Genomic DNA, 72089 nt, shown 5'->3' with positions numbered 1-72089 from the left:
TCACTGTGATTTTTGCCCGTTTCTACAAAAATCTACCTTACAGTGTTGTTGCAAGAATCTGACAAGATGTCATATGCAAGATGACAGAGCACCTTGCCTGACACATCATAGGTCATAAGCAAACTATTTTCCTCTTTCCTATGACATAAAACAATCATACTATTATTTTTATAGGTGCCTTATGTTCCTTTCTGGCTGCAAGTTTCTTACAGCCCTCAAGAACAGAATGCTAATTTATTTCATCTTTACATCCTTTATAGGATCTAGAACCATGTTTTGTCCATAGATACTGATTAAAGATTCACCAAATGAATGAATGAATGAATGAATGAATGCTGTCTTTTGCTCATAACCTGTTATGGTCTAGGTCTTCAGAAGTTCAGGAATAACTTGACCAGACTGATCACAAAGGATCGGCGTGCCTCCAGTTGTTGTTATCCCAGTTACACTGCCAAACAAAGAGTGGGTTAAACACATGGTATAAATCATGAACCCAAATCCAAATGAAACAAGCTTAGCTTTAGAATTCCTTCTAAAGGAAATTACTGCTTATTCTGTCTGATCCTAAGCACGGCATTGGTGATAATCCAGACATTATTTTAATATCCTTTCATTGAATACTAAGCCACTACCTAGCTCTCACCGTTGACATCATTTCTGAATCCCCCTCCTCCCCATTCTCTTCTTGCTCACAGAGATGGGTTAGAAGTAGGCACAATATCTTGCTCCAAGTGGGGAGTCTTATTTTAATCAATTCTTCCTTGCAACCCAATTGTGCTGGTTATTCTCTGGTTACCAACCAGATACATCTAAACATCTAGTTACATTCAACTTACTCATTTTATTAGCCTATTTATAAGTTGAAAAAAATTTAATTAAAAATAAGGATAATTGGTTTTCATGGTCTTTGATTAATGTTCAACGAATGACTAAATTAAACAAATTAAATTCCCTTAAACAATTAACCTCATTACAAACTTCGTTAATTGAATCTCCTAAAAAGTATGTCTGGTTTCTGTATTCTGAGAGAGGTCAACAAGATAGGGAGCCAGCCTTTTCAATACACAGGAGCAATTTCTGTTTTTCACTGAATCCAGGTGATCTGCATAGTGTCTGCCCCAACCGGCCCAAGCCTTTCTACAGCGGTCAAACCTTTGGGTGGGAGAGCACCGCCATCCTTCCTATCAACATGCACTGTGGATAAGCCTCTTCAAAGTCTTAGGAACATGCCCAGTAACAACAGAGCATTACTCAAAACCAGTAAGTCCCCCCCTTGATTTCCACCTGCCACAATATTAAATAGGGCTCAGTTTTCAAATAATATATCATGGCTCACTACTGATCAAAATTTACCCAACTTGACATTTCCTGGACCAGTGCCATATATATAATTCCCAGGCTTCAAACTGATCCATTAATTTCTACTTCACTCACCTGTCACCTAGACAATCATTAATTTATTGTCTCTTTAGTCTTTCCTAATATTTAACTAGAATTCTTTTACTTAACTAGAACTTACATTTTAAAATGGCGGGTTAACTTTAACCCAGACATTTCTGTCAAAGAAGACTAAGAGGAATAAATTTTAGCTAAAAACAGATGTAAGATGATGATGGAAAAATTGGCTTAAACAAATGCTTTCATTGAAGAAATTTTCCTGGCACGTTGAAACAAGTTGCTGATAAATCTTCAGGATACAGCATCTATCTCCCAAGTCCCATAAAAATTAGATTCTCTGCTACTTTCCCTTGCTCTTCCAGATTCTATCTTCAAAAATTCCTTTCCACTAAAGGATGCTGACTGTACAGCATCTGAATTGCCAGATAATTAGTACTGTGGTTTGTTAAACTAGCCAGGGTGTTAAGGAAGCAATGAGAAAGTATCCTAACTATCACTTTAGTATGTCTGTCTTTTTTTTTTTTTTTTTTTTTTTTTTTTTTTTTCTTGAGACAGTCTCACACTGTCGCCTGGGCTAGAGTGCAATGAAGTGATCTCAGCTCACTGCAAACTCCGCCTCCTGGGTTCAAGCAATTCTCCTGCCTCAGCCTTCTGAGTAGCTGGGGTTACAGGCACCTGCCATCATGCCCAGCTAATTTTTTGTATTTTTAGTAGAGATGGGTGTCACCATGTTGGTCAGGCTGGTCTCGAACTCCAGACCTCGTGATTTGCCCGCCTCTGCCTCCCAAAGTGCTGAGATTACAGGCGTGAGCCACCGTGCCCAGCCACTATGTCCATCTTTTAAAGGCTTTAAACCTCTTAATCTTACTTCACTTTAATTTCCATTTGACCCTATATGGTTTGAATTCTGAATTATACATAATGTAATAGCCATATTAGTGCCTTTTACATTCATTTCTGAAAAAAAGATCATCACCCATTTCTGAATAAAACAAAGTGTAAGAAATAGCACCTCCTCTTTGATAAAATTAAGTGTGTGCTCTGAATTATAAGACCCAGCATCATTTGACAATTTCAAGCTTCAGTTTTTTCATCTGTGATTGGGATGGCGTTAATGCAAACAAACTAAAAAAGGATGTTCCATGAAACCCTGACGCTGCTAACTGCACAATTTCCTTCTGAGAGTCTGAAATGGCTCTCTACACCCAGGATTCCCCAGCGACCTTCCTACGACCCTTCAATAGCACTGATTGAAGCACGGATTCCCACCTGAATGAAGATAGCCAGCTATAAACTTGTCAATGGCCTGGGGCAAACAGGCACAGGAACTGTTCAGCAGAGGTCTATACTGAACACCCACTAACTGGGCTGTGTATATCTTCCCTCAAGACATTTAATATGACACATCAAATATGTCTAGAAAAACCAGACCATAGAGTAGAGCAGAAGCAAGGAGGCACATGAAATAAAGGTCATATACAGAATGAATAAAGGTCATGCACAGAGTAGTAAGTAAAAGCATGAGGTCTAGAAGATGAAATCAGAAGAAAGGAGACAGGAGCTGAAGTAAAACATAAAGCAGAAAAGGGTAGTAGGTGCTGAGAGTCACACCTAGAAAAAGTAGTAGTCAGGAGCCATGGGGCAGTGGATGCCACAGGGATGGTGGACACTACTGAAGGCATCAAAAATAGGACAGCAATAATTAAAATGGTAATGATGATAGCGAACGTATGCCTATTTTTGTGTGCCAGGTACTACAGGTTGAGCATTTCTAATCTGAAAATCCGAAATTCAAAATGCACCAAAATCTGAAATTTTGAGTGCCAACATGATGGTCAAAGGAAATGTCCATTGGAGCAATTTGGATTTCAGATTTTTAGATTAGGGATGCTGGCAAGTTACTTACAAGAACCTGTAAGTAAAATCCAAATATTCCAAAATCTGAAAAAAAAAAAAAATATTGAAATCCTAAACACTTCTGGTCCCAAGCAGTTCAGATAAGGGAGACTCAACCTGTATTTTAAATGCCTTTAAATATATTACCTTCAACCCTGTTTCTACTTTACAGATGAGAAAACCAAGCCACAGAGAGCTTAAGTAACTTGCCCAAGGTCACATAACTAGGAAGTAGCATAATACAACCGAGTTTGGCAGTAGGGTCTGTGCTGAGAGAAGCTCAGCTGTAAGAATGATAGACTAGTAGATTCACTCTGGAATCCTGGATTGTGCACCAGTTCTCATGAGGCTGGACGGTTCAGTGGTTTTCCTGCATTTCCTTCCTTCCTCAGGTAGTCTCACACTAAATTTCTATTACCTGAGGTAATCTGAATACTTTTAATGCCTTACTACTTGAAAGCGCTTAACGAACACTGTGACTTTAAACGAGACAATAAATGTGAGAGCATTTTACCTTCCCTGAAAAAAATAGAGCAAAGTGAAGTGTTTTTATTCTGAAATGAGGTGAAAGTTCTAATATGTAATCTGGTGAGCAAGATTAAGTTTGTCTCTAAATCACGTAACATTGTGACATTACTTTAGGTCAACCTCAGTCTGTCTTGGTGGTATATTTTTGCCACACATTGCGGGAATTTTAGAATATATTAGTTTACAACATATAATTATCTTTGCATATTAATTAAATATCATTATATTAATTACATGGCTCTGTCCTACTTCATTCCTTCCCTAAGCAACTAGCGTGAAGAAGCTATGATTACAGGGGCAATGAACAAAGGGCCAACAGAAAAGAAACTTGAATATTGTTTTATCTTTCAACAGCCTCTCGTATCAGCAGCCAGATCACTTAGGGTCTTGAAGGAGTTTAGATTTATTAATTTTAACTATAATGAGAATAGAGTCAGGGCATAGCATATCTCATGTTACTAAACAAAATGGAAACAAAACAAACAAAAAAACCCAGGCATGTTGGCTCATGCCTGTAATCCCAGCACTTTGGGAGGCCAAGGCGGGCGGATCACGAGGTCAAGAGTTTGAGACCAGCCTGACCGGCCTGACCAACATGGTGAAACCCATCTCTACTAAAAATACAAAAATTAGCCAAGCATGATGGCACACGCCTGTAATCCCAGCTACTCAGGGGACTGAGGCAGGAGAATCGCTCGAACCCAGGAGGCGGAGGTTGCAGCGAACCTAGATCATGCCATTGCACTCCAGCCTGGGCAATAGAGTGAGACTCCGTCTCAAAACAAACAGACAAACAAAAAACTTCCCTCAATCAACCCTATTTTACTTTTATTGAGTTACATTTATGAGAGTACCCAGTAGTATAAGGAAAGATGCTGCTTCTTACAGGACTGGTTTGTAAAGCTCTGAGCTTTCTTATCAAAAGGGCAATCAATGGATATCGTGACTTAGTGATTCCATCTGTTACCCACACAACAGTTAGATTTGGTCACTGGGCAGGTGTTAACCCAATGGCCACAACCAAGGAGGATTTAATAAGGGGATTTTAAAAATTAATGTAACACATAAGGAAAACAGGACTAGTTCTCAAAGCATTATATCTCTGAGCTGGGGGCTGAGCCAGGTTTTATAACCATAGGGTAATGAGGTGTGATCGAATTGGATCTTGCAATGAGGTAATGTCGGAAGGCATGATCTGACTGCATGCTGCCATGGGGACACCAGAACTCGATTTGATTGGATCCTGGATCTGGCCATGAAGTATCCATTTCTTAATTCAGTCTCCAATCCTCCTTCAGAGCATTTAAGTTCCCCCTATTGTTGCGCATTTGGTTCATCTGGGCACACTCTGGTTACATGACCTGACGTCTGTTGAGACAGAAAAACAGCTCGTTACATGAAAGTTGAACTCGATTGTTCTGGGGTGGCTACACATCATCATGTTAACAAGGAAAAGAGTTGGACCCTGGATTCAACCCCTTTTTGGGAGAGGTTGAATTGCAAAGAAGAACCACTAAGATTTCTTTTGTTCACTATGCTATGAAATCCACCAAAATACCAGCAGAAGATTCAGTTAGAACTTTGTTTTATACTAAAAATTATTGCCATATCATATTATTGTTTGAAAAAGCTTTCGTGTTGGGCATTTTATTCCAATCCATTCAACCTCCTGGCTTCTAAGTTATTTTAGAAGATAATAAATATGTCAAATAAAATAAATGCCTCCTTTCAAAATGTCACTCCAAATCCTCTTTCTTTACCTTCTAATGTGGATTCATCTTATAAGGATCAGCTTTATTTATTCTGTCCTATTTTAGACATCAGTGTTGTGTTCAGCTGATTTCTAAAGCTTTATTTATTTATAGAATAAAAGAGTCATATATGTGGAAATAATAACACTTTTGTCAGAAAGTCAGGCGACAACACGGAGGCTCTGGAGTCCAAATGCCACTTGCCGTGGAGCATACTTCCTGGGTAGCAGGCAAGAGAGAAGGAGGAGAAGAAAGAAGTCACTTGCCCTGGAGCAGAGACCCTCAGACTATAAGCAAGCAAATCATCAAACAATCTGCATTATTCACCCCAGCAGAATCTCTCAGCTTTAAAATATCCATGCTCTCTCCTCCCCAAGCCCACTCTCTCTTCCCACTGACGAATGGCTCATTGACCATAAATGGAGAAAAAGAAAACAAACTATTCTTTCTTGTAATCCTGGAACTCAATCCAGGCGTGACAATTAATGTCAAATTTTGAACACCTTTCTGGGTTGCCCTTTTGTGTACTCTGAAAGCTTAGTCCTGGAATCTGATTTAATCTTCTGAACAGCCCTAAAAGTAAGTGCAATTACTATCCCCACTTTCCAGATGACAAAACTAAGGCCTAGAACCAGAATCAGCTCCATGGGTGGGTGACATGTGCAGTTGCATGGGGTTGCTTAGGGCAGTCCCCACACTTGGTTTAATGCTTGACTGTTGTTGTCTTGAAATTCTTAGTAACTTTTTAGTAAGGGACCCCACATTTTCGCTTACGCTGGACCCTGAAAATTATGTCACTTATCCTGCCTAGAAGGGTTAAGTAACTTTCCTGGGGTCCCTGGATTAGTTTGCTTGGGTTGCCATAACAAAGTCCCACAGGTCAGGTGCCATAAACAACAGAAATATATATTCTCACAGCTCTGAAAGCCAGCAGTCCAAGATCAGTGTCATCGCAGGTGGCACCTTCTTCTGAAGCCTCTCTTCTTGTCTAGTGGATGGCTACCTTCTCTCTGTCACTTCACATGGTCTTTGGGATGAAGGCCCACCCTCATGATTTCATTTTAAATTAATTACCGATTTAGTTGTCATTTCATAATTCTATTTGTAATAAAATGGAAAACTAACAAAATAAAGAATTAAAACTTACTCAAGTCAATGTAGCTAGTATGTCATAGGACTGGTTTGTCTACCTTGAAAGTTAATGCAATTTCACTACATCAGAAATTTCTTTAGAAAAATATGAGAAACGTACATTTTCAAACTTAATAACTTTAATGAAACTGTATAAGAATGTCTCCAACAGTAGCAGAAAAAAACAGAGTATTTTATCTTTTAGTGGACAACTATCTAGGCAAGTCTAACACACTTTAAGTCTAAAGACTGAAATATATGTGATACATATATATCTTAAATTATATATGTCTTTATCTTCATTCATTATTTCCCCTAAATCATTGTATGGCTTTTTGGCGACATTATGAATTAGATTATTCACATGCTCAGCCAACTTTCTCACAGTGTTTTCGTTTATGTAGCATTTGGATGGATGTATTATCATCATACTTTCTTCCTATTGTCTCATGATAACTCAGGCTACGTTGTGGATTTTACGCTGGCATGAAATTCAGATATTATAAATCCGAGCTATTCACTCAGTAACCTTAATGTGGAGGCAAAGATGCTGACTGATCACTTGTGTAATGATCTACTGCATTCATTCTCCATGATCCATTTGTTTCACTCCTAAAACCAAAATCTTTTTTTTTTAAAAGGAATCATTTGACACTAGCCAATGTTGAATTTCAGCTTTGCAGTTTTCTGTGACTTGAGATGGTATAAAATACACAATGAAGGGTTATTAACAATAAATCAAACATCTTAAAATAAAATAAAAAATAAAAAAATTAAATTAATTACCTCTTTAAAGACCCTATCTCCAAATACATTCACATACCAGGGGTTAGGGCTTCCACATATGAATTTGGCAGTGACACAATTCTGCTCATAACCCACAGCCACTAAGGGGAAGAACCAGTAAGCTTTTTTCCCTTCACTGTGCTCTATTTGTCTTCATGGAATACCAGTGTGCGTATGTAAGAGCAGCTCTTCTTATCACTGATTGGAGAAGCAGAGGCACAGAATGGTCACTACTTGCTATTGTGAACAAAATGGCAATACAGGGAATATGTTACTGACAGTCCTGGGACTAAATCTCAGCTCTCTTGGTGCTAAATCTACTGCTAGGCCAGTGTTGCTTTTCACAACCTACACACACAGACACGGATGCCAGAAAAAACTGTAACTGTGTCTCTCTACAATTATAGGTTCTTGGGCTGTCTGCCTTTGGTAGATTTCAAAATAGCACAGTTGATTCTGTTTCAAGCCAGGAAAAAAACATCATTACTCTTCTACTCACAAGCATACAAAGACACCTCTGTGGAATGAATCCAGCATACTGTAGCCTAGCCTCTTTATCTCATTCTTGGCTGGCTTCAAGTATGACCAGTGAGCAGTGAGAAGAAAGTCTGCTGAGATAACCAAGGATTAAGGTAACTCATTTAAGTGATAAAACAGGAAACTCACTTCCAGTTTGGACCTGGATTGCATTTTAATGTGAACAGATCTGGAGTCTGGACTGAAGACTTGGAGTCTTACAATTATATTAAGTGACAAGGAAGGGAGGGAAGGAATTTCTTTCGAAGAGTTCTTGGGTGAGAGCTAAGCAGGGAGAAGCATTTGTTATGTTGTGGCTCTTGAGTGCTGTGGAGCTGTGGAACTGTGGAGCGCGATGGGTGGCAGATCAGGTAGAGCGTATTCTGGTCCTAGTCCTGGCTCTGACACTAAGATTGGGCAACTGACTTTACCTCTCCAAACCTTAGTCTCTTTTCTGCAACATGATGCTTTCAAGTCCTATTTTATCTCTCAAGTTCAGTGCGACCAGTGTGGTGTAGTAAGTGTTCTTTGTACAAACAGGAGAGCATGACATACAATTTTTCATTTAAATTCAGTTCCCAATTATTGTAATGTGATGTTTTATAATATATTACTTTCAAATAATTTTCCCTTATTATTAAAATATTGTACATCAGTAGGGAAGCCCGACAATACCTTGACCAGGTGATCAAAATTAACATCACCAATGAGGGGCAGATGGACTTTGTATACCTCTGGAGATGACATCCTGAAAAGAATACAACACCACTTGGGTAACATCCTGGCAAAAAATGCGTAATCTAAATCTAATCCTGAATAAGCATCAAACAAACCCAAACTGATAAACATTCTGTAAAATAATTGACCTACTCTTAGAACATGTCAGGGGCATGAAAGACAAAGAAGGGTTGAGAAAGTCATCCAGATAAAAGGACATTACAAAGACTTGACAAGATTCCTAATACAAGATCCTAAACTAGATCCTACATGGAAAAGAATTTCTATAAAGACAGTATTGGGACAATTGACAAAATTAGAATGTAGGTGGTAGATTGAAGTAATGTATCAATGTTAAATTCCCTAAATTTTATAACCATACCATTGATCGGTAAGATAATATTTTTTGTTCTTAGGATATATACTTTCCAGTATTATAAAGAAAAGAGAATGGCAACATAGCAAGACCCTGTATCCACAAAAAAAGAAAAGAAAAGAAAATTAGCACAGTGTGGTGACCTGTAGTCCTAGCTACTTAGGAGGCTGAAACAAGAGGACTGCTTGAGCCCAAGAGGTAGAAGCTGCAGTAAGCCATGATTGCACCACCGCGCTCCAGCCTGGGTGACAGAGTGAGACTCTGTCCTTAAAAAAAGAGAAAGAGAGAGAGAGAGAATGATATATGCAGACTTTCAAATGACTCCGGACAAACTATAGAGACAGGGAAATTAATGACGCACATGTGGTAAATGTCAAGTATCGGTGAATCTACGTAGTGTATATGGGAATTTCTCATTCTATTCTTGCAAATTTTCTGTTAATTGTAAGAATGCTTTTAATAAAAGGCTTTTAAAAGTGAACCCTGGCATGATGGCTCATACTTGTAATTCCAGCACTTTGGGAGGCCAATGCAGGTGGACCACTTAAGCCCAGGAGTTCGAGACCAGTCTGGGCAACATAGTGAGACCTCATCTCTAAAACAAATTTTAACAATGTGCCAAGCACAGTGACATGTGCCTGAGGGCCCAGCTACACAGAAGGCTAAGGTGGGAGGGATCGCTTGAGCCTGGGAGGCTGAGTTGTGAGGGACCACTTGAGCCTGGGAAATCAAGGCTGCGGTGAGACATGATCATGCCACTGCACTCCAGCCTGGGCAACAGAGTAAGACCCTGTCTCAAAATAAATAAATAAAGTTAAAACATGTTCACTGCACACATTTTTCTGAAGAAGAAAAGTCACTTACAATCCTACAATCCAGAGGTGACTGTTCACTTTTTGTGTGTACTCTATTTCTCTGGGAGAATGAGATCTTTGGTGACAACTGAGCAGCATGAGCGTTTGTTGTGCTTCAGCTCACAGGTGCAATGGAGGGGGAAAGAGACAGATCAGTCCCAGTTATTCATTCGTTGGGGCCTGTAATCTAGTCTGATCAGTGGTTCCCAAGAGGAAGTCCCAGCCGGGAGATTCTGGGAAAGATTTTCTCCCATTCTTTCCTTCTGTTGCATGTTGTGTTGCATAAAGATGTTTGAAGCCATGGCAGCCACCTTGGGACTGTGATGGGAGAGCCAAGAGAATGGAAAAAATGGTGACTCAGAGCAGTGACACCATTGAGCTGCTCGACTAACCAACCCTGGAACCACCCTCGCTGTGGATACTTTGCCACATGAGATAATAAGTCTCCTTATTCTCTAAGCCGATATAATTTAGGTATCCTGTTACAGATAAAAGCATCTCAACTGTTAAACCTCTACTTTTATAGAAGTTACTGCAACCACTTGTTTTGCTTGTTTATCAACACATGCAGCAAAAGCCCTTCCAAAGGAAAAAAAGTCATGAGACAAAATCTGATTTTTGAGCATATGGCAGTCGCACCAGCCAGGAGCTATTGGGACAGGCAGTATGAGCTGCTACCCAGAAGGTGGGAAAGAAGCCAACATCACTCTCTGGTATGGAGAGGCCTTCAGTACTAGAAAAAGTAACTGGACTTTAGTCTTGCTCTGCCTTCCAGAGAGGATTCAATTTGGGGATAAAATGGAGAAAGCAGAAAACATTGTGGCCCCTGAAGTAGCTCGCATCCAAGCTGCGTGGGGAGTGGGGTCATTGGCCATTCCTTGCCTATGTCAATGACCTTTGCATCTATATTGCTTCTGGGAACAGTGGTCAGTAGCAGAGATGATGCCAGAAATGGCCAGGGTTGCAGGTGGTTTCCAAAACCTGTAGCACAAGTGAAAGCTGCACTTGATATTGAATAAATGTTAGTTCATTGATTCATTAATAATTTTTGTTTGTTTGCTTGTTTTAGAGACAGGATCTCACTCCACCACTGAGGCTGGAGTGCAGTGGCACAATCATAGCTCACTGAAGCCTCGAACTCCTGGGCTTAAATGAGCCTCTCACCTCAGCCTTCTGAGTAGCTAGGACTACATGTGCCTGCCTTCATTCTCAGCAGATCATTCATAAATATTTTGTGAACACTTACTATCTTTTAAGTAGTGTGCTATATGCTAAATATGCAGGGTTCCTGCTTTCACAGAACATACAATCCAATTTGGGGAGGCTGCATGTCACTTGAAAAGGACAGAGATATTGCAGCCAGATAAATCTAGATTCAAATCCTGACACTACCTTTTATAGTGGGACTCTAAACAAGTCACTATCCTCTGTGCCTCAATTACCTCATGTATAAACATGGGAATAATGATAACACCTGGCTTATAACATAATTGTCAGGATTAAATCATAAAATGTCCTTAAAGTGCTTAACACAGTGCATGGAATATACTAATATTTTTAAAGCAACATGACTGTTGTCAATTATTACATATTATTGTTATGGGTATATCCGGCCCATTTCCTCCCTCCTGGTTACCTACCCCTTTAAACCTTGACTCCTTCTTCCTGGGTACAACTTATTCCTTTTCCTCTTTAGCCTTTTAGCATTCAGACATGTTTTCTGATATTTTGTAAATAATGTGATGTCTATATAGTCCTAGTTTAGTCTATGCTTTTGTGGAGCTTACATTTTCATGGAAAGAGACAGATAAACAATAATCCTAATAAGTAAATTATACATTATGGTAAAAGTCATGACAAAAGATAGAACAGGGCAGATTTGGGAGAGGTGGGGTGGGGATGGGAGGAATGCAATTTTAAACATGAAGGTTATACGGGCCTTATTAAGAAGATGACATTTAAAAATTCACCATTTTAAAGTGTACAGTTCTGTGGTTTTTAGTGTAGTCACAATGTTGTACAACCATCAACAGCATCAAATTTCAGAACATGTTCATTATTCCAAAAAGAAACTCCAAACCAATTTGTAGTCACTCCTCCCGACCTCTGACAGCCGTTAATCTGCCTTGTCTCTATGGATTTGCATATTCTAGACATTTATATAAATGGAATCACTCAATATGTCGACCTTTGTGTCTGGTTTCTTTCACTTTACATAATGTTTTCCAAGGTCACCCATGTTGTAGCATGTATCAATACTTTGTTCTTTTTTGTGGTTGAATAATAACTCTATTGCATCAGTTCACCATATTTTGTTTATTCATCAGTTGACGGATATTTGAATTGTTTGTACTTTTTGACCATAATGAATGCTGCTCTATGAACATTCACATACAAGTTTTTATGTGGATATATATTTTCAATTCTTTTGGATATACACCTAGGCGTGGAATTGCTGAAGGTATATGGTAACTCTATATTTAATTTTTTGAGTAAGTGTTTTCCAAAGTGGCTCTATTATTTACATTCCCACCAGTAATATAATAGGATTCTAATTTCTGCACATCCTCACCAACACTTACGATTATTTGTCTTTTTTATTAGAGCCAAGAAGATAACCTTTGAGCCAAGCTTTGAAGTCACTGTGGGAGTAAGCCATGGAGAAGAGACTTCCAGGCAGAGGGGCTGGCCCGGGCAAAGCCCTGGAGACCAGAGTGTGCCTGATGTGTTCCAGGAACAGCAAGATGAACAATGGAACTTGAGAAGTGTGATTGAGAGGACAAATAGAATAGGTTGAGGTTACAGAGCTAACAGAAGGCAGTGGCCAAATACAGGTAGTTGAAAGGACTTTGGCATTTCCTTTGACAGAAGTGGAAAACCACTGAAGGGGTTTGGAGCAGAAAGGTCACATGATTTGACCTGCATTATAAAACAGTGTCACTCTGACTGCTGAATTATATGTGGGCAAGGGTGGAATCAGGAGAACGAAGAGAAAGTTGGTTGGTTTTTGCAACAATGGTGACATGCAAAGGCGGTTGGTATCAGGGAGGTGGTGAGAAGCAGTTGAATTCTGCATGTGTTTTAAGCAACAAGATTTCCTGACAGACTGAGAGTGGAATATGAAAAAGGAAGGAGTCAAGCAAGACTTCGTGATTTGTGGTTCACTTATTTTTACTTTAAGATATATCAGAAAGTGTATTCAAATTCATTTCTTCACTATTAGGTCAAACCCAAAGTTCTTAATTAAGGCAATCTCACATGTTTAAAAATATTATTCATGGTAATAATAATAATAATACTCAAAACCTGTTAAACATCAGGTTCTTTAATCCAGCAATCTCATGAGGCAGGTATTATTTTTCTCAATTTATATAGGTGTAAACAAAATCGTGAGGAATAACTGGCAGCTCCCCTAATTTTTGTCCCTGCTTCCAACATAGGATCAACTAGAGTAAGTCAAATATGCACCCCGTAATCAATCACCTGGGATGTCCCAATCAGGGCGTATCCAACCTTCCCTTTTTTCCACTCTAATGCTTTACCACTCCTCTGCCTACCTTTGAGTCTCTGCCAAAATGCAACTGATGGATTCCTTTGCTATTGCAAGCTCTGAATAAACAGCCTCTGCTTCTTCTCATTTGACTGGTCTTTATTTCCACAAGTGTCTCAGGTAATGTTCTCTGGGGAAAGGACTCTGAGACAAAGACTTGCATATAGGTTTACTGGGGGACACTCACAGGGTGGACACATGTGGAGGGGACGGTAGAAGCACAATTGGGCAGATGGAGATGAAATGTGATACAATTGCACTAGAGGCCTCAGCTGACCCCACCAGGAGCTCTGTGGCTAGGATGGCCCTCTAAAAAGGTACCCTGGGTTAGGCATTGGATGCAGACCACCCTTAGGGAAGGAGAGGAACCTTAGGTGAGACAACTGTCTTTGACTAAGGCCAAGTCCAAGGTAGGGTCTTAGCTATGAACTCTCAGCAGATGGGGAATGGTTGCTTGGATCCCCTTCCAGGGAGAGAGATTAGCTGATCCCATCCAAACACAGTTGACAGTGGATCATGTCTTGAACCCAACTTTAAATCCAAGTTAAAAGCTCCTTTCTCTACAGCATAGCTGTCTTCACCTAAAACATGAAAATGGAGATTTTGTGAAACTCGTGTTCTTTCCTCTTAGTCCAAAACCAAAACCATATTTATGCAGTGATTCAGACATTTTTAGCAAATGGTTTAGAGTACAGCAGTTGGCTCAATTGAATATGGCATTAAAATATCTGAAATAAAACCTGACCTGACCAACAAAAAGCAGTTAGCTGAATTACCACATATAGACATTCATACCCTCTTAATATTTCAGTACTTTACTAAATGTTTCCCTCTCTCAATAGAGTACTGTGACTTCCAGCTTTCCAGCTTGAGATGCTGACGAATTGAAAACAAATTTATGTGAAAATAGTACCATTCCCACTTCAAAGATATTCATCCCCCAGGGAAAAGTATTCCATCTTAGTCAAAATCCTAATTGAATTTGTCTTGGAAGTTAGTAAAATATTTATTCTTTAAAACAATCTAGTTCTCTAACTTACTTTGTCATTAGTGTTATGTGACTATCACAAGATTTTAAGCTTTATTAAACTCACTACTTCTTTTTGGGATTTACAGGTAAATCAGCCAGTACTGTTTCTAGTTATGGGAACTTACCTGATGATTATAAAAACCATACACCAAGTTCTGTCTATAAATTTGTCTGAATAGTCCTTGTATCTGTAAACAAGATAACTGTGACTTTTTAAGATCTGTCAGCATAGTCCCTATCACGAGACCTTTAGAATATATTAGTCATTGCTCCCAGAGCTTTTGGCTTTTTGCCTTTCTGTGTGTCCTGGAACTTCCTTCATGCTCACCCTTTTACCCTGCTCCCAAAGAACCTTGATTAACCTTGTATGGGATCTCAGCTAATCTGTAATCCCAGGTATCTTTTGCCCATAGAGCATGGTGTTCTTAAACTTTGAGCCATAAGAATTGTTAGGGCAATCTATTAAAATACAGGGTATCAGAGATTCATTCCAGATTTAAAGAATCAGAACTTCTGGAGGTGATGTTGAGACAAATGTATAATTAAATGCCTCTTTTTAGAATTCTGTTAAATATCACAGTTTGAGAACCACTTGAAAACAAATTGCATATTTCTGGCAACCAATATGCCTAGTTTTCTGGCTACAGAGTATCAAGATAAAAGTGATGATTGGAGTCCATTCTTTTCAGCAGCTGTGTACATAATGGCAATCCACGGAAGTAGAAACAACAGGCTGGATTAAGCCAACAGTGATCCATCTCTATGGCAAGACCTATTAAAAATGGTAACAATAAAAATGCAAATAACAGGGCTGATCTAAGAAAATATCTGTAGAAGAAATTGGCATGGCCCAGTGATTGCTGGAACATAAAATAAGATAGTAAAGGGGTTGAAAATTATTTCAAGGGTGTGGGAAGATGGGGCATTGGAAAATGGCTGTGATTGAAATTATTGAACAGATAAATACTGAATATAGCACTGAGGCGAGGTGATAGGGAGGCTGCAAAGATAAGAACCACATAGTTTAATTTACTTCAACGGGTATTTATCAAGTCCATACAAACTATGTGCACTGCATTTTCCTACAGTGTATCAAGGCATTGGTTACCCAATTTGAATTTTTATTTTTAAAAATAAAGATCCTGGACTGGGCATGGTGGCTCACGCCTGTAATCCCAGCACTTTGGGAGGCCAAGGAAGGCAGATCACCTGAGGTCAGGAGTTCGAAACCAGTCTGGCCAACATGGTGAAACTCTGTTTCTACTAAAAATACAAAATTAACTGGGCATGGTGGTGCGCGCCTGTAATCCTACCTACTCCAGAGGCTGAGGCAGGAAAATCACTTGAACCTGGGAGGTGGAGGTTGCAATGAGCTGAGATCACGCCACTGCACTCCAGCCTGGGTGACAAGAGTGAAACTCTGTCTCAAATAAATAAAGTTCCTGGATCCTGCATTAGCTCTAGTGAATCCAAATATCTGGGAATGGGGGAAGTCTCTAATGTAGAAAGCTCCCCAAGAGATTCCGGTGCATCCAATCAATGGGCCAGCATTTGTGAATCACTATTCCAGAGACCAGAAACATGAACGAGGCATAGTGTTTGTTTCTAAAGACTGTACAAACTGGTATGGTGAGTTCTATGCTGTACCGGCTTTCCTAACTTTGTCTCATATTCCTGGCTTCTAAATTTTACTCATGGTTTTTCTTTTCTCTGAAATGCCTTCTTGTCATCTCTGCCATGAAAATATTATTCATCCTCAAGATCCAGTCAAATATGAGGAGAACTGGGACCTCATTCCATATCTCTTGGCCACCAGCCTTCCAACTCCTCGTCCATTACACAACCAAATACCATAAAATTCAACCTCATAATGTCTGCTTCATTCACGGTCTTTGCATTTCCATCTCCACCTCTTTGGCCCACCTGTACCACTGAATGAACCACTCTTGCACTCCATCTGCCCTCCTACTCTAATTTATTCTTTATGGTTCTATTCAATATTACTTTTGCACATTTTAATTATAACTATTTTGTATTAAAATAAATGTTAGCATTTTCCCATTACCTACAAAGTTAGGGATAAAACACTCTAGTCTGACATTCAAAATTCTCTACTGTATCAGTTAGACTTCCTTTGATTGTAAGCAGCAGAACCAGTCTGGCTAATTTAAGTAGAAAAAGATATGGAGTGGTTTACAAAATCAAAGTTCCAATCATTTCCTTCTTTTGTGTGATTCTTCTTAAAATTCTCACTTATAGAGAGTGTCTGATGTAACCTATTTCCACTTCTTATTAATAAGAAGACAGGGGACACTGACTGAAAGACCGCCTATAATTAGGCCCGCTGGGGATAGTTCATTCAAAGCAAACTTCGGGTGCTATTATCAAAAGTAGAAATAAATGTTAAGGAGAAAATCCAAGAAATGCCAACTATCTCCAAAATAGGGCTCCAATTCAATTGAAGTAAAATTGGATACAGTGGAGGGGAAAGAATTTTATGCTTTCTTTTTTGAGACATCAGAGGTCAAAATGGAGAAGATAACCACGGGAGATACTTTGCCGTCTCAATGTACCCCATATTGGGGGAGAAGGAAGGCTAGTAATTTGAAGAAAATGTTGTCAACAAACTGTGGAATGATTCAAGAAGGCATTGTGACTCATAAGGGTAAAGATAAGCTGTTTTCATTTTTTTTCCAGGATCAATCAACTTCTGTGTAATTACAATGTTCTTTACAAAAACTTTGTACAGTATTTTTTGAAAAATAAGTTAGCCACCACAATACAGGAACAGCCACAATCTTTACTGGGGAGAAAGCCAGTAGGGTGACAGTAACTTCTGTATCTTTAGGAGGGTAACAAGGCTTCCACTTCCGAATTCAAGAAAGGCTCTATCATCTCCCATAGGTCCCATGTGGTGTGGCACCCAAGCATTCTCAGAAGCACCCTTTCAAAGAGAAATGTAGCACCAAAAAATAATATGTAACATAAAAGTCCAGTGACGGTGAGGACATAAAACATGATGAAAATCCTCAGGGCACATTTCCTACAAAGAGAGAAAACATCTGTGTTAACCAAATTCTGAAAATAATCACGTTGATAGGCTGCTGGCACCTCCACCCAGGTAGCGCTAAAACTTCAACTAAGTAATTTTCCCTTGACTTCAGTTTACATTTGTAAAAGCAGCAACTTGGAATGGAGGAACACTTACTTATGTCCATGCTAGGTCTGGCATTGGAATTTCAAGATCCTATAGCCATGAAACAATAAAACCCCTGGATATCGTGGGGTTCTTTCATTTGAAATGTCTTTCTCACATCCTAGCAGGTTATTGCAATCTTTACCTCACTCATGAGGTATATGATGTCTCTTTTTGAGCAGATAAAGGCACAGGCAGTTAGATTATCCACAGGACACAAAGTGTAATGTGATAAAGGGAATTCAGAGCTCTTTTTGTCCTGGCACCAGACTTTTATTTGTAAAGTAATAGAAGCGTTTTAAAATCCTTGAGGACCCCTCCTTCTGGGTTACAACTATGACATATTTTATTTATATGATTCTAAGTCCTTCCATTATTATTTTGTAGTTATAAATGTAATATATGATTAGGGTAGAAAATCTAGAAGAACACAAAGAAGAAATGTCATAGATAATTCAATGACCTGAGATAATTACCATCTATAATACATCAGAAGAGAAAATCTAGAGCATAAAGCTAGCCATGGATCGATTTTGTGACCTAACTCAGTGGTTTTATAAACCAGAGCCAAGTTTCTTGCTATTATACCCACTGGCTATCACTTGGCAGTTACACACATAATTGCTTTCACTTCACACATTTATTAAAGAGCCAATATTCTTAAGATACTGTATTAGGAAAGGCTTAGAGAGCTGATAACAGGAAGCAGATGTGTCCTGCCTTCAAGGAGCACCAAAGGCAGATTTGTTCTCTCTTATGAAAAGAAAAACAACTCACTACAAAGACATACCTAGTAAATAAACACTGTTCTTCCTAAATTAAAAAAACAGTCATCTTTGGAAATACTAAACTATGGCCTTTTCAAAGAAACACATTTTGACATTAAGTTTTTGGAAAGTAAAACAAATTTTCTAAAGCAAAGATAATTTGGAAAACAGAGAAATGAAGAAACTATAATCATCACCCAAATATAACCAGAATTTTTTTAATCTTTTTTCCTTTCTTCCATTTATTCTTTCATTCTTTTATTTGTCTTAGTTTTTAGTTATAATTTATATTCCTTATGTTTAGAGGTCTACTTATCTAGTTTTTCATGTCATACAGCTAAATACTCTTCATGCCGTACAGTTAAATTTGCTATTTATTTCTGCGACACTAATGAATCATTTGATTTAAATCAATACAATTTTAAAATTTAAATTCTGTATTTACTAAGCAATGATATTTCATTTTAAAAGGTCCAGAATTTGTTTGGAAAAAAATCAATAGGTAACTAAATTAAAATAAGGTTTTCATATCACCTGTACAGAACCAAAACATGTGTCACTAATAATTTTATTTATTTTAGACATCTTTGGTAAAGAAAAAAATATTCTTTTAACTTTTGAATACTATTTATTTAATTTTCAAACCTTGCTATGTGTAAAACCTTTGATCTTTTCCAATATTTCCACATTATTTATGGTCAGCACATAGGGGATGACCATAAAGGGAACTGAAGGACTGGGGACATTATCAATAAAAGGCCACCTTGTGAAGCTAAAACCAGCAAAAATCAATTCATAATGGTTGAATTAATCCATAAGGCAAAATTCCGCAAAATGTTAGTGTACAAATATGCTGTAGTTAAACCAACATGTTTCCAGTTCTCTAACAAGAGATTGGGCAAAATTTCGGGCAATCTTAACTAGAATGTAATCATGTGAGAAAAAGATGAGCAATTCAACCTGATTATAATCCTCCCATATAACCCAATAAAGCAATAAGTGAAAGGCATTCACCTATTTACCTATTTGTCTGGTTGGTTGGTTCTGAGTTATTAGTCGCATACTATAAAATTCACCCTATACATTGTACAATCCAGAGGCTTTTGGTTTATTCACAAGGCTGTGCAGCCATCACCACTATCTAATTCCAGGAAATTTTTGTCACCTCAAAAAGAAACCCCATTCCCTGGAGCAGTCACCACCTCGCTATTCCCCAACACTCTGTGCCTGGCAACCATGAATCTACTTTGAATCTATATGGATTTTCCTACTTTGAACATGCATATAAATGGAATCATTTGGATATCCCTCTGTGCCTGGCTGTCTTTCACTGAGCATAATGTTTTCTAAGATCACGTTGTGGTATGTATCAGTACATCATTCTTTTTTGCAGCTGAATAATACTTCGTTGTGTGGCTACACCGTATTTTGTTTTTCCATTCATCAATTAACGGACATTTGGATTGTTTCTACTTTTTGGCTATTATGAATAATGCTGCCATGAACATTTGTGTACAGGTTTTTGTGTGGACATACATCTTCAATTCTTTTGAGTATACACCCAAGAGTAGAATTGTGGAATCATATGGTAATTCTATATTTAACTGTTTTAGAAACTGCCAAATTGTTTTCAAAAGTGGTTGCACCATTTCACAATCACACCAGTGATATATGAGGGTTCCAATTTCTCCACATCCTCTCCAGTGCTAGTTATTGTCTGTCTTTTTTACTGTAGTCATCTTACTGGATGTTAAGTGGTATCCCACTGTGGTTCACTGTGGTTTTGATTTACGTTTTTTTAATGACCAATGATGGTGAACATCTTTTCATGTGCTTGTTGACCATTTGTGTGCCTTCTTTGAAGAAATGTGTATCCAAGTCATTTGCCTGTTTTTCAAACTGGGTTGTTTATCTGTTTGTTGTTGAGTTGTAAGAGTTATTTTTTTTTCACAATTGGCAAATGTTCTTGTGTTCATATCATGGTTATAAAAAAAAAAAGCAAACAATGCTAGAGACCACTGTGGTAAAAACATACACTGTTCCAACCTAAGCAGGATTACAGCCTTTGGACAGGTTTTAGTCCTGGGATATTGAACCCCTTGGCCATGACAGCATCTACTGCTTCACACAGCAGCATACACCACATGTTCACCTTAAATACCTCTCCAGTCTTGTCAATCTTTCTCCACACAATAACAGCTATCATAGAACTCTGTGAAAGTAGTTGACTGCTCATATATAGAACCACAAGAGTGTGCAGAAGTAAGTCATCTAAAATTTTTTGCAGTATCTCAGGGAGCCATAAAATGCACCGGCCTAGTTTCCATTCCTTCTCATGGTGCAAAATAATCTTGGTCCGTCAAGCAGCTTTTTAGAGCATCTGTTCATCAATAGTGGCCAGATTCTAGTGAAACCATGCAAAAAGTAAGCAGCTGTATTTCCTCTATCATCTAGCATTTTGTCAAATGAGAAGATATTGTCACTCAACCGGTTATGAGAAAGTTCAGTTTACTTGATATAGCCATAAGCAACAGATGTCTAAGCAGCCTTCAATTCCTCTGCAGTTAAGACCTTGTCTCTTACTTTTTCTTTCAATGTGTTCATGGATCACTTTAGTCCTTATTCCAGTTCTATGAGATGAACTCTTTCATCTGAACTATATCAAACTTCTTGTCTTCCCCTAGCAACACATCAAATCCAGCATAGGAGACTTGAGTTACTTTAGGGTGATACCAACCAATCTTTTGAGCAGCAGCAAATATTTTTTGGAAGTGCAGAGATTGTCCACTGTTCACCCAGAGATAACCATATCTGCCATATCTGCTTTTTCCTCAAACAGTTTTTCTTAAGAGCAGCCAGATCAGATGCATCATAGTTATAACCACCATCTGAATTTTTTTTTTTTTTTTTTTTTTTTTGAGACCAGGTCTCACTCTGTTGTGCAAGCTGGAGTGCAGTGGCACGATCTCGAGGCTCACCACAGCCTCGACTTCCCTGGGCTCAGGTGATAATCCCACCTCAGCTGCCCCGGTAGATAAAAGTACAGGCACACGTCACTGATTTTTTTTTTTTTGTAGATACAAGTTTTCACCATGCTGCCCAGGCTGGTCTCAAACTCCTGGGGCTCAAGTGATCCACCTGCCTCAGTCTGCCAAAGTGCTTGGATTATAGGCATGAGCCACCACACCCAGCCTCCATCTGATTTTACCATGGTTAATGGTACATCCTGGGACCAACACAAACTTTCTGCCATCATCCACTTGGACAAATCCTCTATCATCAAATTCCTTTACATCATTCATCCTATCTTGATAGAAGGATTACTCTTTTTCTATTAAAGAGATGTCCAGAGCATCACAGATTTTACTAAACTATTGGCAGGAGATATCACAGATAAACTTTCAAGTTTTATAATATCTGGGTTTTACTCTGGAACAGAATGCCACACTGATATGCTCATTTCTTAAATTCCTCCTCAGTAGCAAACTTAGATTCTTATAAAAACTCAGTAGCAAACTTAGATTCTTAGATTCCTTATAAAAGGCCTGAAGATTTCCAACAGGAGGTGAAACTGTTAGATAAGCTGGAAATTTATCTTGCAGGTGAGCAATATGCATGTCAAACTGGGTCCCCTAATGTCCTACATGGTTTAACCTGAGCACAGCATATCCTGCAAATTCAAAGAGGCAGCACAGGCTCTCTCCTATGATGGTCAACACGAGGTGGCCTGCATGCATCTCTTTGAGCATTATGAGCATCTTGTATACATCAAGTCCCCAAACTACGAAGACAAGATTCGTGCTTTTGTATATCCCTTGGATTATTAGGAGAAGACAGATGTGAAACAATTTAATTTCAATAACATGCCATGGGCTCTCTGACAGGATTATGTGCAAGGTGTGCACATAAACTTTTACAACTCAACAGCAAAAAAAAAGAATAACCCAATTCTTTAAAATGGGCAAAGGACTTGATAGAAGACAGAGCTGAGATTCTACCTGGGTTGGTGGTTAGAGATAAAGAATCAAAAATGTTTTCTTAGAGGAAATTACTTCTCAGGGTATAAATGATGGTGTGGCATCTCCTGAACAGGATCCAAAGAGCCAGAATTTGCTGGTAGTGTGTTTCCAATACTGTCCAAGGGTAAGACATCCTGCCCAGCAAACAAAACTTTTCAAATTTCTTATCAGTTATGTTCTTTTGGTGGAGGCGGTTGCCTCATCATGTATAGATACCATTTTTTAAGATTTTAGATAGATATAGATAGATTTTATAGATCTATCTATAGATATGTAGATAGAAATAAACCTATATCTCTCTATACATAGATAAGGCTCTCTATCTCTATAGAGATATATAGAGAAGCTTCTCTGTATTTGCAGCCACCATGGAAGAAAATTTAAAATTAAAGTATTGACTTAATGTTGTTTGAAAGAGTTTTCAGGCAAAAGGAACAGACTAACTAAAATGTAATTAACATTAATAGCCACCCACAAGAGGTCTTTGGTCATATATCTTTGATTATGAAGATCTATCTATCTATATTTAGAAATATTTATCTAAAGATAAATCTTTAGATTTATCTAAAGCAATAAGAAAGCAATCTATATCTATATATCAAATCCAATAGATCTTTATCTAAATAAGAAAAATCCTATGACTCCAATGAACATATAGACTTTTAAATAACATAGATAATTTACAAAAGAAAATAAAACAAAACATTTTAGTTAACACTTGAACAAAATCAATCCGAGCATAATCCATACATTTTGGGGCCGTCATCCAGCCCTGAATGGCCCCTTGCTCTGACTTATCACGCTGCATTGGGAGGAGGAGAGTTCTGCACTAAAAAGGATGCTGGGGCCTGAGGAAGCAGGGTCTCCATCTCTTCCATATCTGTTTCTTCAGAACTGTGAGAGTCGGTGTCCTCTCCCTCCATTTGATACATCCTCAGCTTTGCACTCAGCAGTTCCACGTTCTTGCAAAGGTCCTGAAAAAAAAGACCAATCGAGTACCTTAAAGAAAATTCTAAATGTCTCCAAGTCTTACTATAGATAATGCAGAGTGCTTTCCTCTGGATCACCTTGGGGGCCCACATTAGAAATCACACGTACATCCCATGAACAGATCATTGGCAGGTGCATCTTGAATAGAAGGAGACTTACACATTCACAGTGTAAAGTAGCACCACGGTAGAAAACTAAATGAAACCCACCTGCTAATCTTTAACCACTAGATTATCAATGTAGGAAGATGTCCTTGTACTGAATTCCTCTACTCAATTCATTCATCTATGCAAAGCATATTTATTGGGTGACTACTGCTAACAGGTTCTCGGATACAGTGTTAACAAAATAGACAAAGAATGTAATCTATTACCGGGGCCGGGGGCAAGTGATAAACAGCTAAACACATACATACATTCTATATTACATGTTAGGATACACGCTAAAGAGAAAACAAATAGGGTGTGGGAACAGAGAGTGTCTGAGGTTTGGTGATAGGGACATCTACTCGAGATAGGTGGGATGAGTCAGTCTCAGAGCAGCTGACAGGTTGATACATTCATTCTTGCGTTATCTCATTTGCGCAATCACATTTACCTCAATGTGTAAGATCTTGTGGGAGGAGTTCAAAGATGGAGTTATTTTTTGAGGTAATGGAAATTAGGAGAGGTCTTGATGAACAGATGACCTGTGAGTTGAGCCTTGAAGAATGGGTAATATGTAGACACGAAGGGCAAGCACCAGATGGCAGGATGAGAAGTAGAAGTAGCACAGGGGTGTGAGAGCTTGGGAGTACACTGGAATTGTGAATGTTCTGTTGGCCCAAGCAGAAGGCCAAAGGGGAGGATGAAGGCCTTGAGACTAGAAACCATCATTCTCAGCAAACTAACACAGGAACAGAAAACCAAACACCACATGCTCTCACTCATAAGTGGGAGTTGAACAATGAGAACACATGGGCACAGGGAGGGGAACACCATGCACCGGGGCCTGTCGAGGGGTGCGGGACAAGGGGGGGCATAGCATTAGGAGAAATACCTAATGTAGATGACGGGTTGATGATGCAGCAAACCACCATGGCACATGTATACCTGTGTAACAAACCTGCATGTTCTGCATATGTATCCCAGAACTTAAAGTATAATAATAATAATAAATAAAATAAAATAAATTTAAAAAGAAAGAGACTAGTATGTGGTGCACTGTCACATTCTAGGCAAATAATGACCCCTGTATTTAGATATAAATTATCTGATTTTATCATTGTTTGAATTGTGCAACTGAAATCTTACCTCCAGACTTTCCATGACTTTCTTCTTTAATTCATAAACTTCATTACAAGCATTCACCTAAAAAGACATTCCACAATTCTGGGTAAAGTGAAACCTATATTTTTCTGATTTGTAGAACAAAATCTCACTTATTTTGACAAGCCTTATAAAGTGGTTCATTGAAGTTTACTTTTACTCTGTAAACTTATTCCTCTTAGAGCAAATTTATGGTGTAATCATAAATTGCAGACTGTAAGTGGTATAACCGTAAGATTAACAAGATTATTTTCAATATTTTAGAAGTACGCATTTACACAACAGCACTTAATAATAAATCATGCTTCTCTCTCTTCATTACTCCTTCCTTGCTCCTTAAAAAACTTCCACCAGGACACAAGTTGAAGAAACGTAGTTATGTTTCTGAGAAAATATTTCTTTTAAATATTTAAAACTTTAGAATTTGTGAATGTAGGTCCTCATTATGTCAGATTGAATATTCAGGCCCGACGGCTTTGCAAAAGAGCTGTCCACAAAAAGATCTGGTTCTTCTTCTCTTTCCATGTCTCCTATAGGTTGCCAGGTAGAGATAACAGATGGTTTGGGCTGGTTTCTGTCAGTAAGCACAAGACACGGGCTGAAAGCAAACCATCACCTAAGACATGAATGCCAATTGCACATGTCACAAGTAAAGAATGCTTTTAAAGGTTTTAAATTAATCATCCACTAAGATGTTCAGGATACCCTGAAAAGCAGAGGTATAGTAGGAAAAAGAGTATACTAGGATTCAAGAAAAATGAGTTCTAAGGATGACACTTAATAGAAATAATTTTTTTTTTTTTTTTTTGAGACAAGGTCTCACTCTGTCATCCAGGCTGGAGTGCAGTGGTGTGATCATGGCTCACTGCAGCCTCCACCTCCCCAGGCTCAGGTGATCTTCCCACTTCAGTCTCCTGAGTAGCTGAGACTATAGGCATGTGCCACCATGCCCAGCTAGTTTTTTATTTTTTGTAAGATGAGGTTTCTTTCTCTCTTTTTTTTTTTTTTGAGACAGAGTCTGGCTCCGTCATCCAGGCTGGAGTGCAGTGGCGCGATCTCAGTTCACTGGGAGCTCCACCTCCCAGGGTCACGCCATTCTCCTGCCTCAGGCTCCCGAGTAGCTGGGACTACAGGTGCCTGTCACCAAGCCCGGCTATTTTTTTTGTATTTTTTAGTAGAGATGGTGTTTCACCATGTTAGCCAGGATGGTCTCAATCTCCTTACTTCGTGATCCACCCGCCTTGGCCTCCGAAAGTGCTGGGATTATAGGCGTGAGCCACCACGCCCGGTCTGTTTCTCTCTTTTTCTAACTTTTATTTTAGGTTTAGGGGTGCATGTGAAGGCTCGTTACATAGGTAAACTTATGTCATGGGGGTTTGCCGTACAGATTATTTCATCACCCCGGAATTAAGCCCAGGAACCAATAGTTACCCTTTCTGCTCTTCTCCTTCCTACTACCCTCCACCCTCAGGTAGACCCCAGTGTCTGTTTCCTTCCTTGTGTTAAGTTCTCATCATGTGACTCCCACTTATAAGTGAGAAAATGTGGTATTTGATATTCTGTTCCTGAGTTAGTTTGCTGAGGATGACAGCCTCCAGCTCCGTCCATGTTCCCACAAAAGACATGATCTCATTCTTTTTTATGGATGCACAGTATTCCATGGTATATATGTATCACATTTTCTTTATCCAATCTGTCATTAATGGGCATTTAGGTTGATTCTGTCTTTGCTATTGTGAATAGTGCTTCAATGAACATTCACATTCATGCATCTTTATGGTAGAATGATTTTTATTCCTCTGGATATACACAATAATGAGATTGCTGGGTCAACTGGTAGTTCTGCTTTGAGCTCTTTGAGGAATCGCCATACTGCTTTCTACAATGGTTGAACTAATTTACACTCCCACCAACAGTGTATAAGTGTTCCCTTCTCTCTACAACCCGGCCAACATCTGTCTTTCTTTTGACTTTTTAATAATAGTCATTCTGACCAGTGTGGGAGATGATATCTCATTGTGGTTTTGATTTGCATTTCTCTAATAATCAGTGATATTGAGCCTTTTTTCATATGTTTCTTGGCCGCATGTATGTCTTCTTTTGAAAAGTAAAGACAGGGTTTCTCCATGTTGCCCAGGCTGGTCTTCAACACCTGGGCTCAAGCAATCAATGCGTCTTGGCCTCCCAAAGTGCTAGGATTACAGGTGTGAGCCACTGTGCCCAGCCTCAGAAATAGATGCTTAAAGAAGTACTTGCAAGAGCAACAAAGGCATGGATGTCTGAGGCATAGTTTGTAATGGCAAACATTGATTATAAAGTCCCAAATATCCAACAAAATAAAATTAATAAATTCAACTATCAAGCCCTGCATTATTAAGAGTGAAAAAAGTAAAATGACATCTACTAGTACAGAAAATTGTTGAAGAAAAAATGCTAAGTGCCAAAGCAGTTGCAAAACAATATATATAATATGATCCCATCAAAACAACAATGTGTAAATATATGTATACAAATTTGGAAGAATATAAATATACTAAAATGTTCATTGTGTTTGCCTTTAAGGGAGGAGGGTTATTTTTCATTTTTATATGAAATCATTTCATAATGTTTTAATTGTTAAAATAAGCATGCCACCAGTCACAGTGGCTCATGCCCGTCATCCCAGCACTTGGGAGGCCGAGGTGGGTGAATCGCTTGAGGTCAGGAGTTTGAGGCCAGCCTGGCCAACATGGTGAAACCCTGTCTCTACAAAAAATACAAAAAAATTAGCCGGCTGTGGTGGTGTGTCCCTGTAGTCCCAGCTACTGGGGAGACTGAAGCATGAGAATCACTTGAACCCAGGAGGCAGAGGTTGCAGTGAGCCAAGATGGCACCACTGTCTTCCAGCATGGGCAACAGAATGAGACTATCTCAAAAAAAAAGATATATATATATATATTATACATTATATATATGTATAATAACCACATCCTATGTAAGTAGCCATTGAACTAGGCATCATGCTAGTTAGATACAAGTAACATGAATATTTATCCTCAAGCAGCTTAGAGGTGAATTACAGAATGTACAGTATACCTATTTTTTTAACACGTTTATTCATCACCAATCCCTGAATTGGGTGGTTTAATTATTTAGAGAGGAGCTGTGCTGTGACAATCACCTTTTATGTGGTATCCTAGTTTATTTACAGAGTAAACATCTTCATACAGCCTTTATCAAAGATAACTGGGACAAGGTCAGTCTCTGAATGAAAGTCCAGAAATTCACATGGAGATTTTAGAAAGTTTCATGGCTTGAGCAATATTAGGCCAAATAACACCCAGAGGCCACCTCAAAGCCTTTTCTGTAGCTTGAAGTTCTTTCAAATGCTTTTGTTTCTGTTTTGCTTTTTTAAAAAATAAGTTTACCAATTTTCCCTCCTACTCTTTTCATGCCTTTCTTAGTTATTCCATTTCTTTATGAAGAATAAGTGAGCCAATATGTGTGATATGATTTTAATTTTATTAACTTATTCCTCTTTTAATTTTCTCACATTTTATCTGCTGTTCCTGTACCTATTTCTAACAATCTTCACTTTTCCCTTCACCAGAGTAAGCCTACAGGCATTGCTACTAACTTTGCTTCTGTAACAATTTACTTATTTATTTTGTTGTTTTTGTTTTTTGTTGGTTGCTTTGTTTGTTGAGGCAGTGTCTCACTCTGTTGCCCAGGCTGGAGTGCAGTGGCTCACTGATCACGGCTCACTGCAGCCTTGACCTCCTGAGTTCAGGAGGTGATCCTCCCACCTCAGCCTCCTGAGTAGTTGGGACTACAGGCATGAACCACCATGACTGGCTAAATTTTTAAATTTTTTGTAGAGATAGGGGTCTCGCTATGTTGCCGTGGTTGGTCTCAAACTCCTGGCCTCAAGTGATCCTCCTCCCTTGGCCTCCCAAAGTGCTGGGGTTACAGGTGTGAGTCACCACACTCAGCCAACAATTATATTTAAAGCTGCACCTTTAGATATATTACCGCATTTGTTTTTATGTAGCCTTTTCCATCAGACTGTAGGCTTCTTGAGACAGACCTTGTGCCATTTTTTTTGAAGACATATTTATTGAGATATAACTTACATACAGTAAAACTCACTTTTCAAAGTATACAGTTCTATGAATTTTGATAAATGCATTCTGTTGTGTAATAACCACTATAAGAAGATATAGACTATTTCCATCAGCCCCTAAATTTCCTTATACCCCTTTGTCAATCCATGTCCCCCTTCCTCCACTAAACCTGGGTAACTAACTGCTAATCTATTTTCTGTTCCTACAATTTTGCCTTTTTCAGAGTTACATAAACAGAAGCACAAAGTACATAAGTAGTCTTCTGAATCTGGCTTCTTTCACTTAGCATAATGCATGTGATTCATTCATGTTGTTGGGTCAATCGGAAGTTTGTTCATTTTTATTGCTGAGTAGTATCCATCATGTACATGTACTGCAGCTTATCCATATGGCAACTGGCGGATATTTGGATTGTTTCTAGTTTTTAAGCTTGTGCTTGCTTTTTTGTTGTTTTTAATGTGTATACAAAACGGTGTATCCCCAGCACAGAGAATTTCCATATATGTGTGTGATGCTTTCCTCTTGCATATTATTCCAAGCTCCTCCCTTTAAAAAAATCTCATTTTCATTTATGTGTGTATTTCTCTTTCTCCTCAGTCTTTTGATACTCCTCCCTCCCTCCCCTCACCTGCTACTGAAATCTACATTTTTGTAATACAGCTGGATTTTGGAGGAAATTCTTTAAAGCAGAATATTTCTTGGCCTTTGTCCTCTTCCCTTTTTTACAGTTTGCAATTTCCAAAGCCCAAAGATAGTAAAAAGAAACCTCTTTCAACTCAAGCAAAATAAGATTGTGACTCAAAATGTTGGAGTATATCAGTTAAAAGTAATTTTTCTCCCAGGAAATAGATCTGCACTGATCTGTGAGTGACTTTTAATATGTAAGAGGTACAAATAGATAATACCTTCCTTTAATAAAAGAGACTTTTCTCCTTTACTGTTTCCAAAACCTATTCAATTTAAACTCTTGGGCTTGAGTTAAAATTGAAGCTGGCAATTTCAGTTAAAAGAGATTGTTAGACACAGACTTTTTTCTTTTTCAGGGGCCTTTCTTCAAAGCAGAAAAACTATCAGCCAGGACTCTGAAATCTAACTTGTGTCACAAGTTGATCTCTACCTTTCAGCTCTAATATTCTATTACTAATAAGAAAATGGAACATTAGGCTGGGTGCGGTGGCTCACGTCTGTAATCCCAGCACTTTGGGAGGCTGAGGTGGGCAGATTCCTTGAGACCAGGAGTTCGAGATCAGCCTGGCCCACATGATGAAACTCCATCTCTACTAAAATTACAAAAATTAGCTGGACTTGGTGACACATGCCCATAATCCCAGCTACTCAGGAGGCTGAGGCATGAGAATTGCTTGAACCTGGGAGACAGAGATTGCAATGAGCCGAGATGGTGCCATGGCACTCCAGCCTGGGCAATAGAGTGAGACTCTGTCTCAAGAAAAAAAGAAAGAAAATGGAAAATTAAACCTTTATTTGAGAAGAGTCTTTAAGAAATGTGAGGAGACACAACGTCAGGAAAACTTCAGAGATTGTGAAAACCAACACAAGAACTCTTCATGGAGCATCCAAGACAAACACAGGTAGATTCCTTGCACTCTCAGGATGCAGTTCTTGACAAATCTTTATTTCCTGGATGTATTCTCTGTGCTGTTAGGTGCTGACATACAAAGATTAATAAAATCAATTCTCCATTAAGGCACTCATCTTAAGGTGGCATCAAGATAGAGTTTCTTGGTAACCGAGTTTCTAGGTAAAGTAGAAAAGTCTAGGCATTTTGTGTCATCAGAGAAAAGTGGTGTGACTCAGGAAAAGGGTGTTCAGAAGTGACCAGCAGAGAGCACTCCTGCTTATGAGTCTTACTTCTTGTTATTGCCTATTAACAATAGAAGGGTGGCTGGGGAAGAAGTGACAGAAATCCCCAGCCTCTCAGTCTTTGCCAAGTCTCTAGCTTACCTCGGTGTTTGTCCCTTGATCAAGGTCAAGGCCCCGGTCCTCCAGCTTTTCAATTTGACCCTTCAGGGTCAGCATGTCTTTTAATAAGCTGCAAACAGACCAAGAGACTAAGTCCTGCAGATTAAGAAAAATCACCCAAGACAGGAGGTAATTTTGACCTTTCAAAAATGAAATACTATTCCCATATAAAAGGATGCTTGGGTAATGCTTGCAGTGCAATGGGAAGTAAATGAAATTCAAAAAAGTAAAAAGTACTCTAAGTAATCTAGGTAATATTAAAGAGATATGAGGCTTAACTGGACACGGGAGCTGAAAATTAAAAGAATTAAAATGTAAGTTTATAAAATTTCTAGAAGAAAACCCAGAAAATTTGGGGGACATAAGATTAGGAAAAGAGTTCTTAGGCTTAACATCAATTGTATAATCTGTAAGAGAGAAAATTGATAATTGAACCTCATCAAAATTAAAACATTTAATTTGGCCAAAGACCCTGTTAAATGGATGAAAAGACAAACTACACACTGGGAAAAATATTTGCTTAGCACATAACTGGCAAAGGCCTTGTATCTAGACTATATAAAAATCTCAAAAAAAAACTCAACATTAAAAAAAAACCTGTCCAATTAGAAAATAAGCAAAAGGCATGCATAGAAATTTCACCAAGAGGCTATATAGATAGCAAATAAACACACAAAAGGATGGTCAACACTCATTACCCATTAGAGAAATGCAAACTAGTACTACAATGATATAGCACTACATACTTATCACAATGGCAAAAAAAAAAAGGAAGAATAGTGATAACACCAAATGCTAGTGAGGATGTGGAGAAACTAGACCACTCATAAATTGGTGGTGGAAATACAAAAGGTTTCAGCCACTCTGGAAAATTGTTTGGCAGCTCCTGTCAAAACTTAAAACTGGGCCAGGCGTGGTGGCTCAAGCCTGTAATCCCAGCACTTTGGGAGGCCGAGATAGGTGGATCACGAGGTCAGGAGATCGAGACCATCCTGGCTAACACGGTGAAACCCCGTCTCTACTAAAAAATACAAAAAACTAGCCAGGCGAGGTGGCGGGCATCTGTAGTCCTAGCTACGCGGCAGGCTGAGGAGGGACAATGGCGGGAACCCAGGAGGCGGAGCTTGCAGTGAACTGAGATCTGGCCGCTGCACTCCAGCCTGGGCGACAGAGCGAGACTCCGTCTCAAAAGAATAAAAAAAAAAAAAAAAAAAAAAAAAAAAAAAAAAAAAAAAAAAAAAAAAAAAAAAAAACCCTTAATACTGACTTACCGTATGTCCCAGCAATTTCATCCTTGGGTAATTATCCCAGAGAAATGAAGACTTATTTCCCATAGTACGTGTATGTTCAAAGTAGCTTTATTCATAATAGCCCCAAACTGGAAATTACACATTTGTCCTTTACTGGATGAATGGTTAAACACACTGCATAGACTCATATCATGGAAGACTACTCAGCAATGAAAAGGAAGGAAAGATCAATACATGTGACAATTTGGATAAACCTCAAAAAAATTACGCTGAGTGAAAAAAAAAAAAGGCAATCTCAGAAGGACAAACTGCATGATTTCACTTATGTAGCATTCATGCAATAGCATAATTAAAGACATGTGGAACAGATTTGTGGTTGCCAGGAGTTAGGGATGGGTGGGAAGAAATGAGTGTATAAAGGGGTAACATAAGTGTGTCTTATGCAATGATTCAGCTGAGAGGATCTGATTGTCATGCTTATGCAAGGCTACACATCTCATAAAATTGCATAGAACTATACACATACGGATAAGTGCGTGTGTAGATGGTGAAGTCTGAATAAGCTCTCTGGATTGTACCAATGTCAATTTCTTGGTTTCGATGGTATATTCAAGTTAGGCAAGATGTTACCATTCAGGAATGCTGAAACTAAGGGTTCTTGTATATATATGTTTGAAACCTCCTATGAATCTATAATTGTTTCAAAATAAAAAGTTAAAAATACAAATGGAAGCATAAGTAAAGAAGGTTGTAAAAGAAAAAAGGAGACTAGTTTCATATTCCCCTTCTAGTTTTTGGTCTACAGGTCTCTGCAAACTGTAAAGCCCTCTGGCACAAATACTTTATAACATTAATTCAGAAGGTATTTGTTCAGCATTTACTGTGTGCCAGGTATTATGCTGAATGCTGGTGATTACCATAGAGAATAGTATAAGCAAGGTCTTTGCCCTTTTGGAGATATGCTGTAATGTGGGTTTGCAGGCAGATAAGGAAATCCATTAAAAATTAGAATGTTGTTAATGTTTTGGGTACTTCCGCTTTCAATCAACTTGGAGTAATAGGGATTGGATTTAGCCTCCCATTTTAAGCAATTTTAAACTTGAAAGGAATATATGAGACAATGGTTTTCAGACATTGAACAACAGACAGTGCAGGACACGGATTCCTCAGGTAGGAAACAAGTGAGATGGGCTCTATAGTTACTTCAGATTACTCCTGGAAAGAGTTTCTGGACTTCAAGTCAGAGAAAGGGGATGCAGGAGAAGGCTGGTGGTCTCCATGAGCTGAGAAGATGAAGTTAGAAGCTCAGGGAGACCACAGGGATTAGATTTGGCCAGCAGAGTGCCAAAGAGGAGAGAGCTGCACAGAGAAAAAGCTCCAGAGATCTTCCCACTTGAGAAAGCCCCACTTGGGCCTTCAGCTGAGGCACTGATTAGCACACAGGTGTGATAAAACTACTTGAAATGGGAGGGAAATCATAGCAGATTGAAGTGGGCAGAACAATCTCTAAAGAACAAGCAGTGCTGAGAATAATCGCCAGAGTGGAAAACTCTCATAATACACAAGCCATCAGATAGACTACTCAGAAGGTATTATTTCAATAGTGGAGCCATATTAGTCCTTGACTAAAGGCTGCGTTGGTCCTTCCCTACAACAATTAAAAGCAAGCCTCCAAAGGGTCAAACCACTTCTAAGTAACTTAACTGTGTTCCAGAACAAAGCTCAGAATTTAAGTGTACACACAAGTGTCTCCAGAATACTCAAAACCAAATGAGGTACAATTGACAATGTCTGGCATTCAATGAAGAATTACTAGGCATGCAAAGAAGCAGGAAGCAATGGTCTATATGCTTATAAAAGATTGGGTGTGGTGGCTCACACCTGTAATCCCAGCACTTTGGGAGGCTGAGGTTGGGGAATCACCTGAGGTCAGGAGTTCGAGACCAGCCTGGCCAACATGGTGAAACCCCATCTCTACTCAAAATACTAAAAAAATTGGCCAGGTATGGTGGCACGTGCCTATAATCTCAGCTACTTGGGAAGCCAAGAATTGCTTGAACTCAGGAAGCAGAGGTTGCAGTGAGCCAAGATCACGTCACTGCACTCCAGCCTGGGCGATAGAGCAAGACTCTGTCTCAAAAAAAACAATAAATAAATAAATAAATAAATAAATAAATAAAAATAAAACTTAAAAAAAATAAATAGAGGCAGTATTAGAAATGATCAGATGATAGAATTAGTAGATAAAGTTATTTTAAAAGTTATTATACCTATATTTTATTGTCCAAGAAGGTAGAGAAAACATGAGTACATTTAGGAGAGAGATGAAAAATAGAAAAAAGACCCAGATCAAACTTCTACAGACACAAACTACAATGTCTGAGATGAAAAATACACTCAAAGGGATTAATGTTATATCAGATACTGCAGAACCAAAACATTAGTGAATTTTAAGATATAGTGATAGAAAGTCTTTGAAATGAAACACAAGAAGAAAAGAGTTAAAGAAAAAAAAGCCCAGAACATCAGTGAGTTATGGGTTATGAGACAACCTAATGTGGCCTAAAACACATGGAATTAAAACCCTTGATGGTGAGAAGAGGGAACAGAAAAAATATTTAAAGAAATAATGGCTCAAATTTTCCAAATTTAAACTACAAACTTGCAGAGCCATAAGACACAACGTACTTTAACAAAAGAAAAATTAAGAAAACTACATAAAGGTTGATCATACAAAAATGATTAAAACTATATATATATATATATATGGAGAGAGAGAGAGACAGTCTTGCTCTGTCGCCAGGCTGGAGTGCAATGGTGCGATCTGGGCTCACTGCAACCTCCACCTCCTGGATTCAAGCAATTCTCCTGCCTCAGCCTCCCAAGTAGCTGGGACTACAGGCACATGCTATCACGCCCAGCTAATTTTTGTATTTTTAGTAGAGATGGGGTTTTACCATGTTGGCCAGATTTTTTAAAAAATTTGAAAACAGCTGGGAATAGGGCAAGGAAAATTTTATTTGTAGAAAAATACAGAAGAATGACAGCCAACTTCTTGTCAGGCACAACGCAAACCAGATTGCAACAGCATCTTTAAAGTACTGGGAAAAAACTGTCAGTATATAATTATATACTCTGCAAAACTATCTTTACAAAATGAAGGCTTTTTTTCAGACATAAAAAGCTAAAAGAACACATCCCCAGTAGAATTGAATCACAGAAAATAGTTTTGGGTTTTTGTTTTTTGTTTTTGAGATGGAGTCTTGCACTGTCGCCCGGGCTGGAGTGCAGTGGAGCGATCTCGGCTCACTGCAACCTCTGCCTCCTGGGTTCAAGCAATCTTCCTGCCTCAGCCTCCTGACTCGCGGGGATTACGGGCGCCCAGCTAATTTTTGTATTTTTAGTAGACACGGGGTTTCACCATGTTGGCCAGATGGTCTCAAACTCCTGACCTCAGGTGATCCACTCACCTTGACCTCCCAAACTGCTGGGATTACTGGTGTGAGCCACCATGCCTGGCTACAAAAAATAGTTTTAAAAAGCCCTTCAACAAAAGGAAAATGATGCCAGATATAGATTGTATCCGTACAAATGAATGAGGAGCACTGGTAATAGTAAATATGTGTGTAATTATAAACAATTTTTTGTTACTTTAAAAAATCACCTTAAACAACAGTTAATTGTTTAAAGCAAAAAAAACAAAACACAACAAAAACCCCTGACATATCATGGGCTTATATTCAATCACAGAAGTAAGATGTATGCCAACAGTAGTGAAAAGGCTGGGAGAACAGACATACAAGTACAGCATATGTAGGAGGTAAAATATTACTTGAAGGCAGATAGCGATAGTTTAAGAATCATTCTATTTAAGCCAAATTAACTATTTTAAAAAACGATGAAAAGGACGGGCACAGTGGCTCACGCCTATAATCTCACCACTTTAGGAGGATCATGTAGGGGGATTGCTTGAGGCCAGGAGTTGGAGACCAGCCTGGGCAACATAGCGAGACCTTGTTTTTACCTACACACAAGTTTTAAAAATTAGCTGGGCATGATAGTGCACACCTGTGGTCCCAGCTACTCAGGAAGTTTTAGGTGGGAGGACCACTTGAGCCGAGGAGTTCAAGGCTGAGGAGAACTACGATCACACCACTGCACGCTAGCCTGGGTGACAGAGCAAAACTGTCTTGAAAAAGAAAAAAACAAAATAAAGAAAAGGATGAAGAAATCATTTATAATGATAAAGGGATCAGTTCTTCAAAAAGACATAATAGTCCTAACATTCATGCAACTAAAACCAGAGCCTCAAAGTACATGAAGCAAAAACTGATAGCTCTGCAAGCAGAAATAGACATATCTACAGTTATAGTTGGAGATTTCAGCACTCCTCTATTGATCATCTATAGAAGTAGAGAGAAAATCCGTAAGTACATGGAAGATCTGATAACACTATCAACCAACCTGACTTGACTGATATTTGTAGACTACTCTACTCACACAATAGTAGAATACACATTCTACTATTGTATTGCACACATATCATTTACCAACATAGACCATATTCTGAGCCATAGAACAAGTCTCAATAAATTTAGAAGGAGTTGGTTGGGCACAGTGGTTAACACCAGTAATCCCAGCACTTTGGGAGGCCAAGAAGGGAGGATTGCTTGAGGCCAGAAGCCCAAGACTAGCCTGGGCAACATGGTGAAACTTCGTCTCTACAAAAAATACAAAAATTAACTGGGCCTGATGGTGTGCACCTACAGTCCCAATTACCAGGGAGGCAGAGGTGGAAGGATTGCTTGAGCCTGGGAGGTTGGGCAGTGAGCTGTGATTGCGCCACTGCACTCCAGCCTGGGCAACAGAGCGAGACTTTGTCTCAAAAAAGAAAAAAATTAAAAGGAGTCAAATAACATAAAATTTGTTCTTTGGTCACAACAGATTTATCTGAGAAGTCAGTAAGAGAACGGTATCTGGAAGAGCTCTACATACCTGGAAACTAAAATATATTTTAAATAACCCATGAGTTGGCCGGGCGCGGTGGCTCATGCCTGTCATCCAAGCACTTTGGGAGGCCAATGTGGGCAGATCACCTGAGGTTAGGAGTTCAAGACCAGCCTGGCCAACATGGCGGAACCCCGCCTCTACCAAAAATACAAAAATTAGCCAGGCACGGTGGCGAATGCCTGTAATCCCAGCTGCTCGAGAGGCTGAGCAGGAGAAACGCTTGAACCCGGGAGGCGGAGACTGCAGTGAGCCAAGATCAGGCTATTGCACTCCAGCTTGGGCAACAGAGCGAGACTCCATCTCAAAATACAAAACATTAAAATATATTTACATATATAAAAATAATCCATAGGTCAAAGAAGACATCGAAAGGGACATTAGAACGTATTTTGAGCTGACTGAAAATGAAAACACAATATATAAAAATCAGTTTGATGCAGTGGAAACAGTGCTTAGAGAGAAGTGCGGAGCACTAACTGATCATTATAATAGAAAAAGTCAAGAGATCTCAAATCAATGACCCAAAGTTCACCTCATGAAATTAGAAAGAAGATAGCGACATAAGCCTAAAGTTAGCAGAAGAAAGGAAACAATATTTTAAAAAGCAGAATCAAATGAAAATTTTCAAAAAACCAGAAAAATGATAGCATAAAACCCAATGAAATCAAAAGCTGGGTCTTTTAGAAAACCAAAAAATGTATAGATCTCTATCCAGACTGATACAACAAAAAGAAGAGAAGACACAAATATTCAATTTCAGGAATAAGTGAGGGGACATCAATACAGATGCTAAAGACATTATGTAACAAGGGAACGTTATGAATAACTTTATGTCAATATATTTGACAACTTTGATAAATTGGGCACATTGTTTGAAAGGTACGATCAACTTATTACCTTTAGCAATATATCCTGAGTAGCCCTATTACATCTATTAAAGAAATTAATATATATAAAATAACATTCATAAGTTAAATTTTTAATTAAAAACCTTACCACAAAGAAATTTCCAGGCAATACAGTTTCCCTGGTGAATTCAATCCCACATTTAAGGAAGAAATTATGCCACTTCTACACAAACTTAGCCAGGAAATCAAACAGGTGGGGGGAAAATCCTAGTGGTTCTCTATACGGCAAGTATTATTCTGATACTAAAACTAGACATTACAAGAAAAGAAAATTATAGGGCAATACCCCTTCAGGAGGAACTCTCCATTAGAGGGAAAAGGTAAGAGATCCCCAGTGGTCCACATTCAACTTCTGCAATCCTAGCTGCAGGAGAGTTCCTCGGCCTTTGCCGGCCCTGAGACCAGTATAGGGAGCTGTCTAGAGTCCATGTGATGACTGTTTCAGAGAAAGAGTTTGTCAGGAGCCTTACACAGCCACTGAGACCAAAGCAGCTGCAGCACAGCACCATTTTGAGGTCAGCAAAAACTGAGAAAATTCATCACCACAAGAAATGCTTAAAGAAATCCTACATCTGGAAATGAAAGAACAAAATCTACAAATATGAAAACTCACGAAAGTATAAATTTCACGGATAGAATTGATATACAAATGAGAAAGAGAAAAAAGTCAAACATTACCACTACAGAAAACCATCAAACTGCAATTATAAACAATAAGAGAGAAAGAAATAATACAAAACAACCAGAAAACAATTAACAAAATGACAGGAATAAGTCCTTACTTATCAATAATAACTTTGAATATAAATGGATTACATTACCCATTTAAAAGATATAGAGTGGTTGAATGGATTTTTTAAAAGACCCAACTATATGCTGCCTAAAAGAAACTCACTTCACTGTAAAGACACATTGAAGAAATTGAAAAAATATTTCACGCAAATAGAGATCAAAAGCAAGCAGGAGTATCTATACTTAGAATAGACTTTAAGTCAAAACTATAAAAGAGACAAAGGAAGGTATTATATAATGATAAAAGGATCAAATTAACAAGGTGGTATAACAATTCTAAATATATATGCATCCAACACTGGAGCACCCAGATATATAAAGCAAATATTACTAGATCTAAAGGGAGAGACAGACTTCAATACAATAACAGTTGGGCACTTTAATGCCAGACTCACAGCATTGAACATAACATCTAGGCAAAAAATTAGCAAAGAAACATTGGATTTAAACTGCACTTTGGACTAAATGGATCTAACAGACATTTACAGAACATTTAATGTAACAGCTGCAGAATATACCTTCTTCTCATCAGCAAGTGGAACATTCTCTGGGATAGACCATATGTTAGGACACAATACAAGTCTTAACAAATTTTAAAACATTGAAATCATATCAAGTATCTTCTCAGATTACACTGGAATAAAACTAGAAATCAATACCAAGAGGAACTTCGGAAAATATAGAAATGTATGGAAATTAAACAACATGCTCCTGAATGACCACTGGGTCAAGGAAGAAATTAGGGAATAAATTAAAATTGCTTGAGACAAATGAAAACAAACAACCTACCACAATTTATCAGAGACATCAAAAGCCAGACAAAGAGGGAAGTTTACAGCAATAAATACCTACATCAAAAAAGTAGAAAGATTTCAAATAAACAATCCAACAGTGTGCCTCAAGGAACTAGAAAAGCAGGAACCAACTAACCCATAAATAACAAATAACTGAGTAACCCCGTTTTTCAAATGAGCAAAAGATAAACAGATGCTTCACCCAAGAAGGTATACCTATGGCAAATAAGCACATGAAAAGATACTCAATATTACTAGTTATTAGCTAAATGCAAATTGCAAAGTATGGTGGTATGAGATACCACCATACACCTATAAATGGTTACAGTAAAAAAGAAGCTGATAATATCAAGGGCTAGTGAGGATGTAGAGCAACTGGAACTCTCATACACTGTTGGAAGACATGCAAAATGGCACAGCCTTTTTGAAACCATTCAGTGGTTTCTTACAAATATAAATGATACACTTACGATACAACCCAGCATTCCCATTCCTGATTGTTTACCCAAGGAAAATAAAATGTATGCTCTCACAAAACCTATACATAAATGTTTATGGAATCTTTATTTTTAGTTGCCCAAAATCTTACATGTTCTTCCATTGGTGAATGGATAAAATGTGGTATATTTATATAATGGAACACTATCTAGCAAAAAAAAAAAAAAAAAAAAAAACTACTGATACATGCAATGGCATGGATAACACTCAAATGCATTATTCTAAGAGAAAGAAGGTACACTCAAAGACTACATACTGTATGATTCCATTTATGTGACATTTTGGAAAAGGCAAAATAATAGGAATAGAGAACAGATTAGTGGTTGCTAGCAGCTTGGCCTGGGGAGCGTGGTTAACTATAGTGGAGCATGAGGGATTTGCAGTGATAAAAATGTTCTATATCTTCACTGTGGTGACTGCACAACTGTATGCATTTTTCAAAACTTGCAGAACTGTATGCTAAAAATATGATTTTACATATGTAATTATACCTTAATTTCTAAAATGTAATTTATGGTGTTGAATCAATAAAACCACAGAATCCTTTCTAAAAAGAATATTATAAATGCTTTGGAAGGAAAAAAAAAAGACCCATTTTGGACAAGATGGTCAAAAGAAGGCCTCTGCAAACAGAGTTGAAATGAAAGATGAGGAAACAGTTAGAAGAAGAGTAGCCCTGCGGTAGGAAACAGTTTGGAATGTGGTAGGAAAGTTCAGAAGGCCAGAGGTATTTATTTCTAAGAATAGCTTCCATTCATTAATAGTTTGTTATACACCAAGCCTTGTGTTAAGTTCTTTACATACAGAATTTTACTGACTCCCCACAATAAATCAGTGAAGCGGCTGTTATTAGTTCCCTTTTACAGAAGAAGAAAGTTGAGGCTTTAAAAAGGTTGGTTAATTTATCTCAAAAATGTCAGTATCAGGAAACAAACCTGGGTTTCTTTGCCTCCAAAGCTCATTCTCTTTATACCAGTGTCTAGATAAATAACAATTAATTTTATCCTTTTTGTTTAATCTTAAAATTTTTCACTTAAATTTAGAGACACGTTAGCAAATATACTTCACATTTTTTTTCCATGACATGCTGGCTGACTTAGACAATACTGAATAACCCCTTAAGAATGACTGGAGACCTAAAGGCCTTCCTTTGATAACTACTAACACAGACTCAAAGAAACAATGTAGGACAGAGATCTTTGAGAGATGAGAGAACAAAGATTCAGATAACTTGGATTTAAGTTTTGAGATTTTGTGTCATTGGCTTCTAATCATAAGACTTCTTGTCCTAAAGACTTTATCATCTTAAGTCCAAAGTTTCTTAAGTTTTTAAAGCTACGAAACTTTCTGCTATTTTATGACCAACCCCAACACCCTACAATTACCTCTTCACTGTTTTCTGTTACATTTTTTATTAAATATTGTCAATTTTGTCCATTCTGTCTATGTAATCAGCTCTAAGTTCTTTCACCTGGAGACTTATCTTTGCATTCCAGCAGTTTAGCTTGAGGAACATGCCCTTCAGGCACCCGCAGAAATGTTATGGTGATCAGTGTCAAAGCAGGAAATGGGAAACAACTCCCATAGCCTGAAATGCTCTTCCTTTGAATAGCAAGTTGATCTGTTTAGTCTTCCTTGTCACCAAAATGGGCCAGGTGGGCACACAGCCCTCAAGAAAATAAGTTTGGCTATTTATTTGATACCCACTTTAGAAGATCTTTAAAGACTCGATAAAACAAAGCATATTTTACATTTAATAAAAAAGATATATTTTTAATTTCACTGTGTGGAATGAATGTTAAATATTGATATTAAGATAGTGGTTATATCATGGTGGGGGAGGAGAGGTATACAACAGGGAAAAGACCCAAAAGGGCTTAACAACATACTCTTAATGATAGTTATAGTTTTCCTATCTAGAAAATTATCTGAGAAGGTTTAAATATATATTAATTTCAGGCCTCAAAGAAGAGTTTGCTCTTTCTTTTTTCCCATGCTCTGTCGATATCCCTAAAATGTCCTTACTCCACATTATTGCTAGATCATGTAGGTAGTTACCTACGCACAGGAGTGCTTTATGGTTCAAGACATGTATGGATTTTAAATCTTCCAGACTTTCCCTAAGTTCTCTGCTTAAATTCCATTTTCCCCTCCACACATTATTAAATGCTCTGTTTTGCAATGTGTCAAGACTTACAATTCAAGGATGTTCTTTGAAAACTGCAGAGATGTAGATGCTTGAGGGTACTCATCCACATCTGTTTCTTGCTCATCCTGTTTACTCAGGTCCTGGTCATGCTTAGCCTCCAGCTCCAGCATACCCTGGTAAAGATGATGATGGAAGCAAAGCAGAACAAAAGGTTACTACAAGATGTGGTGGTTCTTCCAGCCCTACCTAATCCCCCTTCTCTGGGGTCAACCACATAGTCGTCTCTGAGACCGGAGCTTTCTGATGCATCTGTAAGCTAAGCAGTCCTGTCCTTCTGCTCTGTCTACAGAGGAAGGCTGAGGCAGGGGCATGGAGAGAATCAGTGTATACATGGAGAGCTCTTTTCAGTCCTGATGAGTAATCGAATTCTTTCTGACCGTGGATTCCAAAACTCCACTCAAATTAGATGATTGTTCTGGTCTCTTAAAAAAATCAATGTCATAAAAAAGAAAAAGTGGCAGGACTATTCCATATTAAGAGTCTAAGGAGATATGAAAACCAAACATATTGCATAGATCTTTTTGGGATGCTGGTTTAAAATATGCGCTGATAGAGAAGAGAGAGAGAATAGACACTTCAGCTAGTAATAAACCCAAGACTTAGGAGAGGCTGGAGACGAAGGCGGCATACGAGAGGATCAGGAGATCGAGACGCGAATACAAGAGAATAACATAAGGAAGATAGAAAAAAAAACCCGTCTCTACTAAAAAATCAAAAAGGACTAAGCCGAGAGAAGATGTGTGGGAGCGCCTGTAGTCCCGCGCAGTTACTGCAGGAGGCTGAGGGGGCAGGAGACATGGCGTAAACACCCGGGAGGACCGGAGCTGGCAGTGAGTCAAGATTAGCGCCAGCTGCGCACTCGCAGCCTGGGTGACAGAGCGAGACTCCGCGTCTCAAAAAAAAAAAACAAAAAAAAAAAAAAAAAATATATATATATAGGTATATATACTAACTTACGAACGCCTATATATATATATATGGCTGTAAAAGACATTTGGGGGACAATTAAAGAAATTAGAATATTGAGAGAATTGAGATTACTATATTAATGCTGATTTCCCCACATGTGATAACAGTATTTTGTAGGAGAAAGTTTTACTTTTAGAGATGCTTTCTGAAGTAAACAGGAATGAAGTATCATGCTGTCTTTGACCTACTTTTAAATGGTTCAGAAGGTTTCATCTATTTATATACATAAAGATAAACCCAATGTGAGAAATGTGAAAGATTCTTAAATACAGGTGTAGGAATATGGTTAATCATTGCATAATTCTCAGTTGACCTTAAGTTGTTTCATATCAAAGAGTTTGGGGGAAAAACCCTACTCTATGAGTTTGATCAATAAAATTTACTTTTTTTGTTTCTGTATTCTTTGCCTTGTTCTCAAAAGCATCCCAAGACATGTTCTGCTATTTCAAGTCTCTGCATGCAAAATTGGCAATAATTTATCCTGGAACACTTCTTTAGTAACTATTTATGAAATGTTTCTTCTGTCCTTTGAAGAAGTTTGATCTGAATTTCCTGTGTTTCAGCAGAACTATTTTTAAACTGCAAGGAGAAAAGTTTGGAGGAGGGAGAATAGATCAGTCTCTTTTTGAAATGTCTGTGTAAACTACTGGTCAAGTCAATAGAAATAACTAACATTCATGTAACTCTTTACAAATTAGTTTCATGTGCCTTATTTATTTTCATTCTCATGTGGCCATTTGTACTTAGTGACTTACCCAAGGTCATAGAGTATAGAGAATTAAGTGGTGACCCCAAACAAGGAATGCCCATGTCCTAATACAGAACTAGGACCCCATGCATATTAGCTTATTTGGAAAAAGAGTCTTTGCAGATGTAACTAAGAATCTTGAGATAAGATCATCTCGGATTACTTGAATGGGTTCCTAAATCCAGTGACAAATATCCTAATGAGAGACAGAAGAGGAGAAGACACAGACACAGAGAAGACCACGTGAGGATGAAGACAGGAGACCCGGAGTTACGTAGCTACAAGCCATTGAAGGCCTGGAGCCCCAGAAGCTTGAAGAAAAAGGATTCTCTCCTGGAGGCTGCATTAAGTGTGAATAGCTGAATTCTACTGGAAGATAATCTGTGAGCAGGGGGTATGGTCATATGGTGATTTGGTCATATGGTGATTTGCTCGAAGGTGAGAAATGTCACAGTTATTTCATAAATTCCCAAAGACAAAAATAACATATAATTCACTTTTTTTTTTGCATGGGAAGGCTAGTAAGTCCTTCATGTGGTAACAGCAGCATCCAGTGGGAATAATGCCATCCCCTGCCTCCCTCCTGATTTCAAACTTTGAAGTTCTGCACCATTTAGAAGGAAACCCTCAGATATTTTCTTACTACTTTGAGATATGTGGTGTGAAGTTCTTCTCTTCAACCTACTGTGTCATTTAAGTGTCTCTCTTACCCATTTTTCAGTGTCTACCTTGTGAAGGAAGTCAGTTTGAGGGTTTTCAGAGGAAATGTCGTCCTCATCATCTGATTGGTCTAAGATGTGGTCCACTTTGATAATTTCCTTTAGCAAACTGCAAGCCACATAATCCAAACAGAGGCTGTTATTACGCCTTTGGGCCAGAGCTTGGGTCTGCCCTACTCCTTTCTAAATGGAGAACACTGAGATCTTTCCCAGCCCCAGGAAACACCTGCTATCCTCGTACTGAGTTCTAGTCTGTGTGAATAACACCTTGCATAGTATATCTCACAAGTAGAAATAGAGGGGCTGGATAAATAATAATTGGCTGAATCCATGAATTAACAGTGAGATTCCGAATTCCAAACTAATTGCAGCTCCGTGCATATATATGTATAAATGAGTGTGCAAAATCAACAAATAAGTAAATTAATATCCTGTTTTAAAAAGTGGAGTTTAAATACATTATATGGTTCAAATGGGCGGGGAGGAGTAGGTCTACAGCGCCCTCTTGAGGTCCACCCCCCAGCTGTCCTCCCTATATTGTTTACTAGCTTCTTTATTTTCAACAGATACTCTAGGCATAAATAAGCAGAGACGTTTATGTATGCATGTCTGCATGTATATATATTATACAGAATAGATACTTTAAAATATACATGGGAGGATATTTATATACTCCATTCTGTGTATACATCAAAGTACTTTGAATTTCTTATTTAATAACCTATTTTGGAGTCCATTTCATATTAGTATATATGGAGCTGCTTTGTTTTTAAAATGGCAAAATAGTATTCCATTGTGGGGCTGTATAATAATTTTCCAATCAGTTTTTTTATTAACCAATATGTAGAATGTTTCCAATCATTTGCTATCACAAACAATGCTGGAATGAATATCCTTACACATCTATATGTTGTTGTTGTGTATGTGTCCAGCGTATCTATTGGAAAACCCGAAAAGTAAAACTTTTAGGTCAATAGATATGTATATTCTAAATTTTGATAGATTTTTCACAAAGTATGCTTTAAAGAGGTTGAATCAATTTTCACTCCAAGCAAAAATGTGCCTGTTTCTCACTCCTTGTCTAAATCCATGTGCTATTAAAGTTTTTGATCTTTGCCAACTTGGTATGTTTAAACTGGTATCTCATTTAGTGTTAGTCTCATTTTATGTGTAAGGTTGAGTATCTTTGCCTACATGTATAAAACTCATTTGTATTTCCTTTTCTAAAATAAGTGTGTTGACACTTTCGAATGGGTCACAATAAATGTGTGATATGTGTCTATAAAAGTAGTTCCAAGTCTATGGGATTTGAACCCTGAGGCTGGAGGTATTCTCAGGGTTGAGGGGGTATTGAGTCACTTCACATCTATCCTGCTTAGAAAGGGATCCTGGAATCTATACAGATTTATATAGAATGAATAAATATTGCTTATATGAAAAAAAATTAAATGAAAAACTGCCGAAAGTTGACAAATGCATATGCTACTATCTTCAATAAATTATAAATGCATTTAAGAACATCTTTGATATCATGATAGCTTTCTTGCCACATGAGGGATTCTTGGAAAATCTTTTACCTTAAGAATGTTTTTCTAGTTAAAAAGGTTGTTAATCATAGCTAAATTAGTATGCATTTTTTAACATGTACTGGCAAATGTAAATATGTGTTTATACCACTGTTTGTACTCCCTCTATGCCAGAAAGTATTTTACATGGCTTAGATCTTTAGCAGGTGAAGATAATGAAGCCACAAAACAATCCACATGTTTTCCCAAATTGAGATTAGAGTCTAAAAAACTTTTTTTTTAATGGGTATCTACCCAGTTTATGATTGTGGGCCCCTTTAGCTTCTCATAAGGCCCCTTTAGCTACTCATATTACTAGAGTAAATATTCATGAGATTAAAATTAGATAAATTATAGGGAAGACTGTCAACCTAGACTCTGAACCTGGAAATCCCATTATTTTCATACCACTGGCCCAAGGATGTCTGCAGTTGGGACCCTAGAAACTGCTTCTGCAAGCTCAGTTCTGACTTACTCCTGCATTACACCTTTCGTCACATTGAGCTTTTGGAAAAAGCCATTGTTTTTCTCAGTCAGCTCTTGTTCCTGGCAGTCCATCTTCATCTGCAGAGACATCTCCTTATTTAGATTTGTGGGTGTGAGAGCCATTTCTTCGGCACTGTAAGGACAATAACGACAAGAGGGATTTTATGGCAGAATAGGGAACCACATCCTCTTCACTGACACCAGGCTGACTTCTTCCTCAGGGCATTTGGCTTTAATTCCTCCCCTCCCAAACTGGCTGTTCATTGTAAGGGACCCTAGGCAAGCTCTTAGATTTCTCAAGTATATATAAGAAAATCCTGCATGGCTGTCTCCAAGGACACACCTCTAGAGAGGTGTCTTGGCTGGTAAATGTGCGTTTTGAATGCTCGAAGGAGAATACTATAGAGGAATATATAATAACCAGCCTGGAAGAATGGGAACTTTCATTTTTATAATCTCTTTCTGATTATATAATAATATGCATATTGTAAAAAGTAAAAAGGGCAAAAGAAGAAAGTAAAATCGTTGGTACTTCAGAAATAACCAGAGATAACCCGAGAGACATCCAGACTTAACTACTGTTAACATTTTAGTACATTTTATTTCTGCTTCTAAATTTGGGGTTCATTTTATTCCTTTCCCATTGTTGACAACTAGGTTATTTCTAATTGCTTAGTAGTATAAATAATGCAATAATGATTATCTTCATTTAGTAATTTTCAGTGCATGTCTAATTAGTTAAGATACTTCCTTAGAGGTGGAATTACTGGTTCAAAGGGATTTGAACCGATTTTTAATGATTTAGACAAATATTCCCAAATTTCTTTCCTAAAGGTTTAACTAATATACACCGGCATCAGCTGTGTGTAGGAACAGGAACCTTCATTCCAGTCTGATAGGTGAGTGTTCGCTGAAGAGCAGAGAAGTGAATTGTTGGAGTACTTAAGTAGTGTGAAAAATAACAGGGAAAGGAAACAGGAAAGAAGGTAGAGATGTGTGAGATAGGGCTCTGGGAGGCTCATAGAAAAAGCTATAGGGAAAGGATAGATGCAAAACGTAACTCCTAGTTATAGGCAGAAATCAGAAGGGTGTGTCCAGGCCAAACAAGAAGAAACCTTCTCTTCTGTATATTCAAGTGAGTGGTAACAGTAGATTGGCCTAGAACTAGAGGGTGGCCTGGCTCCCAGCACCCTGAGGGAAAAGAGGGGATGACAGATTCATGGGAAGAGAAGGACTTTTTCTGTAAGGGTGATTTATGGCAGGGACCAGCAACGAGGAGGAAGAACCAGGGAGAAGGGATGCCCTGGGAATCACAGAGATGTTAAAACCATTTGCACAAACAATGGCTTGGTTGATCATTCTGTGCCAGAATTGAGCTTTGTTCTTGACCTGTGTGGTATAAAGGGGGCCCCTGTGAAAGAGAAGCATCAGGAAAGAACTAGAACCTTTGACGTGTGATGGCGCCATGCTTTTTAACTTTGAATGTGATAAAAAATAAACCTTTGATCTCCCTCAGAAAGGTCACTATGGCCTGCCAATTTCATCACAGCCCCTATCTGGACAGTTTTGTCTGTTTCCTGAGGGTGTTAAGCATTACAAAGGCAATTCCAAGCTCTGAAAAGTGAACAGACACTGAGATCTACCTTAAACTTTACTGTTTTTCTGGTCCAAAAAATAGAACCATAAAAATAACAACATTTCCTTATTCTGATAACTCTCTATCATCTCAATGGCTCCCCCAAGAGTGATTTCAAAGAAAACATGGTCAATTCAGGCACCTACCCAAATTCTGCCTCCATACATTCTCTCACATTTTACATAACAATTACAATCCTAACAATGGCTTATGTCTGTGCAGCCCCTAACAGATTACGAAGTGCCTTTCACATATTTTCTCATTCAGTTCCCACAACAACAGTGAACAGAGGGTATTATTCCCATTTTATGTGTGTATTAATGGAGCCTATGGGAGATGATGTGATTTACTTACAATCAGATATAAGAAGTAAAGCCAGGACTCAGAGCTTCCACGTCCTCACAGCTACTGATAAAAAGACTTTCCCCACCTCCCACCTCCAAAGATGATCTAGACCAGGGCTCTCCAATAGAACTTTCTGTGTTGATGAAAATGTTCTCTACACTGTTCGATACAGTAGCTACTAGCCACATATTTCTATTGAGTACTTGAAATGTGGCCAATGCAACTGAGGAACTGAATTTACAGCCACATGTGCCCAATGACTACCATATTGGACAACTCAGAATTTTCTAGAGCAACGATCATCAAACTATGGCCTGCAGGCCAAATCCAGCCTGCCACCTGTTTCTAGAAATGACATTTTATTGCAACACAGCCGCACCCATTCCTTTACAAATTGTCTATGACTGCTTTTGCACTGCAATGACAGGATTGAATGGCTGCAAGAGAAATCATTTGGCATAGAAAGGCTAAATGTTTACTATCTTGCCCTTTACAGAAGAAGCATGCCTACCTCTGGTCTAGATTATCACCTTCTTCTATGATCTTGAGTGTTTGCTACAATCCATCAGTCGAATGCAGTAAATAAGAGCTTAAATTTTGGAGAGTCAACCTGAGTTCATAATCTAGCATCAACACTTCACAGCTGGGCCTTATCTTATTGTGTGGGGGCCTCACTTTTTCCTCTGTAGAATGGGGCTAACAATAGTAACACCAATATTATTAGAGATGTGAGGAGTAAACTTGTGCTTAACATGGCATCAGGTAAATAGCAAACACTTGCCAATGTTATCGATTTATTTATTAAAATAAAAGCAGTGGAAATAGGAGCATTAGCAAGGTTTCACTTCAAATAACAAAGTAATAAAAATAATGCTTACACACATGCAGCACTTTCAGTTCATAAGGCACTTTCACTAAGTTGTTTCCTCTGACCCTCACAATTACCCTGTGGTTAGCCAACCATGGCACCTCTTGTCATCTCTATTTTATCAGAGGAAGAAACTGAAACACAGAGATGACCTGGGACTTGTCCAAAGTTTTATTGCTAGAAAATGGTAGAATCAGCATGAAAAGCTGCAAATTCTGACTCTAAGTTTTGCAATCATCCTACTATTACACATCAAGTCTATGCCTAATATGTCTTAATGGGTTGGCTAACAGCCGTCTTACCTCACAAACAATCCATCTTTTGAAGCTAATGTTTGACTAGTTACATAGTGCAAGTCCTTTGTGCTCAAAGTGTGGTCTGCAAGCCAGCAGCCTCAGCGCTTCCCGGGAGCTTGCCAAACACGCAGCTACTAGGTCCTCCTATCCAGACTCATTGAACCAATGTCTGCCTTTTAGCAAGATTTCAGGTAATTCATACACATAGGAAAGTTGGGAGTTACTAATACTCTAGACCTTTTAAAATAGACTCCCTCTTCTCCCTACGCCCTATGTCTTCATTCCTGTATGTTTACCCCATTGGCTTTCTAGGATTGTTTGGTACAACTGGAGTGAATATCTCCTCCTTCCCCCATATCCTATAAAAACCTTTAAATTACACATTCAGAGAAGCATAAGTTTCAGTTACAAGGAACAATCAACTATTTTAAAAGATGGTTGATGAAGTCGCTAACTTACATTGTGAGGGGATTTCTTCAGGCCTGACCACCCAGATCACCCTCTTCAGTTCCTGCTACCTGGACAATTTGGGATCTCAGAAATTTGTCAAAGCCATGGTACTAATAATCAGGGATCTGATGTCACTACAGGCTCCTGACAAGGTCATAATGAGATGGTACGCTGTGGAATAGTATATACCTGGAGATAGCTTTGCTCTTGCCAATTTGGTAATCCCAAACATCTATGAGTCCAATGGAATAGACTAGCAACCGTCAGGTTTTCTTGTTTCAGTGGTGCCAGAGCCTCCTTTCCTCAGCACCAAAGGCAGACAGGAAGCCATCTGAGTGGTAAACACCAAGGCATGTAAGTGTGCAGCTGGACTTTCTTTCCCTTTATGACATTTCACTTGGAATGCAGAGCCTGTAACCCCCTCTCACAAGATTCTAGGTGTGCAGTGCTCTCCTGACTGGCTTGTACCTTGCCCTTTTAGCCTGCCTCTCGGCCTCCTCACTTCTCTTGCTAACTCTGGAAACTAAGTCCTTCTTCCACCCCAGCCCCTCTGTCCATCCATCTCCTGGCCTCTGATATGGTGTTCTGGGATGCTCTTCCAACCTCAGCTTCTTCCCCCACATCTGCTTCTTTCATCTCTCACCTGAACCGAACATCTGGCTTTCCCACAGAGGCTCAAAGACCGACAATGAAGGAAGGACATGTCTTCTTCTACTCATTCCTCACTCACTCAGCAGTAATGAGCAAGCATTTAATCTCCTTTTTTTTTTTTTTTTTTGAGTCAGACTCCCGCTCTGTCTCCCAGGCTGGAGTGCAGAGTCACAATCTCAGCTCACTGCAACCTCCACTTCCAGGGTTCAAGTGATTCTCCTGCCTCAGCCTCCTGAATAGCTGGAATTACATGCATGCTTGGCTAATTTTTGTATTTTTAGTAGAGATGGGGTTCCACCATATTGGCCGGGCTGGTCTCGAACTCCTGACCTCAAGGGATCCACCCATCTTGGCCTCCCAAAATGCTAGGATTACAGGCGTGAGCCACTACACTGGGCCCAAGCATTTGATCTTCTTGCAAACCAGGGATGCTCCTACTTTATACCTCTGTGACCTCATCTCCTTTGAAATCCATACTTCCTCTTATTATCACACTTTTATAACATACCTTCACCTTCTTCCAGGACTTCAGTGCCAGGTTCACATTTTCCTCTCTACCACATCATCTCTCATTATTCTTAGTGAACTCAGCACCCATGGAAAGGGCCTAACAGTCTGACCTTCCAATTCCTAAGCCCCTGCTCTTAAGACATTCCTCTTCACCTATCAAAAACATTTAGCACCATGGAGATAAAATACAGAACAGTTCTTAAAAACATCAACTTTAGAATCACATCAGTGTTTGAAACCTGGTTTTGCCATTTATTAGCTTTTTGGTTTGGGTCAAAATTTAATCTCTTTGTCTGAAAAATTGGTTTACTAAGATCTACCTAACTGGCTTGTTGAGAAGTTAAAGGCACCAGGTGAGGAAGGAGTTTCGGGTAGAGTGGCTGACACACAGTAGGTACTCAAAAAATTTTGTCAAAGGAATGGAATGAATGCATACATGGTAGGCATGATTTTTTTTATGGCAATATTTTAGGTCTCGTAATCACCCTGAGTATTTCTTCAGCCAAAAGCTCAAGTTCAGATGTGTCACCTTTCTTCTTACGGTATGTACTGCACGCCCTACCTAGTTAGGAACCAGACTCCATCAACAGCCCTCCCCCAGTGCCTGCTGGGCTAGGATCCAGCCTTCAGTCCCCTCCTTACACCATGACTATGCTCCTACCTTTGGTTGTTCTAGGCGACCTTACATTTCTTTAGGAAAAAATCACAAAATTCTTATGACTAGTTCCATCACAAAATAATAACAATAATAGTAATAGCTACTACTTGCTGAGTGATTACAAATGTGCCAGGCAGTCTTCCAAGTGTTTTACATATATTACCTAATTTAATGCTTACCACCTTTGAAAAGGAAGGGATCTTGGACTTAAACCCAAATCCAGTTAGTCTGGCTCCAGGGGCCATGCCCTAAAGCACCACTGTATAGAACACACTTCACACACTGGGTTCTCACAGTTACTCAGCCAAACTCTTCTCTTTCTTTCTTTCTTTCTTTTTTTTTTTTGACAGGGTCTCGTTCTGTTGCCCAGGTTGGAGTTCAGTGGCACAATCATGGCTCTTTGGCAGGTTCAACCTCCTGGGCTCAAGTCATCCTCCCACCTCAGCCTCCCGAGTAGCTGGGACTACAGGCATGCACCACCACACCTGGCTAACTTTTGTATCTTTTTGTTTTTTGTACAGACAGGTTCTCACCATGTTGCCCAGGCTTGTCTCGAACTCCTAGGCTCAAGCAATCCTCCTGCCTTGGCCTCCCAAAGAGCCAGGATTATAGAGATGAGTCACCACGCCTGGCCTCTTCTGTGTCTCTGGTTGACTCCAAAATATATGGGTCCCAACAGCTGGTTTTTGTCTTCCTCAGCTCCTTCCCACTCTGCCAGCTCCCTCTGTGGGCGGTGACCTTGCCTCTGCCTTACTGCACTGATCAAGGCCAGCTGATGAGAATCTTCTCTCCACTGACAACTCCTGTGTGTAGCCTCTTTTCCATTCAAAATATTCCCGCGTTTTCCTTCATCATCTCCCACTCCCCTTCTATCTCAGAGAAAGCACATGTCCACTCTCTTTCTTAAGGCTCCCTTCATTCAGACCCTTGTTGTTTTTTGGGGATTCTATTCCATTAATTCTAAATGCTGTTTGCAATTTCAAAACCCCTTTTTGAGTGCCCGTGCTGGCATTCTGCTGGGAGCTCCCAATTTCTTTGAGGAAACAGATGTATAAGTATACTTCTGACATCCTCAGGCTCTGCCTCTGCACTGTTGCTTTGCTTCTGTATGCAAACCTGCTTCTGTTTTCTCTCTTTTAGGAAAAAATAATTTCTTCACTCTGTATTTGAGCTGCCATCTTCTCTCTCTCTTTCTTTTTAATAAAGATTTCTAAGAATTTCTCATGACACGTTACTCATTACGTATTCATATTTTAACTGCCTGTGGTATGGCTTGTTGATTGCAAGGGATTTTTGTTGTTTTTTGCTTATTTTCACAGTTTGAGAGCCTTCAGTCATCTAATTTCCCTGGTGGGGTGGGAACAGTGCATTTGTTTCTTACACTTATTTGACCCCAGAGCCTTTTCTGTGCTCAAAGCACTGTGTTTCATGGATTGTGCTTTGGGAAACCCTTTTTAAAGATTATGGAGAAGCCCGGCATGGTGGCTGATGCCTGTAATCCCAGCACTTTGAGAGGCTGAGGTGGGCGGATCACTTGAGGTCAGGAGTTCGAGATCAGCGTGGCCAACATGGTGAAACCCTGTCTCTACTAAAAACACACAAAAATTAGCTGGACGTGGTGGCAAGCACCTGTAATCCCAGCTACTCCGGAAGCTGAGGCAGGAGAATCGCTTGAACCCGGGAGGCAGAGGTTGCAGTGAGCCGAGATCGCCACTGCACTCCAGCCTGGGCAACGCAAGCGAGACTCCGTCTCAATAAATAAATAAATAAATAAATAAGTAAATAAAAATTATAGAGAATGTAAGTGAAGTTTCCAGCCTACAGGAAGAATCACAAACAGCAGCACCCACAATCACAGGGCATCCCCATAGTTGCATCTTGGATCTCATGACCCTGACCTTGACAGCTTTCCTGAACCACCTCTTCTCATCCAGTGTTGTAACCTCTTGGTGCTGCAGAAACAGACTTCCTCCCAGGCCGGCAGCTGGGTCTAACCCCAACACCTGCTCCACTCCAGTCGGAGGGATGGTGTAGTCCCAGCTTGTCCCACCTGCCAGCCACCAGGCCACCCCCTGCCCAATGAATCCTGAGACACGACACTTAAGAAGGGTGTGGGATCCCAGAGAAAACCATAAGCCCAGAGATTTCAGGAAATAAACTTAGAGGGGAGTAAATATGTGTTGATTTATATTCTCACAGAAATCTAAACCTTTTAATGAGCACCTTTCCCTGGAGGGGTTTGTAATATTTTAATTTACTCTCAATTATTGTTGTGAAACTAGTAGTTAAGTAGGCTACTCTGGTTTGAATGTGCGTCTCTTTAAACTGTGCCAGGACAGACAGATATCTGCACGCTACTGAATGCCTCCGAGCTTCCCTTCCCTCACCAACAAAATAGGCAAACAATAGCTACCTTGCAGCTTACTGTAGGCATGCAGTGGCTTAATTGTACATAAAGCTCCTGGAACACAGTAGGCATTAAAAAGAGAAGTGATAGTCTGGAGGAGTCAAATACATAAAACCTCAGGCGGCAAAGATTTTGACCTCCACGAGAAAGGGAATATTATTCATTTTACATCTGGGAAGTCCCTGGCTTCTAGCCCTTTAGTAAAATGATAAAATCACTGTTTTTAAGGAAATTGAGTTCAAAGAAAGAGAAAGAAAGGGAGTAAGGGGGAGGGCGAGAAACTGTGTCATTTCCTATGATAGTAAAGAAAGTTCTTGGAAGCTGAAACTCTCCCATTAGACTCTAAGCAAGAGTGATGTGGGAGCTGAAACTACAGAAATTGTTAGCACGTCGAATGAACGAGATTAGGGCAGGTAGTGCCTACAGGGCTTCATAGATATTTAGGAAAAAAACATCATTGTGAAGCCCCCTTATGTGGTGGTAATAGCAACCTCATCTCTATTATCAAATACTCATCAGTTGCAAATCTAAGGCTTTGTGCTAAGTGAGGCAGGGAATAAAAGGATGTCCAAACAGTCTTTAACTTCAGTTTAGATAAAACAACAGCAGTTAGTACACGTTGATTGCAAGTAATGGCATATGTAAGTGCTACAGGATTGTAGAGAAAGAATTACGGAAACAATGCCTACAGAAGGGTAGCGTGGCTTTTCTAATACTTTCTAAGAGTTTCACGCAGTAAAAGGGACCTGAATCAAATAGTGTTCTGATTAATGAAGAATAGAGAAGAAAGCTTTCCAGGGAAAGGGAGCTTTCTGAAACGTCAAGGTAAGGGATTTAAATGTATATAGAAGTTGATGCAAAGAAAGTTTGTCTGACAAATTGTATTGTATAAAAGTAATTGTAATTCAATGAATGTTTTAACCAATTAAACAGAATAGAAGGCAATGGTGGAAGACACATTTATATAAATAAATATTCATCATCATATCTATACAGCCAACTCTCCTTATCTGCGGGATCCAAAATATTTTTAAACATTATCCTAAGCGAACTAACACAGAAACAGAAAACCAAATACTGCATGCTCTTACTTGTAAGTGGGAGCTAAACATTGAGTGCACATGAACACAAAGGAGGAAACAGACACTGGGGCCGACTTGAAGGTGGAGGTTGGAGGAGGGTGAGGATTGAAAAACTACCTATTGACTGCTATGCTTATTACCTCAGTGATGAAATAATCTGTACACCAAACCCTGTGACATGCAATTTACCTGCATAACAAACCTGCACATGCACTCCTGAACCTAAAAGCTAAAAAAAACCTTAAAAAATATAAAATAACAATACGACAATAAAATAATAGAAGTTTAAAAACAATATTTACATAGCGTTTACATTGTCTTAGGTATTAGAAGTAATCTAGAACTGATTTAAAGTATACATAGGAGGATGTGCATAGGTTCTATGCAAATATTACACCACTTTATATCAGGCACGTGAACATGGGGGGGTGGTTCCTGGATTTCAGAAAGGAGGAAAGAAAAGGGAAAAAGACAGGAAGGCAGACAAGCCCACTGGCAGGAAGGAGTTAGCGAGGACTTCTGTGCCAGGACTGACTTGGTCTATCATGCCCTTGCACAGAAACTGTGTCTTCCTTTCTAAAACCTGGCTTGAAATTGATGTCAGGACATGGTTTCTGGGCTGTTGGGAAAGGAAGCAGTGGTTTCTGGGCACTGGTGTGGGTTTTCCAAGACAAGCCCCTGACTCTCATTTCTTTTCCTTTGCGTAACCAGAGCTAAGGCTTTTGTAGAATAGTTGAACCTTGAATAACATGGGTTTGAACTGTGAGAGTCCACTTATATGAGGGTTTTTGAAAATAAAAGTTACCCCGAGCGTGCCTGCCTCTCCTGTCTTCGCTTCCACGTCCTCTGCCTCTTCTGCCTCTGCCACCCCTGAGACAGCAAGACCAACCCCCGGCTTCTCATCCTCCTCAGTTTACTCAATGTGAGGATGACAAGGATGAAGATCTTCATGAATCACCTTTATGATTCACTTCCACTGAATGCATAGCAAATATGTTTTCTCTTCCTTATGATTTTCTTTATAATATTTTCTTTTCACTAGCTTACTTTATTGTAAAAATATGGTATATAATAAAAATACCATACAAAATCTGTATTAATTTACTGATTATGTAATTGATAAGTCTTCTGGTCTACAGTAGGCTATTAGTAATTAAGTTTTGGGGAGTCAAAAGTCATACATGGATTTTTGACTGTGTGTGGGGGGTTGGTGCCCCTAACCCTGGCATTGTACAAGGGTCAACTCTATTTATTAAGTACCAATAACTGTCCTGAACACCTTGCATGTATTAACTCATTCAATTCTCAAAATAGTCTCATGTGGTTGGTATCATTGTCTCCATTTTACAGATAAAGATGGTCTCACAGAAAAGTCACGCAGCTGGGAAGTGGTAATACACGCTACATATGATTTAGATCTAATTTTAAAAATAGTTAAAATTAATTTTAGATTTGTGATATTTAATTTAAAGGCAGATGCAAACTTGTGATAAGTTTATGCTATTTACTTGCCAATATGTATTCTCCCCTTTTGCTGTCATAACCGACTCCTGAGGTTTTAGCCCAATACGTGTCTGCACAGAATAAAAACCACATTTTCCTGCCTCTTTTTCATTTCCAGGTGACTAAATTCTGGACAATGTGAGTTAGGCTGAAGTGCCATGTGCGACTTAAACTGAGAGGCATGCCCTTCGTTCCCCCTCTCCTCCTCACTGGTGGGGATGTGAGGGTATGAGTATGATGGCTTCAGCAGCTATTTTGGGCAATGAGGAAGCCCACACCCTAATGATACCCCACTGGGACAGGAGAGCAGACAGCTGAAAGAATCATGTTCCCTGTCCAAACCATGAATATCTATCTATCTATTTATTTATTTATTTAAACTTTTATTTTTGGTTCTGGGGTACATGTGCAGATTTGTTATATAGGTAAATTGTGTGTCACAGAGGTTGTGTGTACAGGCTATTTTGTCACCCAGGTAATAAGCATAGTACCTGATAGGTAGTTTTTGATCCCCACCTTCTTCCCATACTGCACCCTGAAGTAGTTCCCAGTGTCTGTTGTTCCCCTGTTTGTATCCATGTGTACTCAATGTTTAGCTCCCACTTGTAAGTGAGAACATGTGGTATTTGGTTGTCTGTTTCTGTGTTAGTTTGCATAGGATAATGGCCTCCAGCTCCAACTCTTTCAGCTCCATCCAAGTTGCTGCAAAGGAATGGTCTTGTTCTTTGTTATGGCTGTGTAGTAGTCTGTGGTACATATATATCACATATTCTTTATCCAGTCTACCATTCAAATCAGGATTTTTTTTTTTTTTTTTTTTTTGAGACAGAATCTTGCTCTGTCACCCAGGCTGGAGTGCAATGATGCAATCTCAGCTCACTGCAACCTCTTCCTCCTGGGTTCGAGAGATTCTCCTGCCTCAGTCTCCCAAGTAGCTGGGACTACAGGTGCACACCATCACACCCAGCTAATTTTTGTATTTTTAGTAGAGACGGGGTTTCACCATGCTGGCCAGGCTGGTCTGGAACTCCTGACCTCAGGTGATCCGCCCACCTTGGCCTCCCGAAGTGCTGGGATTAGAGGCGTGACCCACTGTGCCAGGCCAGGAATTTTTATATAGAAGAATAAAACCTTATCTTTAAGCCATGTTAATTAGGTGTGCCTATCACTCACAAAAATCTAATATAGATAATATTAAATTTAATTGTCGACATTATTTAAACTTTCAAAAAACCTTTATTTCCCCTATTTATAAGTTGACTTATTCCATTTATAAGAATCGCGTAAGTGCTTAGAAAATTTTACTTATGCTTCTAAGTCCCTTCAGGCATTTGAAATGTTTGAGAGGAAAATACATGAAATGTATAAATTTTATTTAAACTCTTTCAGGAAGTTTAATTAACCAGTCGGTAAATGAGGTTAATTGTTTGAGGAATTTAATCTGTTTAATTTATTCATTAATTGAACACTCATTAATCAAAGAATGTGTGAAAGTAATGCTTCCTTTATTTTAATAAAATAAATTTATAGAGTACAGACGTGCCTAAGCTAAATTTAGATTAAAAACTAGGTTTTAAAATTTGTAATTTAAATAATTGCATATTAATTTAAGCACAAGCAGATACAATTAGTCTTTTCTGCATACAAAACTTTTTCTCAGACATTTAACAATACAGCTGACAGCAGATGAGAAAAATGGAGACATTGAGGAAGCTGTAAATACGTGAGGAATGAGAAGAAAATTTTAATCTTTCTGCTGGTGCAAAACAAAAAACAATGAGATAGAATACAGATTTTCTCACATTCTTTTTCCAGCTAAAACATCAACCATCCTACCTCCCCTAAGATGAGATAACAAAAAGATACTACATTTTATTTTTAACCAGAAGCACTTGTTACAAAGTTTTAAATTATTAAGTCTTACGTAGATTCTGACTTCACCTGTAGTCTCAGTGACTTTGTACAGAAATCAGGAAGGTGCTTTGAAAGAAACACTGTGCAATGAAAGTGCTATTGGGGTGCTTAGCATTGAATGCTTTCGACTGCAAAGACTTGAGCCCACACGTTGCCTGAAACCTTCAGTCATTCAAAGCTGTGATTTCAAGACCCAGATGCTGACAGCTACTCAGAATGCTTCTCAGGCAGAGGCTGGGACTTCCAAGACCCCATTCCTGGTTTGGGTGGTAAGTGGTTCTGATACTGTGAAAACTCACAAAAGACTATGTGATAACACCAAGCACGTGAGACTATTTTGAGAATTAAATGAGTTAATATGTGCAAGAGACTTTGTGAATGGGACAAAGAGAACTCAGAGAGTGTCTAATCTACATAATTTGGGAGCCCCAATGAGAAGTGAAAGTGTAGGGTCTTTTCTTCAAAAATTATTAAGAATGTCAAGACAGTGACAGTAAAATGTTAAATCACATGTGAGGCTCCGGGGATTGCACAGATCTCAGGCTTTCAAAGCTGGTTTGTAATTTGTGTGGCCTGGGGAGCCAGGTCAGGGGAGGGTTGTTAGGCCTGCCACCAACAGGACGAGAAACTGATCGGAGTGGCCAACCTCTGCCCTCTAGACCAGCGATCCCCAACATTTTTGGCAAAGGGGCCAGTTTTGTGAAGGACAATTTTTCCACAGACAGTGGGAGAGATGGTTTTGGGATGAAACTGTTCCAACTCAGATCATCAGGTATTAATTAGATTCTCATAAGGAGCACAACCTAGATCCCTCACATGCACAATTCACAGTAGGGTTTGTGCTGCTATGAGATTAATGCCTCTGCAGATCTGACAGGAGGCTGGGCTCAGTAGCAATGCTCACCTGCCTGCTGCTCATCTCCTGCTGTGCGGCCCAGTTCCTAATAGGTCACCAGTCCTAACTGGTACGTAACAGGGTACCAGTCCGCAGCCTGGGGGTTAGGAACCTCAGCTCTAGACCAGCACTTATGGTAGGTTTTATACATCAGTGGAGTTTCACTTAAAAGTTTGGGGAAAAAAATGATTCTTCTCCTAGGAAAATAAAAGGAAGAGAAAACAAAAGGAAGAAACTGATTTTAATCCTTTTATTTTATACTTTAAATAATTGTTAAAAACCACGTAATAGTCAGGTGGAGTGGTGTACAGCCGTAGTCCCAGCTACTCAGGAGACTGAGGTGGGAGGATCGCTTGAGCCCAGGAGTTTGAGTCCAGCTTGGGCAACATAGCAAGACCCCATTCCTCCCCCTCCGCTGACCAGGTTACACACTAAGAATAGTTTTGGATTATAAGAATTCAAACAGTATAAAAATATAGAGACTTTAAAAATGACAAAACACTTTACTTGCCTTATAATTCCACTTCTCACCCCAGAGGTATCAATATCTTGAAGTGTACTCTTCCCAACGACATTTATCCATTTGTTGATGCAGAGCTATATTCATACAATGTATTTTATATATCCAATACTTCTTCATTATTTTGTTTTTTTGAGATGGAGTTTCACTCTTGTTGCCTAGGCTGGAGTGCAATGGCGCGATCTCGGCTCACTGCAACCTCCACCTCCTGGGTTCAAGCGACTCTCCTGCCTCAGCCTCCCGAGTAGCTGGGATTACAGGCATGCGCCACCATGCCTGGCTAATTTTGTATTTTTAGTAGAGATGGGGTTTTGCCATGTTGGCTAGCCTGGTTTCAAACTCCCAACCTCAGGAGTTTGGGATCCGCCCACCTTGGCCTCCCAAAGTGCTGGGATTACTGGTGTGAGCCACTGCACCTGGCCTCCAATACTTCTTTGTATATAACATTACTGTGATCATGCTGCATGTTCTCTCCTAAAATTTTTTATTTCTTAATATGTCATGGAACATTCCAAGTTAGTCTTATACATCTTCCTCATTCTTTTTAATTATTGCATACTATTTCATAACATAAATTTTCCTAAAGTATATAAGCCATTGATTCCTCCTATTCCTTTTCAATTTTGGGGAGCTGTTACTCCTATTACATACAATGCTACAATGAATGTCCCTGTTTGTGCTTCTTTTTGCACATACAAGACTTTGTTGTTTTGTTTTTGGGGACAGATATCTACAAGTAGATTTGGTGGGGCAAGAGAAACTGAGATGCAAAAAACCTACTCCACAGTGCACAGGTTTTAATGGTAAAGTTGATCAAAAAGATAATAAGCCTGGTAAACTTATGAACTGTGTTCTTCTGAAAGCAATTTGTGATTTTATACTAAAAGCCCTATAAATGTATCTTATCTTTTGACCCAGAAAATGTGCCTCTAGGGATAATCAGAGATCTTTGTGAAGACACCTCTCTATAAAGATATTCACAGCTATTCTATTTGCAATAGTACTACATATTTTGATAGTTAGAAAGCTTGCACCAATATGCCCACCAGACTGTTAAAATATTAAAAATGTTTCGTTATGAATGATACATAGATGCTGCTTGGAGTGCTTCTCCCAAATGCCCCCACATGCCCACCTCCTGGATCCTCCCATGAAATTAGGCCTTGCCATTCAAACACCAAGGTTAATGCCTGGAACAGTCTGGGGCCTCCAGAACCCAGCTCTGGTCTGACAGCCTGGTCATCCTGAGTGGCGGGTCCAGGCCCTCCTGGATGTTAAATACTTTCTATGTATTTTCAACTTAATTCCTGGAAATAATGTAAAAGTTCAACAATAGGAATTGATTAAAAGAATTATGATAACAGAAGGCCATGCAGCTATTAAAAATGGTGGTCTGCCATGGAATACTATGCAGCCATAAAAAGGATGAGTTCATGTCCTTTGCAGGGACATGGATGAAGCTGGAAACCATCATTCTCAGCAAACTAACACAGGAACAGAAAACCAAACACCACATGTTCTCACTCATAAGTGTAGTGGAACAATGAGAACACATGAGAATATCACACACTGGGGCCTGTTGGGGGGTGGGGGGCTAGGGGAGGGAGAGCATTAGGAGAAATATCTAATGTAGATGACAGGTTGATGGTTGCAGCAAACCACCATGGCACATGTATGCCTATGTAACAAACCTGCATGTTTGCACATGTATCCCAGAACTTAAAGTATAATAATAATAACAAAAGAATCCACTTGATGCAGAAGAGTAAAGGAAGAATAAAGGAACAGAAAATTTGGAGACATATAGAAAACAAAATGCAAAATATCAAATGTAAATCCAACTACAGTATATCATTAATAACATTAAATGTGAATATATTAAATGAGGCAGAGATTGTCACATTAGATAAAAGCGGAAGATCCATCTATGTGCTATTTACAGGACACACATGTTAAATTCAATAATACAGGACAGATGTGGTAGCTCACGCCTGTAATCCCAGAACTTTGGGAGGCCGAGGAGGATGGATCACCTGAGGTCAGGTGTTTGAGACCAGCCTGGCCAACATGGTGAAACCCTGTCTCTACTAAAAGTACAAAAATTAGCCGTGTGTGGTGGTGCAAACCTGTAATCCCAGCTACTGAGGAGGCTGAGGCAGGAGAGCCACTTGAACCTGGGAGGCGGAGGTTGCAGTGAACCAAGATCACGCCACTGCACTCTAGCCTGGGTGACAGAGCAAGACTTTGTCTCAAAAAGAAAAAAAAATTCAATGATACAAACAGACAAAGGATGAAAAACTACCATGGGAACAGCAATCACAAGAAGGCTGGAATTGCTAACATCAGAAAAAATAGACTTGCAAATGCTGCTGGTGATAAAGAGGGACATTTTATGATAAAAGGGTCATCAATTAGGAAGACAGAACAATTATAAACCCATATGCACCGAATCACAGACACCCAAATACAAGAAGCAAAAAGTCACAGAAATGGAGAAACAGATAACTCAACAATAATAGTCGGAAATGTCAGTTCCTCACTTTCAACAATTGATCAAAAAGCTAGGCCCAAGGTCATCAAGGAAACAGGAAGTTGAACCATACAAGCCTATTAGACTTATCAGATCTCTAGAACACTCTACCCAACAGCAACAGAATATGTATTCTTCTCAAGTATCCTGGAGACATTCTCCAGGATAGACCATACATAGATCATAAACCCTTTAAATAAAGTTAAGAGAATAGAAATAATACATTTCATATACTCTGACCACAATAGAATTTAATTAGAAATGACTAACACAAGGACATTTGGGAAACTCCCATAAAATAACACATGTCTAAATAACAAGTTTAAGAAGAACCCAAAAGGGAAATTTGAAGCACCTTGAAATGAATTAAAAAGAAGACACAACACAGATGGAGCAGCAGACTGAAGAGTGAAGCCCCTCCCTGGAGCCTGTGGACTGCCCTGCGCCTCCAGGTCCACACTCCGCTCTGTGTCCTCGCACTCACTATGGAGCCATCGAAGGCTTGGTTCCCCCATCTGCCTCCCCAGTAGTGCAGGCGGGCACCACAGGGAGGGCCCAAGGAGGTGGCATCTGTAGTGGCGGCCCCCACCCTGCCATGTGGGTACTAATGCGGGACCCTCTTTCATACAGTGGAGCTGATCCCCAGCCACAGGATGAAGAAGAAGGGCCCCAGCCTGCCCAAGGGCCTGGATGTGAAGGAGCAGGGGCAGTAAGTGTGTCTGCGGGCTGGGTTCTTTCCAGGATGGCAGCCTGTGGTTTGGACAGTGCTGCTGTGCCTGGCCTGACCACCTCATCCTGGGACAGCCTCTGCCATCTGATACCCAAGTGGCATGGCCTCCTCCAGGAAGTCCTGCTTGCAGGCTCTGGGCTTCAGCCAAGATGAGGTGCAGATGATGCACCCTGCAGATAAGGGTGCAGAGTCACAGGGCACACTCATGGGGCTGCCCTGGGCTGCTCCCAGTGGGTCACAGAGAGGGGTTCCATGTCCTGCAGGAGGGTGGCCACCTCCCATCCCAGAGACAGTCGCTGAGTGGGGTTTGAGCCCAGGCTCTGCTTCTGCAATATGTCCTGTGGAGGCTTGCCTGGCCTGCTGGCTGTGCGGCAGAGCCTGCATACCTGCGCCCTCCTTGCCCCTCCCTCCACCACTGGCCTCTCCTTGGAGTCTCAACACTGTACTCACTCTGCTGTTCCAGAACAGTCTCTTTACATGCCTGTTTCTCCTCTGGGATGAGAGGGCAGGAACCAGGCCCTATTCGTATGGGCGTCCCCACCTCATAAACCCTGTGCAACCCAGCAAGGTGATGGAGAGGGGACTAGTGCAGGACAGGGAGGGTTTTTCTTCTCCTAAAGCAGAGGAGACTGGTGCTTTGAGGCTCACCCCAAAGGCAGGCTCCATGCCCTATCCTCGAAGAGTCACTTCTCCCATGCCACAGTGTACCACAGACATTTCCCTATGTGCCTAGGAGTTCCCCACCATCGTTGTGTTTGTGGCACCATGGCGGTCTCCTGAATGGTTGTGCATTCACTTAACCCGCCCTTACTGGTGGACAGAGGTGGTTCCCAGAGCTCGGCATGTGTTGGTTTGCTATTCTAAATATTGCTGTGCTGAACATCCGCAGGATGGGGACTTGGGGGCTTTTGTCCATGTGTGAAGGCTGCCCAACGCAGGGGACAGTGCGGGACGGTGGGGACTAGCCCAGGAGCTCAGGGCCAGGCACAGCTCCCAGGCAGCAGCTGTTTGTGGGGAAGCAGGTTCCAGAGTGGCCACCTGCTGACTGTGAGGTTCTGTTGCAGAATTCCCTTCTTCAAGTTCTGCTACCAGTGTGGCCGCTCCATCGGGGTCCGCCTCTTGCCCTGCCCTCGCTGCTACGGGATCCTGACCTGCAGCAAGTATTGCAAGACCAAGGCCTGGAACGAGTTCCACAAGAAGGACTGCGGGGACCTGGTGGCCATCGGTAGGTCGGCCCTCAGGTTGGGAGGCAAGGGTTCCACTGCTGCTGAGGGCGAAGGTGCAGACCTGGGGTGCTGGTGAGGGGCACCTTCATTTCCCAAAATCTCTCCAGATTCAGGCCACTTTTCCAACATTTCCAGATGGGCCTGTTGGGCGTCAGGGGGCCACTGAGGCAGCCTGGCTCTTCCTCACCTACTGTGGCAGTGTGATGCTTGTCCTCGCCCTGGAAGGGGATATACCACCCCATCCCTGCAGAGCTGGAACATGGACCCCTGGGGGCTCTGCTGACATCTGGGGGCTTCACTGACCCCTGGGGCTCTGCTGACACATGGGGCTTCACTGACCCCTGGGGCTCTGCTGACACATGGGGGCTTCACTGACCCCTGGGGGCTCTGCTGGACACCAGTGCCTCTGGACCACAGGACAGTTGGCCTTGGAGCTCCTTCAGGAAATTTCCTCCCAGCCTGCCGTCCCAGATGTCTGTCGTAGTGTGGACATCAACAGGTGTCTGCTTCTAGAAACACCCTGCTCTCCTGTGCTCCCCTCTTCCCCTCCTTGGTGAGACCAGGGCCCGGAGCCTCGAGGGCGGCGGCCATTGCTGAGGCTGGTGTGTGAAGCTGCACAGTGGTGACCGCTCTACTGGGACCTGGCTGGGTTCCCAGCCTGGTGGGGATGGGAGTGGGTCTGGGAAAGCCCCTGTCCTTGGGCCTGTGCCCTGAAGCAAATGGCTGCTGACCTCCTTCCCCACTCTATAAAATGGGGCTTTCTTTTTTTTCTTTTGAGATGGAGTCTTACTGTGTCACCAAGTCTGGAGTGCAGTGGCGCGATCTCCGCTCACTGCAACCTCTGCCTCCCAGGTTCCAGCGATTCTCCTGCCTCAGCCTCCCCAGTAGCTGGGACTACAGGCGCGTCCCACCACGTCTGGCTCATTTTTTGTATTTTTAGTACAGATGGGGTCTCACCATGTTAGCCAGGATGGTCTCGATCTCCTGACCTTGTGATCCACCCACCTCGGCCTCCCAAAGTGCTGGGAGTACAGGTGTGAGCCCCCGTGCCCGGCCAATGGGGCTTTTAATAACAGGCACCCTCGGTGGGGTCGCAGCTCCTTGGCTTGTAGACTCCAGGATGGGACTTGGTGGGTCTGGCAGGCCCCTCTTTGAAGAGTTACCGCAGATAGGCCTCAGGCCTTGCTGCATCGGGTCTCCTTGCCTGAAAAAGCGCTAGACAGAGCGCAGTCCTCAGCCGCACCACACAGCCTGAGTTCTGGAGCCAGGCCTCAGGGGAGGCCAGCTCCAGCCCCTCTTCCCCTTCCCCATACCTTTTCCTCCTCCAGTGACACAACTGGAGGAAGTTTCCAGAAGGAGAGAAGAATCTCAGTGAAGCAGCAGCTGCACGTCCGAGGCTTGGGGAGGACCCAGGACTGTGTGGGTTTCTTACCTGCCTGAGCCACCTCAGGGAATCTTCCAGCCTACTGCGCGCCTTTCTGCACCTTGGGGGCCATGCTTTGTAGCCGTGTCTCCCTTGCGACCTCACAATAAATTGGCTCCACAGGGTGTTTTTGACAGTCTGTGCTGTGCTCTGCCCCTAGCTGGGCAGTCCCAGAGCGTTTGTGGAGCCTGTGCCTGCCTCTGCCCCTGGCTTTGATCTTGCCTGGCCTCCCATGGGGCCTGGCCTGGGCCATCCTGACGGACCAGGCAGGCGAGGGTCAGGACTCAGAGCCTGCTGCGGAGATGGCGGTGGGGGCAACTCCTGGGTCTCTGGGGCTTGTTCTGGGACCTTGCCAGGAGCCCGCGGCAGCAGGCTCCACTCCCTGCTCAGGTGCCCGTGGGTGCAAGGCTCCTACTGGGGTCTGCGGTGCTCATTTGTTCCCCATGCACTTACGGAGCGTCTGCTGTGTGCTGAGTGTTCTGAGGATGACGGTGTTGGTGGAAATCACTGGGATGAGAGGAAGGAGGGCCTGGAGCAAATGACAGGGAGCAGCGCTGCCTTTGAGGATCGCCCGCGTGGAAATTCACGGAAAGGGCAGGGGAAGGTGCACCGCAAGGGGCGGAGCTGGAAAAGGACAGCAGCATCCCCGGGGACAAGGGGACAGTGTCCAGGGACGAGGACGATGGGGGTTTGCTGCTGAGGGCAGAATAGCTGGGAGTGTGGGGGGTGGGAGACTGGGTTGGGGCTGGAGCCAAGCAGGTGAGGCCCCACTCCAGGCTGGCTTGTGGCTGTCAAAGCAGCTGCACCTGCAGTGACTTTTTGTTGCTGACTTCCTTGGTCTCGTCAAAGATGGGCTGCGTGCGGGGGTTTGTTGGGGTGCCCTGGGAAATGCTTCTATAAGGGGTTAGCAACGAGCCTGGGCAGAGGGACAAGCTGACCGATGGCTGGCTTTTCATAGGGGCTCCCAACGGACGCAGGGGCCATGCCTTTGTACCCCTGCATCGGCTGGTCACTGGTCACAGGCTGCCCCTGGGAGGGTGGTAACCGTGTGAGCTGGCTTACTGCCGCCAAGAGCTGTTCCTGGTCAGGGCCTCCGGGATGCTGGGTGGGTGTAGGCACCCCCAGCTTCCACTGCCTCTGCTAGAAAGGAAAAAGCTGCTAATGGGCACTTATTTGATGATACACTTAATTCTATAGAAGTTAGAGAGTATCTGTAAAGGAAAAGAAAGAACCTGTAAGTGACAGTTACCCACACTGTATTAGTCCATTCTCGCACTGCTACAAATACATATCAGAGACCAGAAAATGTGTAACGAAAGGAGGTTTAACTGGCTCGGGGTTCTGCAGGCTGCACAGGAAGCTGGCGGCACGTGGCAGCTTCAATCACGGCAGGAGGAGAAGGGGAAGCCGGCACTTCACATGGCCGGAGTGGGAGGAAGGTGAGGGGCTGCCACACACTTTTAAACAGCCAGCTCTCGTGAGAATTCTGTGACCACGAGAACTGCACCAGAGGGGGAGGTCTGCCCGCGGGATCCAATCACCTCCCACCAGGCCCCACCTCCAACATAGGGGATTACAATTTCACATGAGATTTGGGCAGAGACACAGATCCAAACCGTATCACAGACATCCGGAAATTACCACGGCCAACACTGTGTGTCCCTTCGATCTCTACAGGCATGAGTGCGCGCACACGTGTGTCTAGAAGCGGGAGCATCCTCTCTGTTCTGAACTACACCATGAACATCTCTGTTATTAAACATTTTTCTGCAACATAATTTCCCCAAATAGCTTTATTTTGTATTATGTATGCAACATATGCTTATTTAAGAGAGAAGACAGCAAAGACGAGTGATAAAAATAACTGAGGGAGGTGGCATATGCCTGTGATCCCAGTGACTTGGGAGGCCGAGGTAGGAGGATTGCTTGAGCCCAGGAGTTCCAGACCAGCCTGGGCAACATAGTGAGACCCTGTCTCTAAAAAAAAGATCTTAGCTGGGTGTGGTCACACACACCTGTAGTCCCAGCTACTCAGGAGGCTGTGGTGGGAGGACTGCTTGAACTAGGAGTTTGAGGCTACAGTGAGCTGTGATGGCATCACTGTGCTCTGGCCTGGGTGAGAGTGAGATGCTGAAAAATAATTTTTAAAAATGAGAAAATCATCTTAATCTTACAATTCAAGGATAAGCATTCTCAGCATTTTGGGGAACATATTCTTTATTTTTTTGAGACAGAATTTCTCTCTTGTTGCCCAGGCTGGAGTGCAATGGCGGCATCTCAATTCGCTGCAACCTCTGCCTCCTGGGTTCAAGCAGTTCTCCTGCCTCAGCCCCTGAGTAGCTGGGATCACAGGCATGTGCCAACATGCCTGGCTAATTTTGTACCTTTAGTAGAGACAGGGTTTTACCATGTTGGGCAGGCTGATCTCGAACTCCTGACCTCAAGTGATCCACCTGCCTCGGCCTCCCAAAGTGCTGGGATTACAGGCATGAGTCACCGTGCCCGACCCTTGGGGAACATATTCTTTGACTGTAACCCGTGCATGCAGGCATCCACACTGAGCCACACTGTGTATACAAAGGCACTCTCTCACGTGTCCCTGCTGCTTATTAAAATATCACGGTTAGTTCTTCAAGCCCAGCCTACCACACATGGTGTTGGTCCCGCCATCTTCGGTGGCTGACGGCACTGCACTCCCTGGGCTAGGCAGAGTTTACCCACATGATGTCTGTTACAGGCATGCGGGTGGTTTCATGGTCCACGTTAAAAGGTGAACAGTTCTAAACAATGCTGTACATACACATGGTTGGCCTAGTTTTCCCTCCGGTTAAATTCCAGGAAGTAATGTTTTCAGGTTGTAAGAGTGTTTTTGTTCTCAGTTGTGTATTCTTGGCACACTCCTGGGGAAGGTTCTATCAGTCTAAAACGTGGTTAAAAGACTGTGAGCGTGACTTCACCCTGCGCCCGCGGCCATGAGCACTGCAGGAGGTTTAGCCTTACCCAGGCCCCTAAGGATTTATGCACGAGTCTGAGCATCTGTGCATGTCGGCGTGACATTGATGTTTTCTACTGGTCCTTTTTTTTTCTTTTCTTTTGAGACGGAATGTCGCTCTGTGGCCCAGGCTGGAGTGCAGTGGTGCCATCTCCGCTCACTGCAAGCTCCGCCTCCCGGGTTCGCACCATTCTCCTGCCTCAGCCTCTGGAGTAGCTGGGACTACAGGCGCCCACCACCTCGCCTGGCTAATTTTTTGTATTTTTAGTAGATACGGGGTTTCACTGTGTTAGCCTGGATGGTCTCGATCTCCCGACCTCATGATCTGCCTGCCTCGGCCTCCCATAGTGCTGAGATTACAGGCAGGAGTCACCGCGCCCGGCCTCCACTGGTCCCTTTTTATTGGAGGTGTTTGCTCTTCCTGATGGATAGGAACTCTAAAGCACAGCAACTTCTCCTATGCCTTGTGTGCAAATAACTGTCTTGCCGTTTGCAGTGTGCACGTGGAAATTTTTCTCGTGCTGTGAAATCCACCTGTCCTTTCCTCAGGGCCTGGCTTGCTGGAGTGCATAGAGAGCAGTCCCTCGCTGGGCTTGTGTATGCAAGGGTAGTCTTTGCCCAGATTCTCACCACCGTTTTAATGCATTACTGTTTCACCTGTAATTGCGTAAACCAATCGAGCATTAATTTTTGTGTAAGGTTTGAGAGCCAGCTCTCTAGATCTATCCCCAACCCATCAGTGGGATCGAGTAATCCGTTTCTCTTCCCTAGTGGGCACATGTCTGCCTCTTAGTTGCCCCTAAGGGGCCCCTCCTGTGCTCTGCTGTCTCCACCTGCAGCTCTAGGCCCTTTTCACATCTGCCAGGACAGGCCCACCCTCCTCCTCACCGGCCCTGTGAAAGGCCCTGCTGTGGCCATGTGCCTTTTCTTGCAGATGAATTGTGCAGTGTGTGTCAAGTTCCAAAATGTCTCATTGGGACTTCGCAATTATCTTGTTTCACTTGATTAGCAGACAGTTGACATCTTCTGAGCAGAGTTTGTGAGATGCTGCTGTGGTCACTTACTGGCGCTGGATAATTTCCTCTCTATAGGAACCATCCCGGGCTCCTCTCCACTTTCACAGCTCACACCCAGTCCTTCCTGAGGTCTGCTCAGCTCTGCCTTCAAAGTGCAGCTCAGCCAAGCCGCTTCCAGAATCCCCTCCTGCCGCCGTCCCTGTCCTCCTCACCATCCATGCAGCCAGAGCCCAGACCACCTGTCCCTCGGCTTTTCCCCACCCACTTCCCGGATGGCCCATTAAATCCCTGCTGCTCGGGCCCTGAGGCCTCCCCACCCCACCACTGCCCACCACCGTGGAGAAACCCTGCCCAGCCTCCTCCTTCGGAGCTGGCCAGGCTGGTTCTTGCCCAGCCCTGCCAGTGCCCCGCCCTCTGTAGGGAACACCCTCCCCAAAATGTCATCCATGCCCATCTCTCCTCTGTGGGGTCAACACCTGCAGTGAGCCCTTGCCCTCTGACCCACAGGAGATGTGAGGTGAGAATCTGGCAGAAGAGAACCGAGTCCCTGCGCAGGAGCCGAGTCATAGTACAGAGAGCTGGGATGCCAGATGACAGGCGTCCCATGGAGAGAGAGGGACTGATGCTGCAGGGCCAGGTGGATGGTGTGAGCAGGGCAGGGTTGTTTGTTGCAGCAAAGAGGGGCCCTGTAGCCTGTGTGTGATGGCTCTGTCCTGGGAAGGCAGGAGCGGCTGGGGGCTTCAGAAGGGAATGGACCACCCCCTCTTGGAGCAGCTCCTCTCTTCATCCCCTCCCCAGATGTTGACATTTGGCATTTCACCTGCCAGTGGTTGTCCCCACCAGGCAGGGATTCTGCTGTTTCAGGCAGAGCCTCCAGCTGCTGTGACTGTGCTAGTACAAGGCGGCGCTCCGGGCCCTTAGTGGAGACTCAGCTGATAGATCCTGCCTTGTACACACCCCAGCAGGGATCTCATATTTTGCACCCATTGGTGAAGGGGGCCCCATGCGTGGTTGCCGGTAGGGCAGCCGAGTTCCCTGAGTAGTTGCGGTGGTCCCTGTGGACGCCGTACCCGCTGAGCCTCTTCTTTTCGGTCTTTCTGGCTCTTGGCTCCCTGGCGGGCGTCACACAGCACCCTGGGATGACAACATGGCAGCGCCTGGCGGTTTGTGGGAATGCCTTCCGCAGCCCTTCTCTTGGGTGGAGGCCAGCATGCCCTCCCATGGGGTGTCAGAGTTGAACTCATTCTGTTGATTAATTTCTCGCCCTTCAATCTTTAACTCTTTCTCCGACTTCATTTTGCACGGCTGCCCTGCCTGTCCAATCTATGCTCGCCTCTGTGTGTTCTATGTGAGGTGAAGCCCCCCGACCCCCGCCTCCCATGGTTCAGGGCATATCCTGGTCCTGCCCTGCCTGTGGTGGTCACCAGCATGTCAGGGAGGAATGTGGAGGACCCACGCCTCATGGAGCCCCTGCTTTGCTTCAAGTCGGGTACCTCACCCGGTTTGTGGACAGGCCTCGACACCGGGGGTCCTCCAGGCTATCCTTCCTCTCCCTCGAGGCCCCTCTTCCCGCAGAGACTCCGTCTAGAGCAGA

The 72089-nt window shown here is 41.0% G+C and overlaps 2 protein-coding genes and 1 pseudogene across 5 annotated transcripts; 1 reads left to right on the top strand and 2 right to left on the bottom strand.

Annotated features, from left to right (window-relative positions):
* Window positions 1-17315: 17315 nt before the first annotated feature.
* On the bottom strand, window positions 17316-50808 carry SMCO2 (single-pass membrane protein with coiled-coil domains 2). Of its 4 annotated transcripts, none has more exons than XM_017875667.1 (8): window positions 50628-50808; window positions 46833-46976; window positions 44784-44901; window positions 42345-42469; window positions 30878-30965; window positions 24798-24854; window positions 23266-23489; window positions 17316-17576 (listed from the first exon to the last, which is right to left on the bottom strand). In XM_017875667.1, the coding sequence occupies exons 2-7, from the start codon at window positions 46964-46966 to the stop codon at window positions 23313-23315; spliced, it is 699 nt and encodes a 232-aa protein (XP_017731156.1). In that variant the 5' UTR covers window positions 46967-46976; window positions 50628-50808; the 3' UTR covers window positions 17316-17576; window positions 23266-23312. The 4 variants fall into 4 exon arrangements, with proteins under 4 accessions (XP_017731156.1, XP_017731158.1, XP_017731157.1 ...); XM_017875669.1 differs by having other exon boundaries at window positions 44802-44901; XM_017875668.1 differs by lacking the exon at window positions 50628-50808 and adding an exon at window positions 50448-50617.
* Window positions 20553-22233, bottom strand: LOC108531987 (arginine--tRNA ligase, cytoplasmic-like; annotated as a pseudogene).
* Window positions 50809-63669: 12861 nt separating the features above from the next.
* Window positions 63670-66626, top strand: LOC108531986 (ankyrin repeat and MYND domain-containing protein 1-like). The gene is made up of 3 exons (XM_017875666.1): window positions 63670-63817; window positions 64903-65063; window positions 66393-66626. The coding sequence occupies exons 1-3, from the start codon at window positions 63762-63764 to the stop codon at window positions 66437-66439; spliced, it is 264 nt and encodes an 87-aa protein (XP_017731155.1). The 5' UTR covers window positions 63670-63761; the 3' UTR covers window positions 66440-66626.
* Window positions 66627-72089: the final 5463 nt, after the last annotated feature.

The sequence above is a fragment of the Rhinopithecus bieti genome, unplaced genomic scaffold (assembly GCF_001698545.2).
Source record: "Rhinopithecus bieti isolate Rb0 unplaced genomic scaffold, ASM169854v2 scaffold_7884, whole genome shotgun sequence".
In the NCBI taxonomy this organism is placed as follows: domain Eukaryota; kingdom Metazoa; phylum Chordata; class Mammalia; order Primates; family Cercopithecidae; genus Rhinopithecus; species Rhinopithecus bieti.
Note: the sequence above shows the minus strand (reverse complement) of the source record. Positions and strands in the feature narration are given on the sequence as shown.

What these genes read in the sequence shown, in the direction of transcription:
- SMCO2 (XM_017875667.1), bottom strand. Translation starts at nt 46,966, where the DNA reads ATGGCTCTCACACCCACAAATCTAAATAAGGAGATGTCTCTGCAGATG. An exon ending in AGGTAGACACTGAAAAATGG is followed by an intron (nt 42,470 to 44,783) that starts GTAAGAGAGACA and finishes CATCTTTACCAG; the next exon opens with GGTATGCTGGAGCTGGAGGC. An exon ending in ATCAAGGGACAAACACCGAG is followed by an intron (nt 24,855 to 30,877) that starts GTAAGCTAGAGA and finishes ATGTCTTTTTAG; the next exon opens with GTGAATGCTTGTAATGAAGT.
- LOC108531986 (XM_017875666.1), top strand. Translation starts at nt 63,762, where the DNA reads ATGAAGAAGAAGGGCCCCAGCCTGCCCAAGGGCCTGGATGTGAAGGAG. An exon ending in GATGTGAAGGAGCAGGGGCA is followed by an intron (nt 63,818 to 64,902) that starts GTAAGTGTGTCT and finishes GTTCTGTTGCAG; the next exon opens with AATTCCCTTCTTCAAGTTCT. An exon ending in CGGGGACCTGGTGGCCATCG is followed by an intron (nt 65,064 to 66,392) that starts GTAGGTCGGCCC and finishes TTCCTCCTCCAG; the next exon opens with TGACACAACTGGAGGAAGTT.